General features: G+C 38.1%; 1 protein-coding gene across 1 annotated transcript; it reads right to left on the bottom strand.

The window, feature by feature from the left end:
* Positions 1-24,002: 24,002 nt before the first annotated feature.
* RASEF (RAS and EF-hand domain containing) lies at positions 24,003-61,279 on the bottom strand. The gene is made up of 17 exons (XM_056325564.1): positions 60,729-61,279; positions 49,008-49,154; positions 48,130-48,220; positions 45,318-45,413; positions 44,170-44,247; positions 43,587-43,702; positions 42,671-42,739; positions 41,701-41,785; positions 39,825-39,916; positions 36,886-37,120; positions 35,705-35,842; positions 35,463-35,610; positions 34,425-34,506; positions 32,966-33,080; positions 31,990-32,109; positions 30,899-30,975; positions 24,003-29,119 (listed from the first exon to the last, which is right to left on the bottom strand). The coding sequence occupies exons 1-17, from the start codon at positions 61,088-61,090 to the stop codon at positions 29,011-29,013; spliced, it is 2,160 nt and encodes a 719-aa protein (XP_056181539.1). The 5' UTR covers positions 61,091-61,279; the 3' UTR covers positions 24,003-29,010.
* Between the last annotated feature and the right edge of the window lie 10,810 nt (positions 61,280-72,089).

The raw sequence follows: 72,089 nt of genomic DNA, 5'->3' as shown, positions 1-72,089 counted from the left end.
AAACTAAGCATGGGGAATTCACAAGGACCGTTTTGGTGACATGGCCTGGGTAGTAACAGCTGACACAACATGCAAGTGTGAAGAACATATACAACTGGCCTACCCAAAACTGTCACACAGTATTTGCCAAAAATCTGGTAACAGTATGCGGCGATTAACAAAGATAAATCTTTTTTGAGACTACCATCAGCCTGATCAAACATTAACCAAGAGATTACCAAAAGAGAAAGTTTCCTTGAGAAAGAGGAGTCAGCTTGAAGAGACTTTTTTAAAAAAATTGAGATTGAGGGAGAAGGTCTTGGTAACAGAGCAGCAGTCAAAGTGGGTTTGACACAGACAGAATTTGCCTTACTGGTGGTGTGACTTCTGCCTAGACCTGATGAAGCATCCTTCCTGTCAGAGACACAGACTGCACCACTTACTGGGGTGATGGTGCAGGGTGCAGCAAGCAGGTCCTCCACCTCAAGTAGGCTTGTGCGACCTTGTAGGAGAGGCTTTCATCAGCATGTGGTCAGCAAGTTGTGCAGGGTTACATCGATGCAGAGCTGGAGCACCTGCACATCTCTCAGAAGGGGTGGGGAAATAAGGGAACCTGCCTGGCCAGGAGTAGGGATGAGTTTGTGATCCATGGGGCCTGTGATGGTGAGATTAGGACTTTGGAGAATTATTATTTTTGAGGATTAAAGAATCATGTTTAGAAATGTGCAGGTGTTTATGAACATTTTATAAGTGTCTAATGTGGCGTTTGTTGAATTGCTGATACTGACCTTGAATGTGGGGTGGACAGATTATCAGACAATGTCATGTTGTTAATAAATCAATAAAGAATTATCATCTGATTTAAGCAACATGAGTTAAGCAATTTTTTTACCCAATGACACTAACTGTGACAGTATTTATTGCCCTCAGCTAATACCTGTAACTGTTCCCTCCTGGAAGGTTGATAAGATTAAAAACAGTCGAGAGCTTCTTGGATTTCTTTTGAAAGGAGAGAGTTTCTCTCTCCCACTCATCTTTTGCTTTAGGCCAGTTACCTCTGAAATGCAAATGGACCCACAGCTAAACAAGTGCTTCTTCCTTGCCAAAAAACATGCTTCGTACCTCCCTCCTTCACAAATTGTTCTAATTAAGATTTTCAGGATCTCTACCCCACTACCCAACCAGTCAAGCTATTGTCTGTTTTGCTGGAACTCATTTTCTCCTCCCACTTAAGCCACTCTCCTACAAAGAAGCTCAGTGAAACCTGCCTGTTCAGGCACTACCCATGAGCTTGATAGAGCTACAAACCAGTGAAGTTATGACACTTAAAGAGTTTACAGTCACTGTCCCAACCAGCAACTTAACTTAATTACACAGCATAAGCCAGAACTCAGGCATGGTGCATCTTTCTTAAAATCACTACAGAATATAAATAGGCTAATTAGCCCCCAAGTTATTCAGTCCTAAAGTTCTACAGTAAAAGCAAAATGTTTCATGTTAATCAGTAATTTCTTCATAAATATAAAGCCCAAAACAGTCCTTCCTTACACTTAATTTAATAAGAATATTGCTTATCAGTGCATCTATCAGAACAGCACAGCCCTGTGGGTAATTGCCTTATCTGTTTACTAAAATTACACCCCTCAGTTCCTTTCAGTCCATTCTGCCCAGTTAAACAGGGTTCAGGCAGAAAACTGTCTTATCTGTATTTTGCCCCATCAATTCTGGGACAATGATTCGGCTATAATCATGTTTTCTGATTTCCGTGTATGTCATATCCCATCTAATTCATCACTTAACTTTAGATCAGCATTATTCAGTCTATTACCTTCTCACATCATTTTCCCAGAAAGCATTATAATTAAGAGATTCTTATTTACAGCTTAATCATAATTTTCTTCAGGTAGAACAAGTAAAAAATAATTATGATGCACATTGGACAGCATTCCAGGGCCCAGGAAATAAGATGTTACAGCACTACCTTTCCTTTTTTATTGGAAGTGCAACAAAGAACAGCCTTGATTATTCACACTAGGAATATATGAGGAATAGATATTCCTCATATTTTGCTGTTAAAAAATCATCCTCTTGAAACCATGCAAAGAATTCTTCAACAACATGCCTGCCACCTCTATAGTAAGCTTTTTGGTAGGTTCTGAGTACATAAATTCAGAAACATTTAAATGTTTTTAATATTAACATAAAGCTCAACATGGGGATAAGTAACACCAGAATTTGGAATAGAAATATTTATTTGCATAGAAAAGACAATGTGAAGCACACAACAAGGTAGTATCAAGCATTTAAAACAACATCTAGTTAGTGACCCAGAACAACAGAACAACTGGTCCTTAATATAAAGGCCTCAGGTAAAAGAAAGTTGCTCATTCAGCTCAGTAGGCAAAACATCCAGAAGAATCATCACTATTGATACTGTAAAAGAACTTCAACAACTGCCAGTCTTATAGCTGAAACAGAAGATAACCTTTTACTTCAGAAGGTTTGGGTTAGCTTCCCATTGCAACCTAAGGGAACACCTCACAGGAATTATGTTCATAGCATAATTAAAAGCTTATGTTACAGAAATCTCTATAAGGATTAACAACTGTTTCAGTTCTGATGATGTGGTAGAGCTACAAAACACTCATTTTCACTTTAAAAAGCTCTCAGTTGTATGTAACCAATAAACAAAAGTCCCTATGTTTTTAAAAAAATGCAAAAGCGCTGGTCCCTTATCTTCTTCAAGTCTACAGCTTCATTAAAGCAAACTAACAGCTACAAAGTAATGAAACATGTGAAAGAAAATAAAGCAGGAGGAAGAAATCATCTTTTCCCACACTGCTGAGGAAGAAAGAAAAAACCCCAGAGACAGAAAGACCAGTCAATTATCATTTCTCATCATCAATGTAAACAATATTTTATAGACCAACACCTTGCAAAGCAGGTGAAAGATAATGGATCTAACTTAATCTAGATTAGGTAAATACAGCCAGATAGGAATTGCAAAACTCTTTGAACTCAAGACCAAAGTTAAGCAATCAACTTGCACAGCCTTTGAGAATTCAGTGCCAATATACCCATGTGGAACAGCCTCAGAAAACTTAAAGCAACACAAGTTCTCTACATGCAGTATATAACAAAAGCACCTGCAAGACAATGTCAGAGATGTTTATGCAAACGTCCAGTACAACCATTAGTTTTCCCTATATTAATGTAATGGGTTAGTCAAATGTCATTTACCCAAACCTTGTCTATTCCCATAAGTACAAACTCTTGTTTTAGACAGCACTGCTGCAGTTGTGCACATGTTGGGAATCAGGAGAATACCAAGTATTCCAACCATGCACAGATTCATCTTTCTGGCATCAATTGGAGTTAAGACAAACAGCAAGCAGACTTCTTTTAGTCTTGGAAATAGCACAATTTCTGTAAGAACTGAAGTCATTGGAGAACAAAAAACACCTGTGCAGTGTCCTGGGTTCAGCTGGGAAGGAGTTAATTTTCTTCTCAGTAGCTGGTGCAGTGCTGCATTTTGGATTTGGTGTGAGAACAATGTTGATAGGACACTGATGTTTTTAGTTGTTGCTGCATAATATTTATACTAAGTCAGGGACTTTGCAGTTTCTCAGGCCCTGTCAGCCAGAGGGCTGGAGGAGCATGGGACATTGTGAGGGGACGCAGCCAGGACAGGTGACCTGAACCAGTCAAAGAGGTATTCTATACCATGGGGCGGCATGCTGGGTATATAAACAGGGGTTGGTTGGTTGGGGCTGCTGGTCATTGCTCAGGGACTGGCTGGACGTTTGTCAACAGGTGCTGAGCAACTCTATTGTGCATCACTAGTGTTTCCTCCCTTCCCTTTGGATTTCATTCCTCTTCCCCCTCTCTCCTTCTCATTACAAATTTTATTGTTGTTGTTGTTATTGTTCTTTCAGTTTTATTTTATTTCACTTATTAAATTGTTCTTATCTCCAGCCTTGATTCTTACATTCATTTCCAATTTTCCTCCCCATCCCTGTGAGTGAGTGGCTGCATGGCATTTAATTGCCAGCCGGGGTTAAACCACAACATTAATTTTTAACAGTATTCATAATATTGTAACTGACCAGAAGTAGTGATTCTCATGAAGATTTAAAACACTAATAAAAGCTTACAAGATGTGACCAGCTGTCTATCATGTGAAAAGAATTCTTGCCCTAAAGGACAATAAAGAGTCCCTACAGAAAAGGGGGAAAAGCCCATTGCTGCATTTTGTGGGTCTCCAAGAAATCCAGATGGAGGGCATGTATATCTGCATTTCAGCTCCATCCTTGTTGTGGGAGGGATGCTGCAAGCAATGTCATTCTCTGGAGCCACCCACAAAATCCCAAGGGAAAACATGATCTTCCTACATCCCATCATTTCAGCCTGCAATAGATGTATGGCTTCCTGAATTTTAAAACAAATTACTTTTCTTTCTGTCTAATATTCTAGGTAATTAAAAGTAATATTTACTATGCAAACTGTAAGCTTCATAATACTTTTATTAATATTTCTACAGTCTGAAGTTGTAAAGTTGAAGGGGGAATTAATTGTATGTATTTATATACATTGAATAGTATATATGATAGCTGAAGCTATCATCATCTATTTGTTTATTTAGCAGTAATTTTTACATATGACAGCCTCTCAATGAATCAGCAGTGCTGAATCTAGTACCCACTGAAAATGTTTCAGGTAAATTTATGGTCAGTTGCTAGAATCTGACGCACAGTCAAATGCAGTAAATTAAATGTTCTATAGGTTTATGGTTTACGCTCAGTGATGAGTGTGCATTAAAGTATATACTGAAGAATCACATGATGCTTATAGACTACCACCGAATGAAAGTATGAAAAAGACAGTGAGTGAGGCTGTATCACCTAAAGTGGAAAATCAGAGGATGGTAGAAAATAACAGTAACGGGTGGAGAGGTGAACAGTGGAACAGATGGGGAGGATAGCAAGGTGTTGAAAAATTAATTAATGATTGAAGCAACTTGAAGAGGAAAACTACTTTATAATCATTAAGTATCATCATTAATCAATTTATATTTATTTTCTTTTTTCAAACAGCCTGTTATACTGAAAGGTTCCCATACATGTCGTGGAAGGATATAATATCTTCAGCATTTCTTTGAGCTGAAGGTCTTATCAGCTTGTTGACTATTAGGGACATTAAGTTCAAATGCATAAGCTCTGTAATAGCTCTTATGTGCAAACAAGAAAGCCACAGCAAAGCAATTGTGAAAAAGAAGGCAGTCTAGTGAGAGATTAATAGATTTTGTGCACACTTGTGCATACGTGCACAAAAAACCCTATACAAAGGAGTCTCCAATTGTACCAGTGCAAGTCTAAGTCTTGAATCAAACAGAAGAAAGGTAATTACTGGTCTCTGATGCTGTGTTAAATATGAAAAGACATGGAGGCTATGTAGGGGCAGCAGTAAGATTTTGATCATGGAAGTATTTGTATGTGCATTTTCAATCTGACAAGGAAGACGGTTTAGCAAACAATCTGTGTTTTCCAAACTACGAACACAGAACATTTGCTGATCTAGTAAGACCTGACTGCTTATATATTCGGTTATTTCCCTGTAGTTGTCATCAGCTATCACCCCGTTACAAAGTCTCTGAATGATTAGTCTTCTCTGTAATGAGAGAAATGACAGTAATGAGAGAGGCAGTAATGAGCTGGTCTCAATTAAATGTGCACCTATGCACTGGAGACTACAGTCTAACATTATCTAGCACACCAAAGATACAGTTCATAGTTGTAAGCAAATCAATGCTTTGACATGCAATCAGTTTTTCAACAAGCAAAAATTACTATTTTCAAATACCACTTAATTCCTTCTTTCACATTTGCAGGAGGTAATCCATCAACATGGAATTTCTGCTTCAGTGACTGCTCCAACGTGTGTTCTGTTGCCACTGATAGCATCACTGCACTATTTGCTAAAATGTGAATCAGAAGATTTACCTCATGCCCAGCAGGTATTACAGGACCTTTCCTCTTTTGTTCATTTATTTATTTATTGGGTTTTGTCTTTTAAGACAAATCTGAACTGCTAAATACTGACACCATTGTTTGTGTAAGTTTAAGGTATAATACTCTAGGCCTTAGTTATCAGATATTTGTAAACCCAGCTCAAGAGACATGCTTACACTTGATCCAAAAGGCTAAATCCCCTCTCTTCAACGAACAGATTTGAGTAAAAAAGCCACAAAGAAGGATTATCTTGGCAAAAGTACATAAAGGTTATTCTTTTAGCTGCTGTAGTAAAACACAACTACTTAAAAACCCTATTAGTTAGCAACCTGCTTTTCAAAAAGAAACACCAAAAAAGCTGAAAGAATCAACTCAGACCCACAACTTTCATACAGTAGCAGAAAAGAATTGCACAAATCAATGAGAGCTTTATCTTTCAAAGCCCTTGAATGCCAGACACATTTGAACCTATGCCACAAGATAATCTTTTTTTTCTCATGAAAATGGGCAAAAAAAAGAAAAAACAAAAAACAAACAACCTGTTGGTAAGTCAGCAGTTATATAACTGTTTGGCTAGGCTCTTGTATATCTCTTTTTGGGGAAAAATAAAATGATAGTAAAATCTGACACTGGGATTAAATTACATTGCTGTATACTTCCCAGGAAAAAAATTATTTGCCATTATATGCATCATATCCTTCTCCAGTCTGAACAACATTCTGTATCAGTTACAAGCATATTTCAAGGGTGGCTGAGGTCCTTACCATATGTACAGTAAGTTGAAGAATTATTTACTCAGAACTGAAACAAGTGGAAAAGAAAGGTAAGGTGATTCAGCTTTCATTGACTCCTCATCCCTTTGTGTATCTTCCTTAGTATTATATCCAGGTTAATTTTAAATGTCTTAGTTATTTTGATTAGTTTTGGTCTTTTTTAAACTACAGGATAGAAAGCGAGGCCTAGTTTTAATCAGATATTCCATAAAATGGTACAACTCTGACTCATGTATTCTCAACAATTATTTTCAAGTTCTCATTCCACAATCATAATAAAGCCCATTTGCAAACATAAGCAATTTCTCTTTGATGGTGTTTTTACCCTTTGATTAATAGCAAATTCATGCATCTGAAGCCAAAACTGCAGTCTTCACATATGCACACACTATCCATTTATAAGTTTGAGTGATTTCTTATGTACTATAAATTTCAAATGTTAATTTAAGTTTTAACTCAACTTGTCTTTCTACTAAGAAGATAACAAAATCAAGTAGCATGACTGAATCAAAACATAAGGGAGACCAAGAAGGAGCATCTCAATATCAATAACAGAAAAAACTCTACTAAATCACATGAAAGGTCCCTCTAGGCTAAGTTCCTGTATCAAACAACATCTAGTAATCAGCTTCTTTCCAGCTTCTTTTTCTTTAGCCCCTGCTGATCAGGGAGAATTCTAAGGCTTTGAAAGGGAGAGATGACACCCATATCCAGGGGGAAGATTTTTTTAAAACATCTTGTAACAGATGAGTAGGTGTGGTTGAACCCAGCAAACAGCCAAACACCTGAAAGTTGCTCACTCACTCACCTCTGCCACAGGATGGGGAGAAAATAGCAGAAAGGTGAGAAGACCATAAAAGTTTATTGAGTTTGTTTAGTACAGCTGTTACAGTGCATACTGATACAGTTATAGCATTTCCTATAACATACAGCTTAAACTATGGGTTACAACAGGTTAGACATATACCCATTACAATCTCCCCCCCTTGCCCCTTTGGACCAGGCTATAGAGTTACTACTGCAACAACATCAACGCATCACCTGTACGTACAAGTTCGGCTCCTCCATGGGCTTCAGTTCCTCTGATGAGGTACCTGCTCCAGTATGGGCTTATTCACAGGCCACAGTCCCTTCAAGGGTGTTCCTGATCCAGTTCATATTTGACTTCACATGTCTGGTATGGCAGTACAGGAATGGCAGCAATGCCAAGGTCATATGCCATCCCAGGCATATGGGCACATACCGTTATCAAAATGTTAACAGGCACAGCAAAGTAAGATGATAAGCAGTACATCAAACACTACAGCTACCAACAAGCCATAGGTTCTAATATACAACAAATGAGCCCCATGCCAAGCACAGGAGCCTGCCAATTAACAGCTAAGCAGTTACAACAGCTACAAATTCAGTTTAGCGCATTACAATCAAATCTGACATTATGTCACACACCTTAAGTGCACCTGTGTGCAACAAAGAAGCCTGTGGTATGTTGACCCAGGCCAATAGTCAAATATCTACATAGACACAAGGTCCCCTATCCCTTGGGACACGGAGAAAACAGAAGGGAGGAAAGAAGCATCTTGTGGGTGAAGACACTCTAACAGGTGAAGCAAAAGCTTCATGTGCAAGCAAAACAAAGGAGGAACGTGTTCATTATTTTCCGTGGGCCAGCAGATGTCTAGCCAATTCCAGGAAGGCAGGGCTTTAGCATGCATAATGGTTACTTGAGAAGGCATAAACCATAACCACAAATGTCCCTACCCCCTTCTCCTTTCCTTCAGCTATTATTGCTGACCATGACGTTATATGGCATATAATATCCCTTTGGTCAATCTGTGTCAGCTCCCCTGGCTGTCTCCCCCTCAGCTTCTTGCCCATCTCCAGCCTAGTCACTGAGGGGGGAAAGCGGGGGGGCAGGAGAGTGAGAAAAAGAGAAAGCCTTTATGCTGGGCAAGCACTACTCAGCATTAGCCAAAACACTGGTGTGTTGTCAACACTGTTTCAGCTACAAATTCCAAACACAACACCATACAGCCTGCTATTAAGAAAAATAACTCAATCTTAAGCAGACAGAGTATAGTAGGGAAGAAAAGACTGATAAATTAAGGATAGTAATACTTTTCTGGTGAACTTTCTTAACTTTCAGTAGTCTGCAGCTTAGGGACTTCCCGAGGTAGTGGAATTAAGCACTGTTACTATTTTTTTAACCTAAAATAGAGAAAAATCACCAAATAAAAACCTACTAATCTCTTTTGAATATATGTAGAGTACTGGCATTCCGTATGACAGTGTTACTGTAGCTTCAGTTGACAAGTGAAAAACATGTTTCATCTCTACTGGAATGGTTCTGCCCACATAATGCACGGCCAGGAAAAAAAAAAATCAATTTATTTGCACTGCACAGACTGTTTGCGTGCATGCTACTAGGTCAGGTCATCAAAGCAGGTCATCACACCCCAGGTTATCAGACCTCATCAGACCTTTGGAAATCTTGGAGGAGTGGTTGGAATCCTCATACTCTGCACAAAAGAGTTCAAGGAGGACCAAATAAATAAATAAATAAAACCCACACAACTGGCCAAGCATCCAGATTTCCCCAAGTACCCAGCAATCAGAACCACAGCTCTTAGGTCTTTTCTGGCCACATGCTTGCATCTCCCCACTAAATACTCACATAACTAGTTATTTCTTTCCCCTTGATCTCTTATCATATTCTGGGAAGCTCATCTTTCCTGTGTTGATTTGTTCTACTATATTTCTCACTGTTTTATCTGTCCTCACATATCCTACCAGTTTAGCAAATCCTGTGTACTCTGCCTCTTGCATACTCAGCATGAAAGCACACACTTATATCATCAGTGCCTACATGACTTTAGGTACCCATCAAAAAATCAATACACAGATCAATCCCCCCCCCCCATCACATTGTAAGATCTGTGTCTACAGCAATCTGAATGGAAAAGTTACAGGAAACTATTAAATAGTTCTATAAAAGCCATTTTCTGTATTACATGTTGGATATTGATGCGGTAACAGATCACACAGAACTATGATTTTACATATTTTTCACCATTTATAGAAACAATTATTTTGATAGATATTCTTCTTTCCCTCAACAACTTGCACTTTAGTTCTACTGACATTTACTTTCATTTCTGTTACAAGAAAAATGAAGGTTGCATTACGTTTGTTGTAATTCTATCCTTTGCTTATAACTTCAGCAAATTTTGCTAGTTAAAAGTGAAATTTTCATGCTTTTCTCTGCTTAAGGCTATATTAAATTTATTTAAATGTATCAGCAGAAACAGCTCAACCATTTCCCAGAAAGAGGTCAGTGGAAAAAAGGAAAATTGGTGGAACTACCTATTTAAGTCAGATGGTTTTTTTAACACTACTAGCCACTTCACGATGTGATTTCTGCTGAGTATGTGCAAATAATCAAAAAGTTACATTTGCTATCTTGATAAACATAAACAGATTTGAAAAAGCAGTTGGAAAACAGAGAAATATTCTTTTGTCCAAGTTTTAAGTGAGATTTTTATTTAAATTCTTTGAAAGGTCTATCTTTCCTTGACATTCCCAAAACACCTCAATCTGGCACCTTGGCAGTCTGTTACTTACTGGCATAGAGTCTTATGAAAAACATACTTTTATTTACCAGGGATAGTACTATCCATTTTTCAATATCTCCTATTATAATCAAAACAGAACTAAGTCTTCTACCGCACAGAGCTATACCATCTAGGAAGAGCAGACAAAGTTATGCTTGACTTTTATATTCTATGAGATTTTTCCCAAAAATATTCTACTCTTATGTCAAAGTCAAGGGTCAATCACAGGAACTTCAGGTATCAGCATGTCCCTGGTGTGCAGCTTACACACACTAGTGATTCAAGTAACACTGCATCTCTAGTTAAGAACATAAGCAATAAAATGTAAGAATATCTTCTTGTGTAAAACAAATCCAAGACTGAATTATGAACAATGAGTATTACATGGGCTTTGTCCCTTTTGGGTTCCCTTGATCCGCTGAAAGAAGGGAAGAGGAATGATTACCCAAATCATTCAAACTAGAAAACCCAAGCCACTGCTCTACTAGTCTAAATGGCTCACAACATACACTCGCACTCTGACAAGATTTAACCAATTATTTTCTTCCAGAGAGATGGTGCTCACTATTGAGGAAGAGTTACTATTCTGAATATTTTATTTTAGGCAATTTATTTAAGATGTCATGCTTGTCCGTTTTACATATTTCTGGTACAGAGTAGATACCAGCTCTACAACACACATGCTTCTTCCTCCTCAAGGCTAGGGATTCAGCTGTCTCTCACTGAAGGTAATCATGCTGTAATTAGGAAACCCTCAGCTTAAGAAGCTGTTTAATGACCTTGGTTGCTGTGGACTTACCAGCACCTGACTTACTCCTACAGCAGGAAAAACAGCTTGGACAAAGATTATCTCAAGTGCACAGCCTAGGGTTTTCTCAAAATAAACATGGGTTTTCCAATACAGACAGTGATCATGTTCTGTCCTGCACTCAACAGTGTAGTTTTATAATGAATCTGTAAAGGAAGGTAAGGAAAAACGGAAAAAAATAATCACATGAAAATAATGGAATTTAGACTTTCAACATTCCAGTTAAAGCTGTCTTGTGGCAACTTTTGAAGGGCTAGAATAGCTTTACTTGGTTGCATACACTTAGAAAAAAAATCCGCAAGACTGCATGAGGAAAAATCATTTGTCTCCAGAGCTGGGTGACAGAACAAGAAGGTTCTTGCTCAGAGGTCAAAGGTCATTTATCTTCTCATGTAAACAGGCAACAGATTCCTATCCATTAGTTCAGGTAGATCCTGCATGCACTTCTTGTGAAGTTCCTGAATCATGAACAGAAGAGTCCTTGAAACTGTGGTCCCAAGGTAACCACCAAAAAAGGAATAGCAATCATCTGATTTCAACATTTCCAGCTACTTAAAGAAGGACAAAGAAAATCTTCAGTCTTATTTTCCAGCCATTTTTTCACAGAGAGATACATCTTACGTGCTGGACTCTGGAGAAATATTCTGGAGACAGTATAATAACATCTATTTGTCATGTTTCTCCTGATAGACTCTCTAACTGATAGGCATTTTCTTGCTAGGGAAAAACCCTCCTAGACACTACAAGTCTCTTATTTATTAAATTGTGAGGGGGTAACTGAACGAATATAACAAGCCTCCTCTAATAGATCCATGAGAAATCAGTTGTCCAAATACCTGTCACGTCCCTCCTTCCCTAGGTGCAATCAGTTGTTTTCAAGTCGGGATTGAATTCCAGGCTTGGGGTTTAAGCTATTAGGCTTCATATGTATGGAACTCATTTGAAAGGCAACCTTCTTTGCCACACTTTTAGACATATTGATACTAGAGTCTGAGCTGGAACTTCAGTGGCCTATGAGAAGGCACAGCTGGTAAGATGTTCAGTTTCAAAAATTGATTTTCATATTTGTTCCAGAACAACTTTTATCTGTCTCTGGGGCACCTTGAAAGTAACCGCTGAACTGGAGCTGCAAGAAAGTGGCTGCAGATGCACCTGACTACTGAGTTAGTTGAGAAGGGGACTAACTTTCTATATCTACACTCCTGGATTATCTTTTGTCTCATTTTCATGGTTTAACCCCAGTCGACAGTTGAGTGCCACACAGCTGTTGGCTCACTGCCCCCTCACCCAGGGTTATCGGGAGGAGAATTGGAATGTAAAACTCAAGGATTGAGATAAGAACAGTTTAACAATTGAGATAAAATAAAAACAAAATAACAATAAAAATAATAACAATAACAGTAATAATGAAAAGGAGGGAGAGGAGGAGAGGAATGAAATCCAAAGGGAAGGGAGAATAGAAAACTAGTGATGCACAGTACAACTGCTCACCACCTGCTGACTGATGCCCAACCAGTCCCTGAGCAATGACCAGCAGCCCCGACCAACCACCCCCTGTACACCCAGCATGCCGCCCCATGGTATGGAATACCTCTTTGGCTGGTTCAGGTCAGCTGTCCTGGCTGTGTCCACTCACAATTTCCGGGGCCCCTCCAGCCCTCTGGCTGGCAAGGCCTAAGAAACTGAAAGGTCTGTGACTACACTGTTCTCCCACCAAATCCAAAACACAGCACTGCACTAGCCACCAAGAAGAAAATTAACTCTATTTCGGCCAAAATCAGGACACTGCTCAAATTTAACTCATCTGATAGGACAGCCGATTCAACTCAGTGAGAGTAATTATTTTGGAGTACGGGTAATATAGCAATTAAGCCTGCTCTTGCAGGCTAATCTAGATCAGCATCATGTGTACCCTGTAATGATTGTTCCACTATAGTGTTGTGAAGATTCTGTTAAGGTCACATAGGTATCTGCCTACCTGAAACAGCTTTCATAATCAATCCTTAAAATACATTGCAAATTAGGATTTTTTTAGTTACGCAAGGAATTAAGTTCTTCTCATTTACAAAAAACTGTATTTGCCAATAATGCACATTTCTACCACAATACACAGCAACATGTACATCAATTATAAACAAGTTGTTCAGTCATATATGTTGAAACCTAATTAGCTTCTTAAGTCAACCTGATTATGTCTTTTTAAATGTCTGCTTTTCTTATTTGCCAGAAGTAAGCTTTTAAACACAAAATATACTAAGCAGCATTTCATCTGAATCCTATCAAACAAAGTTATTGAAGCATGAGGTCTATATAACTAGTGAAGCAGAAGACCATGCTATTACATGGATAAATGCTCCAGAGTTATTGAAGCAACACAAAAACAATCACAGAAACATGTCTTTTGAAACCTCATAAGCAACTCATTTTGGGAAAAAATTTGTGCGCGCGTATATATATATATTATATATATGAACACACACACAAATATAAACCAATTGACAGCAAAACTCCAGAACAGATTAAAAAAAGCCATTAATTTACCATTCACCTCCTCCCAAAAATAACAGAAAAAAAGCCAGAAATCAAAACTAGCTATCTATGAGAGATTAAAATATTTTTAAAAATCCTTATTTCCTTATGGTTTACTGTCTTTTTCATATGTTCAGACAAAGGAGAAAAAACAGTTCCCAACCTGTTTTGTCTTTGGAAACACCATCACCTCACAGTAGCTTCAGCACCCACCATCTTACGAACTCCTCTGGGGCTCCGAAGTGGCTCTGCTCAGGCTTTAACGTAACTCATACTCAGTTACCATCTGGGATTAGACCCTAGCTGCTGGCCTACCTTTTAGGCAGACAAACTTATGCCTGTGTTGTATGTAGGGCATTGGGGCATTTGCTCCCCAGAGTGACTGGACAAGGCTACGGGGTTCTTAGGCCTGGATGCACTGGTTCCCAACCCGTTGGCACCTGCAGCCACCATTAAGTCCATTGGGGAGGTGGGTGATGCCAGGACTGGGGCTCTTCCAGAGAGTGGATGTGACCAACTGATCCTGAAATCCTCTGTTAAAAAAAAAAAAAAAAAAAAAAAAAAGGAAGAAGAAAAGCTTATGTAAAACAATGTTAGTTTATATAAAGCAGTACAGCTGAGTCCCATGGAGGTCTGTGCACTGCTCTTTGCATAGTGTGTGGGACCGCGAGGCAGCACCAACACCCAGAGCGGGGCAAGGTCAGATGCTATGGAGAGGGTGCCTGAGAACAAAATTTTACTCTTCTTTATGCAGTTCACCTGGTGATGCAGAAGAACATGCTTAGCAGCCTGCAGCCTTGACACCTTCTCAAAAATAGGTGCTGTTAGAGGCTACCCATGTAAAAGGCACCTTCTCAAGGCCTCTGTTTAACAACTTCATGCTCTCTGTCCCCATCTCTCCCCACCCCACTGAGCCTATTCACCTTCATAAACGTGAGTTGCCTAACCATGCCCACCACAGCTTTACCAGCCTGCAACAGGGCAATGTTTGCTCTCTCTCCTCCCTCTCTCTCCTCCCGTGTTTGCACAGGGCCTCCACGAACAATACAGGAGGGGTTCGGCTCAAAAAATCCACCCTGGGGCACATCCTCACCAGTAGACATCAGCATGCACAACTTCATCACACCACTCACCCCAGGGGACGCCATTTCACACCATGACTTCTGCTGGAGGGGATGGCCCTGCAGCTCAACGCTCCCACCCTCCCACCTCGCTCAGCAGCCCCACTGCTGTGATGGGAAACCTTCGGGTCAACCCCGAGGCCAGGGTCTCACTTCACCCTCACTCAGCAGCTCCTGGGGCACTCCAACCTCCTTCGTCACTCCCCACCAGCACCAACCGGCACCTTGCGGGGTTGCCACCTCACAGGAGGCTGGCAGCAGCTGGTTGGGGCAGATCTCTTTTCTCTTGTGTTTGTGTGGCACCTGGAACTTTTTAATTCAAGCTCCCCATTGATGCCAGGGAGCAGCAAACTCTCCACAGCTGCCAGGCAGCTAGCCCAGGCTTCAGCGACAGGGGCACTGGGCTGTGAGGGCAATGGCAGACCAGCTCTCACCTCAGCCCACAGCCTCCACAGTGAAGGCAAAGGCTACTGCAGCACCACACTAATGTCTTTGATCCAGGGTCAAAGGCTCACCACTTAATGAGTAGTTTTTTTCCACGTTTGCAAGTGTTTTCCTTGGCACACAGTAAGGCTAGCATGGAGCTCATTTGTTTCCAACTGCAAACATTTGTTCGTTACCCTAGGCTGATCAGCAGGGTAAAGAAAAAACATTTGTGTTATTGATGTAATGGGGCAATGAATAAATACCTTGGGACTAGCCAGTCTTAACATTTACAGTTGTTTTAGATAACTTGAGTTAATGGCCAATTAATGCTTGCCACTACACAACCAAAAATTCTAATCAGAATAACCCCAAAGCGAAGGCCTTCTATTTTTTATATTTTAATTATTTACTTACTGAAAATTAACAAATTTAGACAGCCAAGATGCATGTGTAAAGGACTTGTAAAAGAAGTAATCTCTTCAGCCCAGGAGATACTCCAGGACACAAAACATTGCACACATTCCTCATTCTGTGCCATGTTGTCAGTCAAAGGAGCTAGAATGGGTCGTTTTCCTCCATTCAAAGGCCATAATGAAAGGCTTTTTATTACAGAAAACTACCATAAGCAATTTGTTTTCATAATAATAACTTAAAAGACAAATGAAAGCAATCAAAGAATGAAACAAGTCCAAGCATTTTTGCAAGACAGCAGCTGGCACCTATAGCCACAGACATATCTGCTGCATTGCTAACTGCAGCACGAGAACAGCCAAACCAAGGTACAGCAAAACAAATGTGCAAATAGGAGGGTGGGAGGTAACATTTTTGAATGTGAAGTTTAGCCTTGGGGTAATTTTCACAGGCACGTAATAAACCTCTCAGAAAGGTTTTTTTACAGAAAATAGCACTGAATTTAACTAACATAGTGCATATGTTCTGCTATACTAACCTACTTTTTGACTAATGGAGGGGATTTGTGTTTGCTTTTGCAACAGGAGCCTAACCTGAGAGACGAATATTTGAAGTGTTGTATTAGACATTGCTGCCCTCTACTGACTACACAGAACAAGAACTTGGAAGAGCGAATTTGCTGCAAAAGGTTTCTTTGCTCTCGAGATGTAAGTGATCAGTTGGGTATCATTGAAAAGTGATAGAATTTTATGAGAGTTAAATCTTAGTTAATCTTAGCCTTAAAATATCACTTGAATAAACAAATCACTTTAATGTAAATAAATAAATAAATAAACATTTCTGCAAAGGCAATACGTAGTGCAATAAATGATCACTGACCACAAACAGCGATATTTTGTGTTGCATTAAAATACTGCATGGCAAGTAATTCATAAAAGTTACAGCTGCAAACAAGAAATCTATATTACATGGCAACTAGTTCAATGAACAAATTGGTCTAATTTTCCTAGGAAACATTTTATGTATGTACAGTTTTTACACTACTGGTGATTTTCACAATAAACAGCGTCAAACATTTCAACATAACCCAGCATAAATCATAAATGTGAATCATTGCCTTCACTGCATAAATTGTTCATGTGTAGAATTGTCTGTCATTTCAGCAGGAGTAAATGAGTACTATAAGGCTTGTTAAAAATTCAAAGTTATTTTTTTACAAAATCTGTATTTTATAGTAGATAAGTTGTTTGATAGTCTGTAATAGTGAAGATCCAAATTGCCAATACTTTGTGTCTGTGGTTTTTTGTTTACCTTATAGATGTTAACTCTAATGGGACCTTGCCTTTATTACAAACAATTCTGAAAGTCATAGCCTTTGATACAGTTTCCTGATGCAAAATCTTAAATCTGTTTATTTCACCAGCATAAATACCAGTTACCTTGCCTAAATTACAACAGAATTAATTGTCATAGTAAATCACTTCAGTGAGAACCCTGGTTTTCATCTTTATATGCAGCCAGCAGGTGGAGAACGCCTGAATCCTATAGATGTAAACCTCCAGTTGCAGTCCACAGTCATTTCTAACAAAGCAAATTACCACAGTTAGCAACATAATCATATAACCAGTGTAGGTTTGTTGGTGGGAAAGGGGTTTGTAAAGGGTTAATGCATCCTTAATGTTTCCTGGTGTATCCATTCCTAAGAAACTTCATTGTTTTTCAAAAGTAAGTTGTGGAGTATGAGATGGTTGCTTTATGAAATCACTGCTGATTTCTCAAATTTAACTTCCTTAGACTGGCATTTCCTCTCAATAAAGCAAGCTGTTGCCACTCAAGTACAGTTACAAATTAGGACAAATAATAATTTGTTCAACTACTAATATTTACAGTGTCATTGTCTGTATTAAGGCATTACCTAGGCCTATACTTGGCACTATCAGGACATTAAAATTCAGTTTCTGATCAAATGAGATTATACACTAAGTAGATGATGCATTTATGTAAGCCAGACTATTTCCTTTTCCAAGTTCTTAGGCTATTTCTAAAAAGCATGCACCACAGATGCTCCTTGTATGCTCCAGCTTCTTCTGGACCTCACTCCCATTTCCTTCCTGCTAAAAATCACGATGAATGTGCAAAGTGAGGAGGAAAGGAAACAAACGTTGTGAATGGGGAACGTGACTGGAGCATGTATTCAGGCCTAACAGATCAAAGTCAGTCCTGAGTCCATAATGGTTTTTTTGATAGTACAAACCTGTCTTCTGTAGATAGCTTCAGTAAAAATATCTTCTGAATCAGCTTAACACTGGGGGAAAAAGAGCCCAACTTGTTCATTCAGTGTGCCAATGTTTTTTGGTTTCTCACACACTTGTGCTCTTACTAGCAGAACATATTCCAGTTTTTACTTAACCCAAGACTACAATGTTCCAGATGAATGCAGCAAAAATATTTCTTCTGTAATTAGCAACCTTTTATCTCTGTAATTAACCTGACAGAACAGAAGTCACTAAATATTAAACAGCTATCTAATTATCAACCCCTGGGACACAAATGTGCACTCTTTTTAGATTCCTGTGCTGCACTTTTCTACTCCACCCATAAATTCTTACATGACAAGAATCAGTGATAAGAACCTGCATTTTCCTATCTGAAATCAGACCAATGTCAACCACTCTCAGAGAAAGTGTCTACCACCTGGGCTCCTTAAGCTGACAAGGAAACTCCCACGTGATCATCTGAGAAAGTTTTCCCTGAGGCAGAGCAGAGACAGGCCCAGGAGTCCTTGCACTGACATCGAAGTGAAGCAGAAGGCATGGAAGTTTGCAAAGGAACAGCTATGCCTGAAACAATAATAGAAAAGACACAAATAATTGGCAGTAGGTGAATGACAGGGGCATGGGAAAGCATGGAGGGAGAATAGTGATAGTATGGGATGGATAGACAAGTAGAGACACAGAACAAAGTTAAATATAAAAAGACTGAAATAAGAACCAGAAGAATCCAGGACTTGGGAGCAGAACAGTAAGCTTTTCAGGGTACGCTGTGCAGGTCAACTTTTGGCCTTCAGATATTTGATTACATTTTTTGGATGTATGACTTTCTTTGAAGAAGAAAATATTTTAGATGTCTTGATATATAAAGTACCCAGTTGCCTAAATCTTAAATCTCAAATTTAAGATACAGGTAAGAAAAATATGTGATATAATAAAATATCATGACTTAACAAAATGTTTACAGAACTTGTCTTTAAATAAAAAGACCAAGGTTAAATCTGCTTATACCTTTCATTCAAAGTTACATAGGTATTTACGTGCTTCACTGGTTGGGTTTTAAAGCTCCCCATCTAGCTCCAAATGTATTCTTTGGAAGTATAATTTTACCACTTTTATTCCACAAAATCCTATCAGTAGCTAATCACCAAAGATATTTCACACTCCACATCACCTATTTGTTCCATTCACTGAAAGTGTCATATTCTATTTTGAACTCACTTAATAGCTTGATTTGTAATCACGCTTTCTGGGAAAACCACTACACACAGGCTGCATGACTCCTATCCTCCCCAGTACTTCATTACTTGTAAATACACTTTAAAAAAAGACAAGTCTTTCTTTAGCAGGCAGAAGAAAAACTGTCTCCCTGTTACACACACAAAATGATCCATGTACGTTGCCCATTTAAGACGGACAGATTTTATGCCCATTGCAGCACTTCACTGCTCCAATTACTCACATTCCTCTTCAGAAAGCACAGCTATTCTGTAAGAGCTGTAGTGCTCAAATGGTCCATGAAGTCTTTAGGAAAGACACTACTTATTCATTGGGACCACCTTGAAACCTAAATCACTCATGCAGATCTTGAAAGAGGATCATTCTGAGGCCCTTCTATGCTCAAATGTTGATGCACCTTTCCAAGTAACTACAGAATAGAATGCAAAAAATATTACAGTACCTTTGCCCAGGGAAGCGGTTGAGTTACCATTCCTGGAGGAATTTAAAAGACATGGCACTTAGGAACATGGTTTAGTGGTGGACATGGCATTGTTAGGTTTACAGTTGGACTCCATGATCTTAAGAGTCTTTTCCAACCTAGATGATTCTATCATTCTATGTACAAGGTAGTTGAAAGCACTTTGCAATAAAACACTAAAAATACTCTATGGGTTTCAAAAGCAAAAGTAGTTCCCAGTATGTGCTTAGCAAGATACAGCCTTGGATTCAGAGCAGACTTACACTGAGGAAAAGATGACAAGAACACTGACGTCACTGTTACCTTCTATGAAAACCACTATGTGAAAAATCCCTTTAATTTTTTAAGGGAATGAGAGTAGTCACTGTTTCACATGCATATATGCACATATAATACATATATATACACATGCATGTGTGTATATAAAAGAAAAATGAGTATATATACTCTAATGTGTATGTATAAATAGTCATATATATGTATATACACACCCCCCCAAGCTGATTTTCCAGAATCAGAATGTTGCTGTGCAAAAAGGGGTTACTAGTCATGGCTCAGCCTTACACTATCACTTGTGTTTGGTCACTTCATCTGACTTCATCAAATAAATGTGGGAAAAAGTATACTTTTGTGTATTTGCTGAAATCTCTCAGAGTAGAATTTGTGTCATCTATATAGCTTTTTTCAGATTCCGACCAGTTTGACCAAGGACAATGGTTAAGAACGGGAATAGTTACAGAGTTGGCAAGGGTTCATTTAGGATGCTTGTGGTCCACAGCTCTGGTTACACGTAAGTTTAATGTTACAGCTCTGATAGTACCAGAACAATGTCTATAGTTTTGAGTAAAATAAAGACTAGCAGAAATATATTAGAAAATACCAATTACTATACTATGTTACTGTAATTCACAGTTTGGAGTTTAGATTAGATTTAGCTAAAACATTTCACTGAATTGGTACTTCTATTTTTATTTGCATCACTTTATATATCTAATTTAAATACAGCACTGTCTGCTCTCACAGGCCTGGTTTTCAGTTTGACATCTTTCACACAGTTAATTTCCTCCGCTGTTTTATCTTAGAATGTGCATCTTTGGTATATAGAGGTTACATGAGTTTGTTTAGTGGAATCAATCCAAATCTCAGGCACTTTGACTTAATTCAGTTGATAAAGGGAACTTTTCTCATAAATGTACTGTAAAATGCCTGAAGATCTTCTCTGACAACTGCAATAAACAGTTACCTCTGTAAAGATATGTCTGTGACATGAAGAGAACAATTCCCCAAGAACTACAAAAGGAAACAGTCTACAGGAATGGATACACACTAAAGCAGAAAGCTACTTTCAGGGGGGAAAAAAAAAAAAGCCATGAGGCAGTAAGTACTCTGTTCTAAATATAGTAGCTTCGGCCTTTTTTCTGTTTTCCTGTACCTTAAATGTTCCCATTGCTCTTTTATTCTGGTGCAAACAATAACACTTCTGCACATGGAAATTCACAGTTGGAGCTGGGGAGCATAAAAAATAAGAAATTCATATGGAGGATTTTCTCCATTCTTTCAAGGATTCTATGCTTGATTCTGCCTTTGATTTTTATTTTTATTGTTTATTTTTAATTTTTATTTTTCAAAATTTTTTAATTTTTTTTTTAAATTTTTAAATAAGTTCAAAAAAAGACCTTTAGCAAAAGGAAACCAATAGCAAGTTCTTAGCAAAGTTACCGATTATTTCCAAAAAGTAACAGAAAAGTGTAAAGAGAAAACTATAAGGTATTTTTTTTTTAGTTGCCATGAGAAGATCAACTTTCATTGCTGCATATCTCACTTTCCTTGGATTACAACACTAGTTTATGAACTAGAATTCCCAGCTGACCAAAATGTCAGTAAGAAGATATAGGCCCTTAACGTAGGACTATAAATTGTTTCTGATTATATGCTGATAGAATCAGGTATTAAATATGGCTAAACATTTCAGTTTCAATAATAATTTTTAATTTGTACAAATTATAAAGAAGGCAAAACTACATTTTAATTCATACTACTTTTAAGGCCACAGGAAAAATAGGTTATAGAAATAAGGGAGGAAACTATCTAAAGAGAAAAATTAATATGAAAATTAATTTTTATATCTTTTTTACTAGCTTTTTGTTCTAAAAGAAGGGAATTCAGGCTTTGAAGAGACACACCCCACCCAACCCTTCCAGGGCTTACTACTCTGTGGCAGAAAGCAGTACACGTTCATGCCAAATGTAGCTCCAGACCCAATCACTAGTGAAGCCATGTGTAAGAAGAATAGGAAGGACTTGCTGTCACACTATGCCTGCTGTCCCAAGGCACTCTTTTTCTGTTGCTCTAACTCCAATTAAATCGGAGGTTGATATACATGAGAACATAACATCTTTGCGAGCTTCAGAGTAGCTACATAATACAACTCAAGCAAATCTAAGATTCCTTGGGAACTGCCAAGGAGAGGTCAAAGTTTTGCTCCAAGCCTAGAAACAAAAAGAGATACACAGTGTACTGATAGCCAGTGTTACTCTAAACTCATCTCATCAAGGAGCTCAAGGTGTCAAAACTTTTCAAGGACAGATGTCAGCAGTACTCAGGAAAGCAGCAGTGTTCAGAAGCCTAGGAACATACATCATAGCAGTTCTCCCAGTAAATCTAAGGACTAACTTAAAGATCCATGAAGTCTCTTTTAGGTTGTTCTCAGCTACCATACTTTTCACTAAAATGGAGTACACTTGGTATTTTGAGTATTGTACTTATTAAGAATGCATCTCTGAGAAGACGCCAGGCAACAAAGTGCTTGAAAGTTCCTATTGGATCAATATGGATGGCCAGACCCAACGAGGTGTTCTGAATGGAGATAAATGCAGTTGGAGGCCAGCGACAAGCAGTGCTGCCCAGGGTTCAGTACTGGAGGTGGGGGGGGGGTGGGGGGTGGGGCAGTTCTGTTTAATATCTTTATCAATTATCTGGATAAGGGGATCGAGTGCACCCTCAGTAAGTTTGCAGATGGCACCAAGGTGGGGGAAGTGTTGATCTGCTTGAGGGCAGGAATTAATGGCCCAAGGCCATTTCTATGAGGCTCAACACGGCTCAGTGCCGGGTCCTGCCCTTGGGTCACAGCAGCCCCACACAGCGCTACAGGCTGGGGCAGAGCGGCTGGAAAGGGCCTGGTGGGAAAGGGCCTGGGGGTGCTGGTCCACAGCCGGCTGAGCGTGAGCCAGCAGTGTGCCCAGGTGGCCAAGGCGGCCAGCAGCACCCTGGCTGGTACCAGACACAGTGTGGCCAGCAGGACCAGGGCAGCGATGGTCCCCCTGTCCTGGGCACTGGTGAGGCCGCACCTCGAACGCTGTGTTCAGGTTTGGGCCCCTCGCTGCAAGAGGGACATGGAGGTGCTGGAGCGTGGCCAGAGTGGGAAGCGAGGCTGGTGCAGGGTCTGGAGCACAAGTCTGATGAGGAGAGGCTGAGGGAAGTGAGGTTGTTTAGTCTGGAGAAATGGAAGCTCAGGAGGACCTTACTGGTCTCTACAACTATCTGAAATGAGGTTGCTCTGAGGATTGGTCTCTTTTGCCAAGTAACAGTTACAAGATGGCCTCAAGTTGCATCAGAGGAGGTTTAGATTGGATATTAGGAAAAATTTCTTCACAGAAAGTGTGGTGAAGCATTGGAACAGGCTGCCCAGGGAAGTGGTTGAGTCGCCATTCCTGGAGGTATTTACAAGACATGTAGATGCAGTGCTTAGGGACATGGTTTAGTGGTGGGCTTGGCAGTGTTAGAGTAATGGTTAGACTCAATAATCTTAAGTGTCTTTTTAAAATTAAATCATTCTGTGATTCTATGGCAACCTCAGGTTGACAATTTTATCTGAAGCAGCTTTTAATCTGAGTTTTGGGGCAGTGTTTTCTTTGACATATGTATCCCTAGGTATTTTCTGTTTGAGGTCTAGAGTGCTACACAGGGCATATTTGCAATAGGCTTATTACCTTTGGCTGCTTTTTTCTTTTCTTTCTAACCCTACCAATACCACATATTAGTGGTGAGAGACAGAGTGGTTAAAGTATCTCTGTAAACAGATACAGCAGCATAATTTTAAGACTTATTTGGGACACAGTGAGGCACATCTCTCAGCTCAGATAGTTGATAACTGTTCCTTGAGGCTAAGAAGTTGAAGGCAGACAGAGATACAGTGGTTGCTTCACTCCTGTATGCTGTTGGCCACAGAAACTGGTGAGCCCTAAAAGCAGTAAACTGACAGGTTACCTCAAGCTTACAGATGCTATGCTGGACTACTGCTCATAAGCTCTGACAAAAAGAAAATACACTGAAGAAAAATGGCTATTGAAGCATATTTTATTACACAGCAATGTGTAATACAGAAAACGCAGTCCCTCTTAAACATATGTATGTACAAAATTACAGCGAATGCTGTGATCTGTAGTTTTGAGGAAGAACAAGCTTCATGAAAACCACAGTTTTAGTTGTAAACAGTATAAATTAAAGTTTCAAAAGTTTTCACAATTTAAAGCCTTATTTATATAATATACAGACTTTTAATAAAAGCTGGCACATGCAATTGGCACTGAATTTCTTCCTCATACTAGTAAGAAAATACACTTCTGTTTCAAATACTTCACTTTATATTCAGTGGGAAATCTTCACAGCTTGGGTTTATTTGTTACTCACCCACCTAATGACTAATATCCTAGAAACTGTATCTATAGCCATAACTCAAATACCAGAGATGGTAGAAAAAGGAACTCTTTTACAAACTGTGTAATACATTTGAATCTACATTCCACATATCTGAGTCAATTTTTTTTTTACCGTAAGAAAAATTTTCCTCACAAAACAAGATAGGTGAAAAAAAAATGCATTACGATGAATATTGATGTTACCAGTCCTAAAGATACCAGTAAGAAAGGATTATGTCTGATAGTAATACAGCAGGAGAGAAATACTAAAATAACTGGTGCTGTAAAAACCTTCCCCAATCCGTAAGTAGCCTGGACAGGGTCAGAGTGATAGCATTACATGCTATATCAAATCTAGCAGGGGTAGTGGTAAAGGGCATTTGAACTGCACATGAGATATTGGTCTATTTCTTTAATTGCCTAATACAGTCAGAAACATCTTGGAAATAGGTTTCTTTGTAATACAAGAAAGTGCCTTGACTATATGAATTGATATCTCTTTGGTTTATGAATTAGTGATCTTTCACTGAAATCTTTTTTGCCTAAAAAGTTACCTAGCACTGTTGTACAGCAGTGGATTGGGGAAAAAAGAAAACCTCTTTAGGAGGATCCGTATATGAGCCGATTGCCTGCACTAGCACAGAACCTATTAGCTTAATTGGGGATTTGCATGGGTGCACATCTACATGATGCTCCTTGCAGGAGTGGCCCTTAGATATTTTCCTTGGAATATATTTTAACAGGCTATAGCATTTAAAACTGTAATTTATTTTTCCTAAAATAATAGAGGATTTTGTAGTTAATACAAAAATAATTACGCAGAAAAATACTTCAGCTATGTTAGGCCATAACAGTACTTCTAACTGTACTGCAGCTTGTCTTATGAAGCTACTAATGTATGCTAAACAGGCACAAAGTGGTTACAAGAACTTATGTGATCAAAACATTTTCAGAGTGTCTCACAGAATTTATTGCCTCAGAAACATGTACTATGCCACAATTTAAAAAGGATAAAAACAAATACAGTATTAAATAATATTTCCATGTCAATGAATAAAAATAATTTATTTGCAGATCATAAGGAAAAACACAAAAGGCCTTTTCTTTTAAAATAAATACATGTATTAAGGGAACACATCCACTAACTAAAAAAAAAAACTGTGCAATTAAATGAATAGTTCTTATGTACTAAACAAAACCATAAAAACATTCAAAGTAAAATAGTGCAACTATGTCAGAGCATAAAGCTGACGTTTGCCGTTTAACATTTTAGGTAGAAGGCAAGGTAACTTTTCAAAGCAAAACAACAGAAAACTTCACTATATTAATTATTTCCATTTACAAATACATGCTTTAATTCCTGAATTTAATTTTTTTTTTTCAAAGTTCTATTGTTTTAACATGAATTCTGCATGGTATCATGTGAATATTCAGACTTGATGGAGCTGATCATCACAGGATTTCTAAAACTAGCTCCAACTGAGCTATAGCTACATCCCCATTTGGTAGTGCTTTTTTTAGTCATTTAGACATTGACCATAACACTAGTCCAAGGTAAAACTTTGATAATTGTTTTCAACCCTGAAACTTTTTTAAAAAACAACACTGTTTCAATTTAAAGTTGCCTTACATGACACAAAAATTACAGAGCTTAAAAAAAGGGATTCAGTTTATATAATTGGGCCAAATAAATCAAGAGAGATTTTGGTCATTTAAGTAAATGAAAAAAAGCACCCAAAGCATAAATCACCAATCCTGAAGACAGAGAAAAATAGGTGTAAAGGCAGGTCCCTGAACTCACATCCTTCAACCAAGCTCTTTAGAGGCATGTACATTCACATGACACTCTCTGTATGCTAATAATCTTATCTATGAAAGTAATTACTGCACATGCACACACACTGCTAACTCTGGGATGTGGAACCCACATTTGCATGTCTTATCTCACAATGTCATTATACCAGTGAAGACCAAGCCACGGGGAATCTTGGCCTACAGATGCTGAAAGGGGAGTTACGAATACAGCAGCCAAACTCTTCTTGGCATCAGGAGATGATATAATGAGGGGAAACACTTACAAATTTGTAGTCATTTGGGAAACTGAGGTTGGACACTGAGAGAAATTTTTATCCAGAAGGGGAGTGCAAGCATGAGAACAAGTTGCCTAGAACGGTGGTCATATCTCTGTCTTTGAGGAGTTCCACAGCCTGGCTAGCCAAACCCACAGCCAATCTGATCTAGGGCTGAAAAAAGTCCATCTCTGCTTGGGTGTTTGGGAGGTGTGACAAAACCACTTCCAGAAATCCTTCTTGCAAACAACTTTGTGATTCTCTGTATATGACAAAAATGTTTTCCTCATGCAGGTGTATCAACAAGGTTTAGGCAAACATATTTCACCTCATTTACTGCAGGCCAAGACCACAGAGCTGGTAAAACACTTGTGGTTCAGAAGACACACATTCAACACTGAGCCTCAGTCTAAGCCCTACAATTTAACAGAAGTTAATAACACTGAAAGAGCAATATTTTGGAATGTAAGGAAAAGCTTATAACCATGACCTTCTCATCCTGAGAAAACGCAAATGCCTACATGTTGTAAACTTACTCTTCAGAAACCAAGCACTGGATCATCTCCTCCTCTCCTCCCTACTGCTGCAGGAAGAACTACCTTCAAGTACAACCCACGTTATCTCTACTTCCATTTCACTCTTTTGGAGAGAGAGAAGCTTTTTACACCTAAAGGACACAGAAGCAGCCCTCATCAATGCACTCAGTTAAGCACAGTTTTCTCCTCAGAGAAGCTAATCACAGCTGTAATTTTCTTGTTTAAATACAGGGTTAATAGTAAACAATACATATGTAACCTGGCATATTCCTGATACGCCTACATCTCCTTCATTCTCTGCCACCTGCTCCAGCTAATTCTCAGGACTACAGTGAGGCATTTTGTATTGTTGGGTGGGAAGATGCTACAGCCCTAAAGTATCCTGCATGGAATAGAGTGTGAAGATTCCCTTAGTACTTGAAAAAGGACACGAAATGTGTTTTCTCTTCTAGAACTGAAGTACAATACAGTGAAATAAAATGTCTTATTCCTTCTGGCATTAGATTTCTCTATCTTGTTAAGAACAAGCTTTCAGATAGTTACCTGAGGATTAAATGCTCTGATCTAGAGGTTTGAAATGGTGCCTAAAAACACTGCTCTTCCTACTTTAAAACTGTACGTTTTTTTTAAATGACGAACCATCCTGTTTCTGAGAACTCCACACTTTATACTGATAACACAGCACAGGCTATAGGGTTCAAACACAGTGCTGATAAAATGCAGTAACAGCTGCTAGTCATATGGGTTGCCAATCAGTACATAAAAATTTATCCGAGGTTGATTTACTAAGCTAGGTTTCAGCCTGGAGATGTTTTGCTAATATACACAGAAAAGACTGAAAAGGTTTGCTGGCATTCAAGGGTCCCTTAACCCATTCTGATCAAAATCAGGGAAAGCTGAGAATTGGATCACAACTGTTAACTGTAGAAATACCTGCAATTTTTACTACACTGTAGGACTGTTGGGAACTATTATAAGCAATACTGAGTCAGTTTTTAGAGATGCTGACAGCTAAAGCTACCACTCACTGGTACGTTTCTCAGAATTTTCCTAAAATCGGGCAAAGGAATTCTTATTTGTGGTTGCTGTTCATTTCAGGGACTTCTTTTAATGAACAGTTTGTACAGATGCTTGTGCATGTGCAGCAATTCTTTCACCTGCAGATCTAAAACCTAAAAAATGCATAAAGAATATCCATTGAAACAGACTCCCCTGTACCATTACAACCCCTCAGTTAGTGTCTGAATGGAAGACATTTAGAAAAAAAGGGAAAAATTACAACCCATATCTCTCTGTAACACTAATAACAACCTAGTCTAAACAAATGGGCAGATTCAGTAATCCTACAGGTATTACAGTCTCTCTCAAATTTTGAACAGTAATGGTCCGTGCACATGTTCGTTTCACTTTTGAGCCAGTAGGATCAGATGTAAAGTCTACTTCTCAGTTATGAATCAAACCCCAACTCCCAAAATTAAATAAATTCTAACTCACCAACTTCTGCAAAATTATACCAGAACCCCAGGTACCAGCCACACTGTCTTCTCCTGTCAAGAGACCATTCTGCTTCATGCCCTTGAACTTAGGGTTTACCTGGACCTAGGCAACCTTTTAATAGTTTGAGTTTTTCTTGGGAAAAGTTTCATCAACAAATAACTTAAGGCCTTCAAAAAAAAAAAAACCTAGAGAAGCAGAGAGATATTAAATTAATTGAAGCTGCTATTTTTTCTTTTCCTATGAGTGATATATGATATTACCATGTTCTATACATAAGAAACAAAGAAACAAGCAGGTGAAGACAGTAAAATATATCATAATATTTTATGCAGTGACTACTATAGCATTGATTCTGAGCTCACTTCATTCACTTACTTAGGAAAGGTGAAATCAGAGCCTATGGGCAAGTGCACAAATATCAATGAGCAGAAAGTAGAGTCTGGATTTTTAACATGATGTGCAATTTCTAAATACAGAGATGTATAAATCCACATAAAAAGAAACAATATTGAAATCCTTCATTATTTTCTTTTTAAAATACACAAGTTATTTAGGTCAGGAAAAAATATCTGTCACTTAAACATTGCAACAGTTTTTCCTGAGTGTCAATTTTTTGACAGGTGTCCCAGCCAGGCTAGTTATTGACCTCACATCATCTTGATTATCACTTCGTTTTCGCACTTCACTGTAAAAACCAAACAAACAAAAAATGCACCCAATTAATACATCTCTATTCATGTTCACTGTTCTGTTTCTCCCAGTACATCTCACAGAGAACACCATCATCTATTGCGTGGTTAAAGCTATGCTTTTTAGTGCACAGAACCAGTATGTCTTTTAAGTTTCCAATTTGAGAATCATATCAATATTTCTATACAAATCATAGTGATAGAAATGTAATGATTTCTGGTATGTAATATCTCCACAATGTACTGTTTTCCCTTTCCTTTTCTTTTTATTTAATTTGTTTGCTTCAGTATATTACCATAGAAATAGAATATATTCATAGCTGAAAGTATAAAACTAAGTAACTGCAATTTCAGGTATAAATTTACCATCAGAGAAAAAAATCACATTGTTGGATGTTTTATTATAAATGCAGACTTAAAAGTTGTGTAAGTATCAGTGATTATTGATCTGTATTCTTATTATAGGCCCTCTAGAATGTCAAACACCAGCTCTAAGATTTCTTGCTTTGAAAGGTTCTTTCAAAGTATACAGATTACTGACTTGAGTAAAGGAATTGCAGAAAACCATTCCATACCAAGGTTCTGGGTAATGCCTAGACCATCTGAGGTCCAATAAACCTTGTGAAGAAAAACATATCCCTTTTTTTTTTTTCAGATTCTGAAATGAGAGGCTCCAAATGCCAAAACAGTCTATCCTTGAAACAGTTAAACAAAGTTATCATGTTTAAACATTAGAGATAATTTTCCAACTGTGACTGTTATATAATTGTCATATCTATGTTCTCTAATTTCAGAATCCACTGCTGCATTAATGGCCAGGTTCTTGGACATAAGTCATTTAATAAATCAGTAATTAACTTAATATCGACATTGACAGACAAATAAATGCCTGTGATTTTCCTGAAAATACAGGTGCTCTTGAAAGTCCCACGCAAAGAAGCAATGAACCTCTCTAGAAAGCCAGTATTTTGTATTCAAGCCATGTCAATTAGTAGCATTTTAACAATGAATGAACAAATACTGAACGAATGTCAAAAAGTTTGATTATTGCATTAGGCTTCTGCAAAAATCACATGAATACAGTTTGTAATTCTGGCCTTGAGCTCCAATATTAAACTGAAAAATCAGAGGCTGAGGATTCATTACATACTGTAGCACTTCAAAATTATATGGTAACCACCAACAGTTTGGAAAGGTAGTGGAAGAGTAATGTTTGGCTCACATATTATCACAGAAATACCAGATTGCTAAATGAATATAATCAGAATTTCTCTTTTAAATAATTTAGAGAAAGGGATACCAAAGAAAATATGTGGGATTAGAATGGCCAGTTGTAAAACTGAATATATAATAACATATGTTAAATAATTAAGAATTAATTATACATAGAATTATACACATATTAAATTAATTTAAGAAAGAATTAAGAAAGTAAACCCATGTACCATTAAAAAACATAATTCATTCACCAAACGGGTTTTTAAATTGTGAGGCCCCCAACTGAGCTTTAATTTAAATATAACTTAGTGAGACAGCTTTGTAACATTTGCAAGCAAAAATGTTACTTGATTAAACTGAGAATAAATCCTGTCTTGCATTTATCTACAAAGATTTAACATGGTATTCTTTTTTATGCTTTGTTTGCTGAATTTTATATTGGTACATGTGTGTCTTTTAAATGTACATGTGTGTCCGTATGTATGCTCACATATAATTTTTTTTTTATTAAATATACTCAGATGTGTTTATTCGAAAATAGAAACATAGCTACTTACCGAGCAAGATGAAGAACTGCTTCTACAATATTAGATCCGTCTTTAGCACTTGTTTCACAGAATAGCGCATTATAAGTCTGTAAGTAAAAATAAAATGTTACACCCACTAATCTAAAACAGTTCCCATGTGAATATGTACATTCAATTACAAATGGTTTCCTCAATAATACAAAGAAAGATGGCACACATTTAAATGAACATGATTTCTTCTGGTACTCTTAATTCTTCAATATATTCACTTTAGTACTGTGAAAGAAAAGCAGTAATTGCCTTTTAATTGCACCTTTTTTTTATATTCCATATATTCTGAATTAACAAACTGAATAAAAACACATCATTGTCTTAATGTCCAACCTCTATCTTCTTGTCCACAAGACTGCAAAATAGGAAGAGTTTCTAGGACAAGTTACTGAATCCAGCTTGTAGTTACTCATAAACCTCAGCATCTGGTATTCTAGGTTAGCGAGAAATACCGTTCCATAAGTAACATGATACCTGCCCCAGTATAATCTATCCATTGTGCAGGCACTCAGCAACACAAGACTAAAATTTCTACATTTTTTTCTGCAAAATATGGGAAATGTGCATCCTTTATCCCCCATAAAAATACCTGAAAAAAACCAACTTGTCCATACATTTAGCAGACAGTTCCTTTTCCCTTTCTGCAGATATGGCGGAGATACAAGATAGTCTCTTGAAGATGAAAATACTCCACTCAAAATCTGGACAGACACAAGCCAAGTGAAAAGCCTCATATGCTCAGTAGTGTGCTTCATATTTGCACTGACAATTTCTCTTTGGCAATAGAAAAAAATCATAGTCTTCTAGTTCATCCACTTTTTCACCATTTAAAGACTGTGAAGACTATCCCAGCCAATAATGAACTTCAGCTTAATGGCCACTGAGATGTGATTTTAGCCCAGCAAACACCATCAAGATAGGATAGTCTTCTTGAAAAGTATCTGTGAAATCTAATTACTAGATTTGAACAAATGACCAGAAAATTACTTTTGTTTACTAATTTTTGAGATGGTCTTCAGATTAAAGTTCTTAAGTCCATTGTATACTAAAGTGGTAGACTTGGACCTTACCATAGCCAGCTTTTCTCCATAGTTTATAGGCACACATTTTTGCCCATGTTCTGTAACAGCTTGACGGAGATCTGCTTTGTTTCCCACCATCATAACTGGAATATTCTCATGAGTTGCATCCTGTAAAGAGAATTTTATTTCCTTATTGCTAGAACACTCAGGATATAAAAAAAATTAAATAGCATCATTATGTCATACTGATTTCCTTCCCACAAAAAAATCTTGTGCACTATCACAAAAAATGAGCAACTATCAGTCATGCTGACAGCTTTTCAAGGGCTAGTTCGTATTTAAGCAGCCAGCTTGAACATCTGCCTGCAAAGATGTGCTTCCATTCCCATAACCTTCCTTGTTTCCCAGCAAGAAATTTCATGTGTTAGCTTAATCTAATGGAAATGGTTACGGTATCCAAATGCTATATGACAAAATTAATATGGAAAAAATGACCACGTCCTATACCATGATTAAAAGAAATGGCTTTCAGATGATGAATTAAAGATTGTGCTTATCAATTTCCCTCCTATTAAACACCTCTGATATGAAATAAACCCTCTTTTCATTAAATGAAAATTTGTATTCAAATAAACAAACAAGAAGTAATAGTAGAAAGAAATAATGAAAAGTTCACTTGAACTACAGCTAATCTACAGAATCTAACATATTGGTTTAAAATGCAAAGACTCCAAGGAACAGTCAAGCCATCCACAAAAGGGTATCTGAAATGCGCTGTCATGTTCATTTCAAAATGAAGTGAATGGGAAGAGTGTGATTACACGATACCCTTTTATACAAAAAGATGTATCCATTTTAACACTGAGTATGTCAGGATACATTTTGGACTTCCATGTAGCTTCCACTGCTATGAAAGTCTGCAGTCTGGCTAATTCCAACATACAGATTTTCAAATTTTATAAATAATAAGGTCACAAATGCAAGCAAAACCTAAGTATATGTTGTATAAACTTAAGGGTCTTACCTCAATCATATCCACCCATTCTCGCACATTAAGAAAGCTTTTCTCACACGTTATGTCATATAGCAATAAGACACCATCTGCTCTTCTGAAGTATGATTTAGCAATACTTCGGAATCTTTCAGAAAATAACATTTGCATAAGGCCATATTATTAAAAAAGAATTCCATTTAACATCATTAAGAACACAGCACTACTTTATTGCACTACTGAGTACAATTATCTCCACATTACAAGATGAGTTTTCTCGTAGCTTTTCATAAGTAGTTCCTGAAAACTGCTGATGCAGGTCTACAAATGCTCCGTAAGGATCCACAGGATTCTATCCTAAACAGCAACTAGGTTTTTTGGTATCAAAACAATCTAAAGTGCATTTACCAAAAAAATAATCTGCTTCACGCTGAACTTCTGATTAGGTGGAAAGGCTTCTTCACTTACACATAACTTTATAGATTGAGTGGGTTACTCTGTCACATTTGAAAAAATATTAAGCCAACAAACTTATTCCAGGAATGAATCAGTTTCAGTCATCTTTTCCATTAACATAACACAACCTCCTTAACAACCAAGTACAGCAACTAGGTATTTACATTATACACTGAAATATTATTCACAAATTTATTGTGTAGGAGGAGAATGATTGGGCCTCTGACTACCTACTTCACATAATCACTCATTCAGGCAAAAGTAAACACACACAGCCCAATACAAATCTTGGTCAATGAACAGATTAAACTGACTTCCAAGGTGTTAGAATAACCTCTTAATAAGATCCAAAAGCTGTCAGCAAAAAAAGTAATGGCTCTCAAGTAAGGATGTCATAAGATTTTGAGGAAATTCTACACTAAAATTTGCAAACCCTTGCATATACATTCAACAATCTGTACAGTTTTGCCATAAGCATTTTTAAAGGCTTTGGGAAGAAGTTTTCACACACTAAATACAATGCAAATCAGGATCAGGACTTTCAAGGAAAGAAGAGGAGAGAAGGGTGAAGAGAAGGAGGTATTTAAGATAAAGCCTGCTCAGAAAAAAAAAAGGTCTGTATGGACAAAGAAAGCTGAAGACTAAAAATGGAATAAACAATGTAGATCTACAGCATCTTCTTGTATTGCAAGAGTGATATATGGATTTAAAGTTATTATTGCTGTGGTGAACCTCAATTATTTCTTTCTGCAGAAAGGATTACCCTAGGCACCACCAAAGCTAACAAATAAACATTCCATCTCTGTCTTGGGGTCTCAGCAGAGCAAAATCACATCTGTTTATAGACATTCATATACAGCCATACTGACTTACTATAAGGCCATACAATATTCAGTGGAATATTTTTCACTTAGATGAAAAAAGGCAAATATTTTTTAGAAACAAAAATATTGAAATTACTCAAATTATTGAACAATTTTGAATTGAATATTGAACAAACAAAATATTGAAATTGAAAGTGTAGAGAATCACTAACCTTTCCTGCCCAGCTGTGTCCCATAGTTGTAGCACAGTAGGTTCTCCATCAACAATTAGTCTTTTCATTTGAAAATCCACACCTGAAAAGAATAATGTGTATAGTCTAACAAAAAAACATCAATAACCTTAAAAAACCCAAGGAAAATGAAGTTATATGCCAAATACAACAGTTACTTTAAAATTCATCTCTTAATAGATGATGAGATTTCATTCGTTCACATAGCCTTGAACTGCAATAATTCCCTAATGTATTAATTTGTCTTCAGAAAAATATTTAAAGAAACATTTTACCCACACATCTTCCCAGAAGCATTGATACAAATTTGGCATTATCACCAGCAAACAAGATCTCTCTCTGCTTTATTTTGCTAAATAGTTTTACGGAGTAAGAGAAAATGTTTTATAAAACAGACTTTATTTCTAATGTTAATGAGGAAAAAGATAAATCAGAACAAAAATCCTGACTCAGAGGTAACAAAACAAATATATTAATACAGTTTAATTGGAAGACAAAATTTCAATCTTTGGAATCAGTAAGACAAGTCTGTTAGCTGACAGCTACAATAACATACACAAGTCAGTCAGAAATCCCTCCAGGTGCATTTAAAGCAAAGCTTCAATAACACCTTTGAAGAAATGGAGACAAAAAATAGTATGAAAGACATCAAAGTATAGTATGAAATACAAAGGAAACAGGAAAGCACTGAGAAGACAAGCAAGCAATGAAAAAATGGACAAAGGATCACACACACATTCTAAGTCCATTAGACTGAAATTCCATTTTCTCGTGCTTTGGGTTGTTCAGAAACAGGCTTCATGCTTTGCAAAGAGAAACTAAATTAGAGCAATACCCTGTTATCCACTCAAAACAGCAGTTAGGTACTTCCAAGCTTTAGTATTCAGTTAGATCTCACAGCCTAAGAAATTGCATATGCATATTCAGGAAATCATGGTAAGCAGTCACAGAGGGTAACCTTTTCACCCACTTCTGCAGAACAACAGAACTCACTTCAGTACTAGGAACAACAAACTATACCTAGGGTTGCACTGGTATTGCCTCGAAATTCATTCTTGCAAAGTCTCATAAGGAAACTGGATTTTCCCACTGCTGCATCTCCAGCAAGAACAATCTTGTAAGCCTTCTCTGAACTGGGGTATTTTGGAGTACATTCAGTTGCATCTGACTGAAAATAAAAAGAACCCCTCTATTTCAATTCATATAAAAATATTCTCCATATCAAACACTTTTTTTTTTTCCCCCCTTAAGAAACTGGTTACCTGAGGGCTGAGAGCAGATATGTATTTCCTTGTTGAAGCAATTGAGCTGCTTCGACTTACTGGTCGTGAGGGCTTCCAGTCTAATACTGTACTGCTGTTGTCAGGACTGTATGCTTCTTCATCCCTGATCTCTGGAACCTGAAAGTGTAAGTTAGTGTGTTACCTACACTGAGAAAAGTATGCTTTTTCAGAAAGGCCCAGGTAAGACCAATTAAAACATTTGTTTTAACAGTTTGGATTAAATGGAGATAAAGGACTAAACAGAACTCTGCAATTCTAATCAAAATACTGTGATTATTCTCTTCTTATTCACATTTGCTGTTTACTATACCCTATATTTGGTCATTAAACATGTTTGCTGTTTGGCATACATGCTTTCAGTACAGTTTCCAGATGAAAAAATTAATTTCCATAAGGAAAATTTCAGCTTATAAAATAATTACAATGAACAAATACTTTCTTTTAGAGCTTATTTTACCAAAATTAAGAATTTCATTACAAGACATTACTGTCTATGCTATTACTACTCAAGCTAAACTAAATACAGCACAGCTGTAATCAGCATTATTCATAGCATTTTCAACTGCAAATAAACTAAATGTCTCTACTAAACGAACAATAAAGGACCTGTTCCAAAAAAAAAAATTCTGTTGTGCTTGATACTAGTCTTGCTATGTAGTCATAAGTAAAGCTCTCCATTTTATTAACAATAAAATGAACACAATAATACCTCCCTAAATTTGTAAAAATCGCTGAGACTTACTATGTCAATGTGTGCACTAACAGCATTCTTTTTCTCATATATGCGATTTTTTCATTCCCTGCCACAGCATAGTAACAGAAAGCAAACAGTAAACTATTTATTTTGACGGTGTCTGCTTTTTAATCACTAGAATATGGGCTTCTGTGTGCATGCTGTTTAACCTTCGAAAACCACATGTACTTCAAAAATGAAATTATTCTCTCAAAAATCTATCAAGAAAGCCCATTTTATTTTAAAGAGGAGTAACTATCAATCTATTCTCAAAAAAGTTGTCACTAATCTTATTTAAATGCATATAACCCAAATACTTAGTTTTAACTGACTTATGGACAAAGATTCATTTTATTTCAGAAACAGGAAACTAACATTGTCTCCAACCAAAGGTCTTTCTCAGAGAGGGAGTAATTCTGGCACTTACATCTGCATCAGAAGCATCACCACCAAAGCTTTCTTGCATACACTGTGACCTTTGAAAAATCCTTTGATGCCTGTACTCCACTTCTGAATCATACTCATTTGAATCTCTCAGGGTTGACAAACCACTGTCAAAACAGCTCTCAGGTAAGCTGTCAACTTCACAGTTTATCCTTTGCATAGGATCACACAGGGCTAAAGAATCATAATCTTCATCCACACAAGAAGAATGAGATGATCTAGTAAGAAAATATTGCAGGAGGGAAAAAAGAAAAGTTATTCCACAATTGGTTTTCTCAACAAAATCTGAGCCATTCTGGAATAGTCAATACTTAGAAATGCCAACTACAAAGTTTAAGACACATATGGGTCTATTTTGCCTTTCTAAATAGTTACTTTTTCAATCATTTCTTTTAGAATGCTCAGATTAAATTATATAATCTATGTTATTGATGATGACTTCACGAGCCTTGGTAGGCATTTATTCATACACAGAAAAGTCATTGTTTAATGACCTTGACCTACTGTATCTAATTTAAACGAATGCATTTGCTCACAGAGGCACACAGGGCAGTAAGTAACAGTTGTAAATATAGAAAATAAGGTAACCAAGTTCAGGAGATCAGTAATGGTGGAACAAGTTACTGAAATGTGTTTTCTTGCAGTTTGGTAGGCTACACCAAACTTAAACCTTTACACAAAAGTCCTTTCTTTCCCCTCACCCTTCCTTCAAAGGCCTTTTCATTATGTTTTTTTTCATTCTGGTTGCTGTAAGATATAAAAATACTTAAATGGATGCAGCGATGACAGTATGGCTTACAGAAAAAAACAATTTAGTTTTTATTTATGTAAATGAAACTACAGAAAAGAAAGATAAAAAGATTATTTTAATATTCACTCTATTAAAGAAGTTTACTGTGGCTACAATCCTTAACTTACTCCTGCAGTAAGACAGACAGGCACAAATTTAAGTGAGGTAGAAAAGATCTCCAAGACGCAGCAGAGAGAACCAGTTTGGCTCTGTCCTGTTGGGAACTAATGTGAAGCACTAAACTGCTAGAACAGGCAAGGTCAGCATCAATACTTGTAAAGATAGTTTACTGCCAGAGGTGTTGGGAGTTCCCAGTGCAATGGCACACCATAGAAGAGTACACTGGGGAGAATCCCTAAATTATGAAGCTGTTATTGAGTCCAATATGATTCCTCTCTGCAAGTGGCCAAACAGGGGTGACAGAGGCCTCACCGTCCAATGCAACAACATTCAGATTCATCTAATTTACATCCTTTCAGGCTAATGAATAATCACACGAATGAGTGTGATCTTTACTGTGGAATATCACAGCATCCATGCTATTTGTACTCATGCACCTACTAGCCTATACCAAACCACTGAAATACAGAGGAAAGGTGCATGCTATAACAAAGTTAAGCTTGTCAGGCACTCCCTGAAATAAAGGTCTTTAGTATTCAATTTTCAGTCTCACTGAAGCATGTATTCAGTGCTGGGAATTTCATATGTGCTTAAAGCAAGTTAGACCAAGATGTATGATACAGCTGAAAAAAGTATACTTACTAATGTAAATCACTTAAAACATATTAGAATGCAAAACAGTGTTTCTTAATGCTGATCTGATGCCAGCAGACAGACAAAGTACTGAAAATTAACAGGTCTGGGGACATTCATATCTCCTTCCATCTTTCAATACTACAAAGTCACACCTCTTAAGAGCCAGTTTTATTCCTGCCACATAAACTTTCTTCTAAAGCAGCTTGCATTTCTCATTTTTGTAGGAATACGAAGATTGCACCATGTGGCAGGTACTAAAAAATATTTATAGAGAAGGACATCACTAAGCCTTCAGAGAGGTTTTAGTTATCCCTTCAGAAAATTATTCAACATAATATGCAACTTAGTAGCGGATGCCTCTCAAAATTTGCAGCGTCCAACAGAGGGGAGCTGGTTTTATCTGCATTAAGCAGAAGGAGTCACTTTGTGACAAGCAAAACTTTACAGCCAGCAAACACATCTCACATGGAGACAGCAGAACAAAAGCAACACTATTGAATGAATGGGGATGTTATTAGTATGAAGCAGAAACTAACTTAATCCCTACCAAAGATATTAATCTCTGACAAAATGTAAAATACAGACTACTAAGAACTCTAATAGAGAACACACTATAGTTTGAAATACCACTGAAAGAAAAAGAAGACAAAACAAGCTATCATCTGAGTAAGGACACACATTTTTTCGTTGTTTTTTTTTTTTTATGGATCCAGTGCCAGACTTCAGTGAGAGCCTCTGCAATGATCTGCGGAACCTCTGATCAAAGACCTACATCCAGTAAGTACAAAATCAAAGTAGCTCTGACTATTTGATATTTGCATTTAGATAAATAATCTGTGGCTCTTACCCCATTAATATTCAAGTGCATTCACTACTCTTGCATGTCAGTGTGAGATGAGGAACTTTATTTGTTGGAAGAATTAGGCCCACATACTTTTATAATAATCATTACCCAGGAAAATCAGACATACAAGCTGATGTTATGACCAAAAACGTTTTATTTCATAAGTACTGAGTAAGCTAGCTAACAGAAGTCCTCAGCAGACTTTTATAGTTTCTTGGAGACAAGAAGGGGAGGCTGAGAATCAAGCTACAGTCAAGAGAAAGAAAAAAAAAAAAAAAAGAGGAGTTCAAGACCAAAAAAGAGGCTGTCCACACTCTCTGTAAGTTCATGATTTGCACTGAAATTTCCTGGGCTTTCTGAAGTCATTGAAAAGATTCCTATTGACTTCAGTATACTTTGTATCATATGCTATAGTTACACATTCCTTCTGAATCAGACAGAACTATTCTCTGTTATTTGACAGTATTTTCTCTTCTAAGACAAGTGGAATGCTCTAGTCTTCTTAAACTCAATAAAAGCAAATGTGTCTTACCTGTCATACCGTGCGTTTAGAGGAGACTGTCCACCATTAAATTTAGGACTGCTTCTAGAAATGGTACTTCCAGGTGAGGTGTTTGCTAACCGCTGCAACAGATGCATAACAAATGCATAAAGTTTGATGAAGACAGTTTAAGCATCTGGATTTGTAATGAAAAAAGTGTGCATCAAAATTATTACTGTGTGTTTTCATATATATCCAACTACTTTTTAATTAACCTCATGCTTTATCTAGGACTGGATATTAAAAGGCCCATTGCATTTAGGCTCCACTGTTGCCTTAATACTGAACCTGCTAGCTACACACAACCACCAAAGACAACAGAAATTCCAAGAGGATGACTTCATTTACTATACCTTTAACACTTTGATATTATAAACTTTGAAGAGTAATATGTAGGAAAATGGCACGTTGACTACTAAATTGAAAAGGAAAATGTCACTGGCTGAGCTAGTTTCAGTAGAGATACCTGCTAGTTCTTGAATGAGATAGTGGAGAGGATGAGAAATCTCAACTGATAGCACATGAGAGTATTTTATATGTTCTGCTGTCCCTCTACATGTTTATTCACTGTGAACAATTTCCTCTGTTTTCCCTGTAATCTTCCTCCTTTATGTTTCAGAGCATGGCAGAAGGAAATTGTATCTCTTTTTGCATCTACAGTGAGTCTCTGGTAACCTGTATCAGCAAAAGGCACTTGTGTTCATTGGTAGGGTATGCTGGAAACAGGCAATGACCCCATTTTTCCTCCTTCCTGTCCAGTGTTGTCTCTGTGGGCCCATTATTCTGGCCCCATCCTTCTAAAACAATTAGTTGCTTGCCTGATAATGTAAAGACTTGCCCAATCATTAGTTCTGGAGTTTAACAGGTTTCCCAATATTGCAAAATGGCAGCATAGAGCAGATTTTTTTGTAACTTTCAAGCCTTCCTTTCTCTGGTTTGGAGGATGGAGCGTTACATGTTACAACAGATCCCTGTACAGTTGCAATAGCCCAAAAGTGCAGGAGGGCCTGGGAAGCAGGACCACAAGTAACAATCAGTTGAAAGGAACGTGCTCGAGCTTGTGGGCCACAAGCCCTGGTGATAAGGGACATGAAAAGTTACTGAAGAGTATAGAAACAGGGACCAAGTAGCAAGTTAAGACTATACAAGGAACAAGGTGGTCAGTTTGCCAGATTGCCCAAGGACGTGGTGTAAGAACTGCAGACATTGTTATCGTTAACTACTGCTGAATTGCTAAATAGCTAGTGTGAGATCTTCACGCGAGTTGCTACATAGTTATAGAATAAGCAAGTTTTGAACCTATCAGAGTAAGATGTAACAATTGCTTGTGTGTATATAATCACGCTATTAGGCTAATTGAAGTGACATTTGCTTGGATCAAGCTGTGTCCCGTCTCTCAATCGCGGCACAAAAGGTTCTGACTGAGCTCCCTATTATCAGCAGTCCCTGCTATTCATTTTCCCAGTGACATTAGGCTAAGACCTCGCTACTAAAAGAAAGCAGTTTTCTGAAAAAGTGTGTTTTCAGCAGTAGGGCACTTCCACATACACAATAGAAACGTATTCCCTTTAGTGCAAGAGAAACTGCTGATTTATTCACCTCATCAGATACGTTTGGCTACAGCATATTAATAAAATCACTACTTTCAAAAGCACCTCAGAAAGTAGCTGTGCTCTAAAAAACCTCCATTATTTTACATCACACAAGTAAAATCTAGCAAAATTTAACTACACAAGTGTATTCCCAAAGTGAGTCTACTGAATAAAACTCAATTTTCTGAGTATCCACACAAGTAAAAACAAATTTGTATTTGGTGAGTTAATTCTTAAACCTTCTAGTACAACATCACAAAAATATAAATACATACCAATGATCTGTTGTACTTGCTGAAACTGTTTTCAAGTGCAGTTCTTAAACCATCATTGCTGTCATGAAGCTTTCTGTTAGCTGATCTAACAAGGAAACACAGTTTAGTTTGCAGAAGTAAAGAAAACATTATTTAGCTTACCACAAATTAAAACTGAAAAATACAAATAAAATAAAAACTTCTGTGTTTCTTCCAATAAACACTAAAGAGTAATGTGGAACTAGAAATGTGCTGTTTGTACACTCAAACAAATGACTGTACATGAAAAAAACACTGTGAAGGTTAGCCTCCAGTGGCAGCCTAGGAAACACTGTCTCACGTCTGTAGCTCAGCTGGTGGTCAGCTGAGGTAGGAATGGCTGCAGTAAAACAGCTACAGGGTAGTAGACAGCTACAGCCATTTCCGAAAAACAAAGTGACTACCCTTTAAGTATCGCTGAGGTTAGTCTTAAAGACAGGTGTGATTGAGCAGCCTGAAAGAAAGAATATGTTCAGGATAAAGAAATTAACTAAAGATATAAAAAACCTCTTCATTGTGACTCTGCTTGAAAGCAAAAATCTGTGTACACCTTGTATAATACTACACACAATACTTTCTAGGTAATGGTAAGACAGGGCGCTACTGGAGAAGTGAAGTCAATAGAAAAAGGAGCCAAGCAATAATGTTTATAATACAATGAACAGACTCAAATCTTTTTCAGCTTATCATAAAGAAATGAAAGTCAGTGAGGCTAAGAAAAGAAAGAAAAAACAATGAAGATTTAGTGGCTCAGTAACACAGTGGAGTTAGCAGCACAATACCTTCTATGAGAGCTGAGCACAGTACCTCCTGTGAGAATTGAAGCCATTTCAGTATTTTTACTTGGTATTTTTTCCCAAATCTCATCCCAGCCTTTTGCATACAAAAACATTTACCCCAAATATGCTGGGGAAAAATTTGTTAATAAAATCCCGTATTACTAAGAACTTACTGAAGTATTTCAATTTGTCTTTCCAAATTATCTCTGTCTTCAGTATACTCTCGGATCATTTCTAGGTCTCTGGAAAACAATCCCAAGTAGTTATATTTTACAGGATATCCTTTTTTAATTTTTATAATTTTGCTTTTGGCAGAGGACAAAACTCAACAGTCAACAGTTATAAGAGGTGAAAAAATACAGTGGGGAAAACACCATTTCAAAATATTTCTGAATATTTCTGAAATATTTCAGTTTTTCTAAGTTTACATTTCTGCTGAATGTCAAAATGTTAATGTTAAATGTAAAATGAATGTTAAAAACGTAAAAAAAAGATGTTAAAAGCAGTTTATGCAAAGTAAAATCACTTGGTAACTTCACTGACCTCTGCCACTGTATCTCAACAAAGATTGTGAATGAAAAATAAAAGATCCTCAAAATAACCATATGGACTGCCTCCTTTCCCCTTGAAATACCATTTGTGTTACTGGAAGATAATCACATAATCAAAATGTCATTTACACTCCTTTAATATCTAGAAGCGGTTTTCATTTATATTAGAAAAAAAGGTTGAGACTGTTGTGGGAGGCTTCCAAAGCCATTCTCCCTAATATTCATACAGATATTCATCTGAGTGCAAGTCATGGAGCAAAAAATTGCCTGATGCTGTAACTTTTATTCCTAACTAAAGTCCCAGTAAAATCAATGGGCTTCCTTGCAAGATTATGAGAGTTTGCATCACATCCTGAACTTGCTCTTTCAGAAACCTGGTAAGAAAAGCAAAGAGTAGTCATAGCATACTTCACATGGTGTCAAATGTGTACATTTATGGCAAATTTAGAAAATAACAGTTACCAACTTACATAGTAACTACATCAGACAAAAGATCTTTTTCCCCTGGTGAAAATGTAATCCTGTGGAAGTACCTTACCTCTCAGTGTTCAAAGTCTGATCTGCATACTCGCTTTTCAAGCTATCTAATTCACTCTGTAGAAAAGCTATATTTGTCTGTGCTTCTAAAAGATCTTTCTTAAGTTTCTGATTTTCCTTAAAAAAAGGAAGATATTAGATGTTAGCTGTCATAGTCACCTGCATAAAATGTTGACATACTATAACGGTAAAATAAAAATCATAAAAATCAAATAAAAATGAAACACTAGAATATCTGAGCATATAGGGGGAAAGCAAATTTAAGAACTTAAATCAATGGAGAAGTCAGTAAATCAGCATGCAAGAACCACTCTATTTTTATTTTTCCATTTCAGTTACACAAAAAGGGGACTACGTAATCTCAAGCTGTTTCCCAATGTTACACTTAAAATGTGTATGCATTTATATAGGACAAGGTTTTTTCCAAGTTAAGATCCTCATAGACTTATCAACAACTTTAAAAGTTTATTCTGTAGTTAACCAGTACTAAATGTAAAAAAAAAAATTAAAAAAAAATATAAAGTCTGTATTGCAGAAGTTAAAACTGAAGCTAAATTAGTATGTTAATGATAAACATGTCTTACCAGCAACATATCATGTATTCTTTTTTTCAATTCAACCACATCTTCCCTGTGATTTACATTTTTGGATTGCTCCTCCAGCTAGAAAGATCAAAAATGCAAAATTAATATATGTTATTGATTTTTCTGATTCGAAGTACATAAAAAGTAATGGAAATCACATTAAATAACCCCTAATTTACAGCTATTAAAGTTTTTAAACCCCAGAGTTTTCCCAACTATGTGAGAAGGCAGCATTACTCCAAAAAACACTGGCTTTCTAAACTATTTTTTAAATCAATACTTAAAAAATGTTTAATGAGCATTTTGCACCCTGTAGGTGTTGAACATGCATAACTACTGACACAGAAGCCAGCTACTGAGAAGACATAAACAGGTGCATCCCCACAAATGTAAAAAAAAAATAATTATATACTACTTCATCTGTGTAGTATTTGTAGTACAAGCTCTCATATTTCTTGTGAGAAATTTCCATTTCTACCAATGCTCTTTTAAGTGCAATTCAATATAAACAAAGAAAAATATATCCTCATTGCTCACTATAATTCTGGTAAAACTTATCATGTCAAAATTAAAACTGAATTACAAAATAACCCAAACCAATATTCATATCTGAGACTTCAGTTTACCTTATACTTAGGTATCAAATGAAAAGATGAGGCTGAAGTTAGGTTGAGACTAGTAATATCAGTTTAAAATTACAGCTTAATCCCACATCTACCATAAACATTTGAGAGAAATGCACTAGCTGCTAAAAGGCACCATATTGCTGTAAATTATTATGTTTGGGTTGCCAATTTCATCTAAATCTATAAATTACAAATACTTAAGAGACAATATATTAGAAAATTTCTAATGTATCAAATACAAGACTAGGTAACTGCAGTGTTAACAGCTTGATGACCTACAAAATTATTCAGCAACAGAATTTGGCTAGCAGTTGGTCCACTTCCTAAATATTTCAGTAAATTATACAGAATGAATACAACAGCACAGAATGATAACACAACAAAAAATTATTTGCAATTGTCATTTACTAATTACATTAACTTTAAAAGCTACAATTATGATTATCCATCTTGGGGAAAGCATTTCATAACATCAGCATCTCTTAAAACACTTTAAAACTTCTCGCCATGGCTTCAACTCACTTTTTTAAGTTTTTTTATTGTCACCTGAAGATCCCCAACTTCCATATCATACTGGCGCTTCAGCTCATTTAGTGCTTCTTCAGCTTTCCGCTTCTCCTGCAATATTTTTAATCTCATTAGAAGTCAAGATAGATTTCAAATGTTTATTAAAAAATGCATTCATTGGTTTGGAAACCACACACTTTTCCCTTAGATTAACATGTGCAATTTTGTCTTTCCATTACATCAAACTGCTGCTTTCTGAAGATCCATAGATTCTGATTCTGTAATAGTAGTCCATTTATAAAATATTCATAGAAAAAAAATGGTGAGGTGGAAGCAAAGATATGGCTCAGTTCAGTGTTTGTTACTCATATCATAGTCTCCTGTGCTCAACACTCTCAATGTCCTAAAAAAGAACTGAAAAAGAAGTGTCCAAGTTTTATTTGTGTCTAAATTTAGGTGTGTATACATACATACCCACACACAAATCAGAGTATTATACCCTTTTTTTCAAACTAGCCTTCTATGACTCAGCGTACACTGTTCTAATAACAGCATTACTGTGCCCCCATCAGTTACTTACTTCTGGTTTGCTTTTTTTTTTTTTTTTTTCCCCAGTTTCAAGTGTTGGAATGTTACAGGCCCGTGTTCAGTAAAACTGATGACAGCATCTTTAGCTTCATACCTTACTTGTCTGAATATCAAACCAAGTACTCTGTTCTGAGTTTTATTTTAATCAAAACAGAGAGATTTTGAAAGGAAGTTACATCAAGCACAATGAGAACGGTGTGTTTAATTCACAAGTATGTGTTTAACTCACTCCAGTCACTCCCCAGAGACTTCAGTGCAGTTTCACAACACAAGAAACCAGAATGCATCAATAATACATGGTGCCAATAAGACAGGTTGAGTTTTCACACAAAAGACAGAGGTGGACTTTGATCAGAATTCAGTGCTTTCCTGTAGGTGATGCTGACATCCGTGTGTTAAAAAGATAAAGTAATCAGTTTAAGCTGGATAGTCTTACTGTTGGCACCTATCTAGGACTCCTAAGTATTCTTTGGTAACTATTTGTTTCCCTTGAAGAAACAAAATACAGGATAGGCTCAACCTGCAGATACTATCATGCAGAGACAGGTGTCAAGGTGGTATGAGTGAGATCACTCTGACAAACAATACCTTTGAGTACAGGCAGTAAGGTTAATGGCTTAGTACAATCCCACAAAGTAAATATCTTACATTTACTCTCAGGGCGTTTTAGGAGGTGGAGTATGTGGAGCTATGAGCTACAGGGAACATTTAGGACTGAACATGAAAAGAGCACTGTAAGAAACAAGTTACAGCCCACTTTTCATATCTAAAGCTAGGTGTGAACAGTGAAATGGCAATCCACCCTCGGTGACAATTGAGGAATTTATAGAATGAGAAACACAGACTAGGTGAGGCTCATACATAGCAGATGTGTTTTACATAATGCTAGCCCCTACCTGTGGATGTTCTCCCACTGGGCAAATACACACACCTGAGTCATCTTTTTAGAGTAGTGAAAAAGAGTCTTCAGGGCTTTTTTCAGAACAGAAGTTTTCCAGAACAAATGTATTTGTTTTCTAAACATAAACACTTAACCTCTTTGGAAATCAGAAGTTTATCTCTACTGAGAGTTCCATTATCATTACTGAAAGATATTATAATACGCCTTTTTTGCTGGGGTGATATCTTTAACATTTTTATGTCATTATGTTTTGTTTCTAGGAAAAAAATTTGAGGTTTTGGTTTTGTAGGAGTGTTTCTCTTGTCTAGAAAAAGATGCTGTTTGAACAAAATCTAACTGTTTACCTTCACAGATCAATTACTGTGAACTACTTAAAATCAGCAAGTTCACAGACTGCACTTTGTTGCTTCTGAAGCTGCAGATGCTTTGGTGAAAGAACCCACACCAAATATACAGACATTTAGTATACTGGGTGTCCTACAAAGCAATAATTATTCCCATAGTATATGTTTTAATTGGTGCATTCCTCATGTCCACATTAGAACACTTTCACAAACTGTTATTCTTATGCACACTATAAAGTTAGGTTTTTCTTATGTGCATTTATTTAGTAACAGTTCAACACGAAGCAAACACAGGATGATTTTACTGTACTGCTTTCTGCTGAGAATTACATAGCCACATGTGGTTCTAATAAACCTTTGATTGGGTAAAGGGAAGAAATTCTTATACCTTCCTGTCAAGACTACAAGCCAGCTGAATGTCTAAAATTTGAGCACATTGAAACAGAATTTACCATCAACTTTGGGAGGTCCAGGCCGTCACACACTGTCATCACAATTACACTCTCTTATGTCTATAACTCTTTAAATTATAGTTGCAGGATCAGCATGGGAGAAAGAAAGATCACCAATCCAGGCAGATATACAAATTAGGAAGAAATTATCTAAGCATTAATTTCTACAGAAATTCATCTACTAAACGAACGAGATTCCATTTGTTTATGGTGAAAGGTCATCTTCTCCACATCCATTTCCAATACTGGTCTCAGAAATAAATCCATCTAGGCCAGCATATTCTCTCCAAAAAAAAAAAAAACCAAACCTTTTTTTTCTTTTTTCTTTTTTTTTTTTTAGTTTATTAAATCTGAGCAGCCATTTCTCTTCGAGAAAGCATTAATACATTTTAAGTCTCATGGATAGGTTGTTTTCATCCAGGCCCTGCCTTCATCAGCTTTGATTCAGCCCATCAGGATCAAAAACACACCTGGCCATCAATCCTGCTTAAGACTGCTGAGAGTTTGGTAATTATGAAATTCTGTAAATATAAAATACTCACTTCCTTTTTAACTTTATGCTCTGCAGCCTGTATCCGTTGTTCCATCTCTTCCTCCAGCTCACTGAGCTGAACTGCTGCTGTATCCTGAGCTCTACAATTTAAAAGTAAATATTCTCTCAGGAGCTGCCCTCTGACTTGACAGAAACATCTAAAACACATCTGCCTACCTCAGCTGAAACAAATTAGACAGACAGACAAGGACACAGTTTAACATCGCCCAGACCAGATCCCAACTGGTATGGTTGGGAACCAAAATCAAACTAATTTGAAGATACAGGGAAATTACATTTTAAATAGCAGCTGACAGCCAATGATTAGTATGAAATACATCATGTCTCCATTTTTAAAATTAAGTTACAGAGATAAAAGGCCCCTCTGGTTATCCCATGAAGAGACTTCAAAAGAATAACTACAGCAACTAGAATTACCCACACATACAAGATCTCTGTCCTGAGCTTATCTGTTTGGTTTTCACAGTGATGATGTGAGATTGCAAATGACAAGTAGTTACAATAGGTAAATACATCCCTTGAAGCTGAAGAAGGAAACATATGGTTTCTAAAATGAAAGTATAATGCTAAAACTCAAAGCTACAGCAAAGGAAGAGGAGTCAAAATGTTTTAAGACACTAAACATAACAATACAGCCTGCAAAAACTTGGTCCAGGACTTACCCAAAATATGATCAGGGAATCATTTAAAAGCTGCTGTATGTGCTTATGCACATGTGTGTGCATGCTGACATGTGCATGCTGAACTCAGTTTATGGAAATACTCCACATGACATATTTTGGCATTAACTCCCAGTAGTTTAACCCAACAAAGTGTGACAGAGAAAAAGTAACTGCATAATTGAAACAGAAACATGACTCACTATACCTTTTTACCGCACTGGCCAAAGTTTCCATCTCTGTGCTTTGAAGTTTGATCTCTCGAATGAAGTTCTTAATGACATGTTCATATGGCTGGATCAATCTTGGTTCCACTATGTGTATGTTCTGATACAGAACACTGACCTGCTCTTGTCTGAAAAGAGAGATACCATTTTAATGCACTCACCTGGAACAATTCTAAATTATGTTTACCCCTCCTGCTTCTCTACTTTAGCTGCTGCTGAAGAAACTTTTTAACTCAAGTAAATTTTTGTACTTCTGTTCATGGTGTATTGAAAAGCATGCCGCTGGACCAACTTATAATGCATATCAAGTTTGTTGGTGGCTCTAATGTTAATCGTAACCTGTGAAAAAGTTTAGAACTTCATAAGAAATGAAAATGGATATGAATATCAAAATCCTATGTTATAAAGGTTGTTTAAAGGGGGCAGAGGGAGGTGATCATACCTCCTTCATGAAAAAAAGGTTTAATGTTCCCTCAGCTGTTGGACTTCTAGTAGTATTTACCTCTCTTGTATCAGTGCATGGCAGGGGCACAGCTGTAGGGGAAATGAGAGTACAGCTCTTCGGTTTAAGACAAATTATTCTGGTCCAGACAACTGTACTCTTCATAATGCCAGCCCTGCTTTATACCCCAAAAAGTTCATTGTTATAAGAAGTAAATCCTGTATATGATTCTCACATGAAAGATAACAGCTGTATCTTGTACAGCAGAAAGAAAAAAGTTTCTGTAGATCCTTTAGTTATTAAAAACCCTCCTGAAATCCTGAAATGTATACTGCTTCTTAAAAGCCGCCCCAATAGAGGCACAGTATATTCCAGTTTCCATTTGATCTGGAAATTTACATAGGCTGTATACAGTTTTAATTGTCAAAGCAAAGAATCTTGACAAGACACTAAAACAAAGAACAGCATATGCATCAAAGCATTATTACACAGGTTACTACATAAAAAGCACTGATTTCTGGTCATACCACTAGTAATGCCATGCAACCCTTTGCATTATGTGACAGCTAGGTTCCAATACCTGGATTACCATAACAATATACCAGAGAAAATTCCACAACAGAATTTAGCAGTCCCAAGGAAAACTGAAGCTGATTGCCACATAGACTATATACCAGAACACGAGGTATTCAAGAACTTAAAAATTAAACAGAAAAAAAAAGGAAAAGGGAAGAGAAGGTCTAGAAAGGTGGAGGAACAGGCCAGTAAGAGGGAAATACAGCGTATCAATGGCAGAAATACAAACAAAAAAAATGTTTTGCAAGTTCTAGTCTAAACCATATCTAACATATCACGAATACATGACCTCTTTTTGTTGTTAAAGGAAAGCTTAAACTCTGATTTAATGACCCTCCTTGTTTGTTAGCTGATGTTTTCCTATCTTCTGTGGAGGCAGTGCTACTTATTATCTTCACCATGGGCACGGTATCAACAATCAGTATATACTCTGTGCATTTTTTCCCACTTGAAGCAATTCCACAACTATGATTATGAATACTGCAGCACTCTGCTCCTTCTATGTGATTTCCCGACTGAAGGTATAACTTGTTTTATTTACAATAGTATCGTAATAGTTACTATAGCTCAGATTCCCATTTTAATCAACTGAACTATTTCAAGACACTGTAAGGTCTGTTTCCAGCTGAAATGCTGAAATCCATTTCAATATACAGAAACGTAACAGCAGCACAAAGAAATATAGATTTATCGATGCCAGGGGCATTTCTGGATACCCACGTGTTTCTGTCTTGCAAAGGGCTTCCTTTACAAGACTAATGGTTTAGCTATATTCAGTGTTTCCAGAAGTTAAGTTAAAGTTAATGTAGTGCTCTGAATATTTTCCAGTGTATGCACACAATTTCTTTTTCAAAACATGTTTTAAGTCAAGAGTAATGTCAAGGTTTGTGAATAGTCACAATAATGCACAGCCTTACCTGGTCATCAGATGCTACAAACTGTGTATAAATAGTATATCATTCAAGAACTCCCCAAATGTATGTTTACTCAACTAATAATTCACATTTTAAAAACTGTTAAGGACATTTTCCTTAGCAGTAATTTTGCACTAGAACAACACTGACATTATCAGCACCATCAGAAATTTAAAACTAGGAAAAAACAAAAAGTAAAAATAAGATTGTACACTTAAAAACTGCCTTCCTTTCACTCTGTACTGTTACAACACACAAATGTGAGATTTCTGCATGAAAGGGTTTACTGCACAACAGGTTTTTGGAACAGTTTTGATAGTACCATGTATCGCAAAGTCTGAGGTTTGGATTCAACAGATGGATACAGCAGATTTGTAGAACTTAAACACTGACTTCCAAGGACACACAGACAGACAAACAACAAATTCAGTATCTCAAGGTGTTACCATTTGCAGAATCCCTACCACACTTCCATTAATGTTGGGTAGGCTTGAAGCTAGAGCCTGGCTGTACTTCAGACATTACAAAATGTAGTCTCTTCATTTGAAATTCTATTTATTTTCGATAGCTGGTAACCTATGCTGCATTTCATAAATTCCTAGCACTTCAGCAGTTGTCCTTCAGAGCTGCAAACTGCTCACCAAAACAGCCAATAAACTATTCCAGATTATTTCAAATTTTAGATAGACGTAAATACTGTGCATACCCAGAATTAGCTGCTGAAGAATGTCACCTCTTCAAACAGTGTGAATGCACACAATGTCCTTTAAATAAGTCACATGTAAAATAGAAATGGCACTAGACACAGTGAGATGGACAGTTTACCAATCTTCCAAGGCAGATAAATTCAGCACAAACTAGCTCAACATATATGATTTTTAGAACTATGAAATACAAACATGAAATCTGTGTTCTGAAACTTTCTTTATTTTTCCTTTAAATTTCACCAACAAGATGCTTAGTAATAACCTTGTTCCCTAGAAAGCAAGCAAACAGTAGGAAAATTACTTGTTACTTGATACTAACATAAAATATTCGTTATATGAGCAAATGTTCTCCTGATTCTCTTCCAAAACATAAGTCACACTGGATCTTTAAGGACCTACATAACTTTTTCATAAAATTATAGGGCAGGGGTCCTCAAACTTTTTAACCAGAGGGCCCGCGTGCGGATGCAGTGGCAGGCAGCCATCTGCGGCTGCTTGGTTTCCCCCCTCAACCCCCGGGGGGGGGGGGGGGGGGGGGGGGGGGGGCGGGGGGGGGGGGGGGGGGGGGGGCGGGGGATCTGTAAATACCGGGGGCCGGATTGAGGACCCTGGGGGGCCGTATCTGGCCCGCGGGCTGTAGTTTGAGGACCCCTGTTATAGGGTTATATTGGTACTCACTCTTTCTCACCCTATCTTGTGCAGGATTAATCAGATGCCGCCTTTAAATCAAATCAAGCTATATCCATGACACTACAAACTTCAAACTATACTACAAATCCTGTGTTCAAAAATAGCACATTTGTAATGTTAACACCAGAGGCTTCCTACCATACGGATTATTAAAGAAGTAGCAAAACTGAAGATACAGTATCTTATGCTGATAGGATTAGAAAATCAATTAGTCTGGCCTTTCCTTACGGTATTTTTTGCCAGGAGCAGAAGACATTTGCAATGAAATATCGTAATGTATTTCTGCAACTTTCATTCTCTTTACAATAATGCTACAGCCACTCCCTCTTGCAGCTTCTTTTCTAAGCGTATGCAAATATACATAACAGAACTGAAAATAGAAATCAGTATCTCTGCTGAACCTCTGCCATACAGCCAAGTCTGCTTTAAGATGCAGTAGTCAGAAGCACAATGTAATTATTGTGAGTGTATTCTCCCTCTGTGATACAAAAAAGCCTGTTCATACTTATTATTCCTCCTTAGTCCAGTGACCAGCTACCATCCAGATGGATTCAAAATATCTCAGTGACCCAGTTTTATTAGTCAGTACTTAGGCTTAAGAAGCAAAACTATACCCACACAACCACAGTTGTGCAGGATTCTGGAAAGGGCCTGGAAGGTTTTTTTAGATTATAATCAGCCACTGAAATTCTCAGTGACACCTGAGTGCTCCTATGGCAACTTTACGGGAAATCTTAATTAAAAACATGACTCAACAACTACTGCAGCAACAAAAAAAACAGAGGAGAAATAAAAGGCATGCCACAAAATTGATGGGACTCGGCTTAATCACTTATGCCTTTGCAATATACTTTCATTAATTGGGAAGACTGCCATTGATTTAATCACTCCAAGTATCCGTGATGAATTAGCAGCAAGCACAGTGATAATATTTTATAGATACACAGTATTTTAGAAGGATGTAACTATATACACTCTATATGAACATGCCATAACTATTTCATGATTATGAGGGGAACTGTTCTGAATTGTCTCTTTCCATATTTTTAATCACTCCTCGGTTTTCACATGCTTTGGTAAGTATCAGTGACACTACTGCAGCAGGATAGATTAGTTTCAGTGAATATTGCCCAATTCGTTCGTTTGTCTCCCATTCTATTTCTTTCTGCAAATTCATTAGTTACTCAAAATTACTTATCAAGAAAGGTTTCACAAATGGATTTCACCAAGCTTACTCCTGAACTCTGAATAGTCTGTCCTTTTTCTGGACAAAAAGGTAACTAGAATGCTCCTGCTTCAGTTTCAGCAAAATTAATCAGAAATGCTCAGGTTTGCCTTTTAAAACTGGTCTTCCTTAAAATCGCTTTTAAATGGATTTAGCTGCACCCCTTTAAGCTCCACACTAACACAACTGTAGGCATTGACAAAAACTAATGCATAGAAAGAGCATTTTTTTATATAGGATATGAAAGAAACTGTCCCTTGGGACCATCTGGCACTATGGTTACCCTATCTACCATACATGCCTTTCTGCTGCTTCTACAAAGTACAGACAAAACACTAGAATCCAAACAAATATAGTATCCTGGCCAAGTACTGTTCTGGCTATACCCTACCTCATCTCCAAGGTTTTATAATGTAAGCTGTCTGTACAATTAGTAAGTGTAATTAGTCAATATTTGCACTTCACAAGTTAACTTAAGCAAAGTTACTGTATACACATAGTTTCGGAGAGTTCCTGAGAGAATTACAGAACAAAAACAAAACTGCCCTGATGATAACACAATTTGTAGTATGATAGATTTAAAGTACCATGGTCGAATACAAGAAGAGGGGGGAGGGGGGGTGGGGGGGGTGTTAAAAAAGAAAAGAAAAAAACCAACATTGGGATTAGAGATAACAGACACTTAGATTATATCAAGTGGCATATTTCATTTAACCCACAGAACTATGCTGCTTCATAACAATTCACAGCACTATTTTTGTTTGCTGAATGTACAGTGACCATTTGCCTAATGATCCACACTCTGAATGCAGCTCAGAGGGAGTTGATAGAATTTATCAAAGAATAACTCTACAGTTGCTCAGTATCTTACATGTTCCCTACGTACCTGCCAGAGAGAGAATGCTATGTTACATGGGCCCCTTAGTCTGACCCCAAGGGTAGTATTTTCAGTAGAGTTTTCCACCAAAGATGTACAAAGTGCAATAAGCCAGTGGAAAACTGGAAGAAATCAAAGGTGTCAGTGATGTTATAATACCACTTGTCCTCATTCACATGGTGAAGATTCAGTGTTTCTTCCATTGCTATTTTGTGTATGTTTACTTGGGTCTGCTTTAGGAAGGTGGAGACTAACCAGTTGACCAGCACTATTTCAGGGCCTCCTGTGCAGAGCACTCTGGGGAGCACAAAGCAGCAAAACAAAGTAAAAGCTCACTTAGGCGGGAGCTGCACATGGGATGTCAGGCTTAGCTAGACAAGGGTTGTCTTGAAAGGCAAGAAAACCAGACCAAAGCATTCACCAGCCAGAAAGGTTTTGTAGGTCCTTCTGCATACATCCATATCTTTCTCAACACTATCCCTTACCAATTAGTGACCTTTGTCTTCACTTCTTTCTTATCCATGTTCTTACCTACAGACTTAAGGTCCCCAAACACTTTCTCTTTGTTTTCTTGACCCAGAAGTCTTTCAAGCTCTGGAAAAATACCATACGTATTTTGTAGGTGCAGGTAAAAGCAAAGATAACCATCACTATGCTTAAAATTTGTTTTCATGCTGATAATATACTCCCAGTTCCTGAGTTTTACAACACTGTTCTAATAGTATCTTCCCAGTGTAGGTGAGCTTTACTCTCAAGACTTCTTGCTGCTCTGTTCTGGTACAGGCATGAAGGGACAAAGTATAAGGTGGTCCAAGATGGGAAGGTCTGAGCTGGGTGGTCAAAGCAAGAGAAGCATTATGCATCTGATCACTGTCCTTACATGGACAGAGTGTAAGACCAATAGCCTATGTATGCCACCAAGAGACAGAGAAAAAACTTTTATTGAAAAGCAGGCACATTGGATATTCCATCATACCAGCCACCGGAGAAGATCGACCAAATCTGTTTCAAAGTGGAAAGGACGTACTTTGGTCACAGCTGAGTGTCTAACACTTTCTCCTAGATTAAATGCATTGAGGAAAAATAGATTACACTAAATCTTAATACGGTGTAAAATTCAAGGTGTGCCTCAACCTGAAGCACGATGGGTTTCTTTAATACTACCTTTTCTTTTTCTGTATCTGTCCCTTCAGAAACAGGCTGCATTGAAAGAAGAACAGATCTGCAATGCCCAGATAAGAGAGCCTAGGCAAGGGCTGATTCCCCGGGAAAGGATTTTTAATGTTTCCAACGAATAAGTACAGTTCCCTTCCTAAAGAGAGAGGTGTGATTTGGAGCCAGTGGAGCAGAGGTGGAAAAGACTGTGGGACAGGGAGGAAAAAAGGAAGTCTGTGGAAAAGGAGAATGCTCCAAATGATACCTTATGACAAATGATCATGTGACATGAAAATACCAGGAAAATAAATGCTACAGTGCTTAAGTTATCTAGCACAGATGTTCTCATTAAAGCAAAAAAACCCGAAAGAGCAGTAAAATCTAAGGGAGCTCAGAAAGTCTCCTAGCTCACAGAAAGGCATCCATCATAACCTCCAGCAGAGCACATTTGTCTAACCCCTGTCATGTGATGTATCAAAAGACATAATTCTCACAGCAGAGATCCCCTCTCCAACACTGTGACAAAGGGGGACCTGGCATTTGTTTTTCCTCAGCATTTGCCTTCATCCCCTCTCCAGGGAACATGCTTCAGCTTCCAAGGAAATCTCTCCAGTGCTGGTATCATGGCTTGTCATCTCTTCGAAGTAAGCAAACCGCTAACACAGCGTGATGCTGTGCTCTGTATTGACTTTGGTAAAAATCCATCCTAGCTTATGACAGCAAGAATACAACAGGTTTGGACATTTTTTTTATGCAGCAAAACCCTTCTCCTTTGCTGTAGCACAGCGGTATACCCCAGGAGCATCACCTGTCTTCACACTTTAAGTAGCTCATGTTAAAAACAGCACTCTTCTCATTCTATCATGTCCCCCAGAGCCACATTTTCTATACAGCTCCAGATGACATGACTGAGCCTGAACTGTCACCATAATCACATTATGAGACCTTGAAATTGCATGATGCATAAAATCTCATAGTCTGGCAGCACCGAAATAGGAGTCCAATGAACAGTCAGCTTGGCCCCAAGTACAAGGCACACAAGTAAGTCAGACTCCAAAACTAAAAAGCAAAGCAATGAAGTATGGAGGACCCTCAGAAGCAGAAGAATTTAACTCAAAATAGGGATACAAACTTTCTCCTCCAGTTTCATCCCCCCATTTGTTCTCAATCTAATTTACTTCATTTTCCAATCAGATTATCCAATCTGCCAAACATCACACAAAAAATTGCCTGGCAGGGTTCAAAGAGACTCAGTTTACCCCAGAGTGATCCCACACTACACAAGAATGGATACAGCACACACAGTCCCAAGTCTTTGTTTTTTCTGCTTGAAGGACTTTGACATTAAAATTTCAAAATCCGTTTTCTGCAAAGTTTTTTGCTTGTAATTTACAGACACAGATAACTGTTGTAGCATTCATAAATACAGGTTTTCTCTTGTCAGTGGATGTTGGATCATTGCCTGTTCAAGCTAAGGAACAGAAAAGCATTGCCATTAGGAGGCTTTCCCACATGCATGTGGCGGGAACCTTCCAATCTTACCACTGAAATCCCAAGAGATCTGAGTTTGGCCACATACTAAAAAAGAATGCAACACCCAGTAACACAGCCAAGGGCTAAACCCTTCCAATGCAGGCAGTACAGGAGCTCTCAATGCCTAGAGTTTCTTAACTTTTTTTGTTTACTCCTGTACCATTGCAAATACTTCTTAGCAGAACAAACTAACTAGCATGCCTGAGTTCTCAGTAAAGCAGATCTCCCATGGCTTACACTGGTATACTCCAGTTGCCAATTCAATAGATATAAACCAAAGGTATTCAACTTTTTGTGTTTAATTACTCATTATACCTGATTGAATATAACAACACAGAAAGTTATCTGCCTTTCAAATGAAATGCATGCCCCCCAAAAGAAAACAAACCTTCTACACAATTCCACTAAAATCTGACTTCACACATTAGGTCATCAACCTGGAAAGAGTTCCCATTTGTTTTGTGTTACAGGCACAATTGCCCACTGAGCAAAGTAAAGACTAAGACACAGTGACCACCTTACCATGAGATCTAACTGAATTCAGTCCCAAAAATCTGTTCAAATGGAGAGGGAAGGAGCAAGGCTGAAAAAAAACTCTCTGATGTTACTCTTCCTGTTTACCTGTAACAAATACAGCCACAGCTCCAGTACAGACTCGGATGATTTAAAGTGTAAGCTAACAGAACTGTACAGCTGATACACCAAACTACAGAGAGGCAGGATCCATCCCATAGTAACACTATGTTTTTTAAAACTAATTAAATTCAAAATATGCTTACTGTAGCATATGCTTATTTTAGTATCTGGAACAAGGCAGTACCTGGCAGTAAACAATGTGGCATCTCATGTCTGCTACTACATTGAGGACTGGGTCAGGACATTGATCTCTTACTGTGTTCACACCCCGTTATTGAGACTCAGTCACAGAAACACAGAGGCTGAACCGTGTGTATTGGTATCAGTGAAAAATTTCCCCTTGACTTCCATGGGTGCTCCATCATGCCCAGGAATGATAGAGACCATAGGCGTTTACTGAGTCGTTTTCTCCTGACTTCAGCCCTGGTTTTAGCTCGCTACTTCCACCTGATAATGCCTTGTTTCTCGCTATATAAATCACAATAGCATCAAAGCACACGTGCCAGTGTTTTGCTAGACGGGGGTCAGAAGGTATAGCATTTTGAGGGACTGGACCCCAAAATGATTGAGATAAAAAGCACACAGGATCGAGATTAAAAATATGGACAACAAACTCCATTTATCTACGTTTGAGGAGTTTCTTCTTTGTAATCACTTTTCTCATGGTTTTCGATGCCAATGTTACAGCAAACATATAAAAAGTAATAAACCAACTGTTTTAGAGTATTGAAGATGCAGGTATGTTCCACACTAAATCTGTTTTTCAAAAGTACTGCCTTTCCTGGGAAAAAAAAAAAAAACCTTAACTGATAAGCAACTAAAAAAAATTAAAACAACTTAAATAAAAAGACACATAACTTTTTTGAAGTACCAGCTTGTACTTTACATGGCTTTGCTACATTCTGTTGCTTAAAAACTCTCCTATGCCCAGACTCCTCAAACAATTACAATAAATTCATTACTTACACAAGTGGTCCTAATAATTTCAGTGGGACAACTCACATGAAAGAAAACTTACACATACATTTCAACAAAAAGACATGCGGGCCACAAATGGAAAAACGTTGAGCTTTAACACAGATCTGCTACTAGCACTTCAGGACAGGAAAAAGAACAAGAAAACAAAGGGCACACTGTTCTTCAGCTGACGTTGGCACACACCTAATAAATACAGCCAACTACAAGGATGTTCAAAGCTATTTATAAAGCTGAACATGAATAGGAAGCATTTACATCAAGTTACTGCCCACCTGATACACATGTATTTAGCTATCAAAATCTAGGTCTGTTTGCAATTTTTATACATAAGAAATTAATCAAATGACATTGTGTCATAATGAATTTAACAAAACTAAAGGACACGTCTGCACTGTCAAGCCAATGAAAGCTATTTCCATTTCTTCCTACCACCCTCTTAGACAAACAACTGGACTATATCAAACTGCTGCTACAACATAGTAACCAAGATACTGAGATAGGCTTATTACCAAAAGGATGCTTTCACAAGCCACTACTCTTTATGAGTCAGGTTTTTTCCATCTCCTGTTGAGTTTCTGTTAGATTTAGGTTAAGTTACTAATTGCTTCTGCAAGTTTTCAAACAGCACTTTTGTTGTTCTCTTCCTCTAGAAAGCAAGTATGTAGCAAGGAAGGCATCATGAACTAGGTAAGAGAGACCTGCATGAAGTTTTTGATATGCCTGAAATGGAGCAATCCAGTAAGACTAACTAATGTTTCTTATCCTTCCAGCCCAAAGAGAAAAGAACAGTTTAATCCAGTTGTGCATGAGTAGCAGGTTGAGTAACTGAAAATTTCTCTGAAGAAACTTTTCATCTCACAATCTGAACTCATTTTTTCAAAGTGGCTAGAACCAGATTATTGGGGTAAATAAGAATTGAAGGTGCACTATATGGAGACTGGTGTGATAACCATTTGCCAAAGATTTAATACATGCTCTCGTAAAACAACATATTGCACGTTCAACTCAATTGTTACAAAAATCACACCAAAACTAGTGTGCTCTTTATTAGCTTCTGTATACCTCATAGCCAGGATCGGCTGCAACTTTACACGGTCTCACTGGATATACTCACGTATGAGGTTTTATCAACAGCCTCTCAGTTAGCTCCCAAGCCCTTAAACTCGGATTGTTTGTTTTCCATCTTAAATTACAACTTCTACACGAAGCAGAATCACTCTGTACTTTTTATGGCCAACATTTTCATATCGATTTAGAGTACCTTTAGTGCTATCAGTAATCTTTGAATAGATTATTCCAAACGACCAAAATGTGCCTCTGTGAACTGGAACCAGCTCGGTACTGACAGACCCGTGGTAATCCGGTTCCATCCCAAACCAAGCTGCCATCAGTTCTCTTCACCCAGCTGACTGGGAGGGCAAAGACCCCCACGGGCTCGGCCAGCTCCTCCGCCGGGAGCCGAGCCTCGGCACACGGCTAACCTGCGGGCAGAGGGGTGGCTTGGTCTGCCTCCGCCAGGAAAAGGAGGACAACGGTGCACGAGAGCTGCAGGCGGGCAGCAAAAGTGTCATTCACGGAACTGGCCACACTTGGCGTCCCGTGGGTCCCACCGGCCGGACTTTTCCCACGTGGGTGGGTCCCCGGCACGGCCGCGCTGAGGAAGCGAGCAAGCGGCTGCACGCTGGAAGAAGAGCTGGAACCCCCCAAAACCGGGAAGGAGCTGTGGGGACGGCCCCATCCACCCGCAAGTTAAGTTCAGCGAGCGAGGGGTCCGGCTGAACTCCGACATTGCGTGAGCGCCGGCAGCAAGCTGCAGCCAGGACGCCGCTCCGCCTCCGGGGGGCAGCGGGGGCGGCTGGGCGCCGGCAGGCTCAGCCCCGGTCCCCTGCGGCCGCGGCCCCGCTCCCACCGCCGCCGCGCCGGGGTCGGCGCGGGTGCAAGCGGCGGCGCCGGCGGGCCCGAGCCTCACCTGGGGATGTACCTCGCCTCGTCCCCGAGCCGCACCTCGAAGTCCCTCCACGGCTGCTCCAGCCCCGCGGCAGCCCATGCCGCCGCCGCCTCCTCCTCCTCGCCCCCCGACTCGCCGCCGCCGCCGGGCCGCCGCCGGGTGGCGCCGCGGAAGCCACGGGCGAACTCCGGGAAGGTGATGGCCCCGTCGCGGTCGCTGTCGAGGCGCTGGAAGATGGCCTCGGCCTCGGCCGGCCGCACCCGCAGCTCGGCGCAGAGCGCCGCGAAGTCCTCCCGCTCGATGCGGCCCGAGCCGCTGGCGTCGCAGGCCAAGAAGAGGGCGCGCAAGCGGGACAGCTCGTCCCCCGCCGCCTCGCGATCCATCGGCCAGGGCCGGGGCGCGGGTGCTCTGCCCGCTGCCGGGACGGGACGGAACGTGGCTCGGGCACAGCTGCGCCGCCGGCTCGGCGGGGTGGGATGGGCCCTACTCCGCCCCGGCGCCCCGCGGGGCCGGGCGCGGCCGGGAGGCGAGGGGCGGGCCGCAGGTGGCGGCTCTCGGCTGTGGCAGGCGCCGGGCCGTGCCGGGCGGCACAGGGGCCGGCCCGCCGCGCCCCCGGGAGGCAGCAGGAGGGCCCCGACCCGGCGCCGGCAGGTGCCGGCCCCCTGCCCCGGGCTGCGCCGCCGCCCCGCCGCCGGGCAGGGTGTCCCCCCGGCGCCCCGCAGCCCAGCGCAGGTTGCAGACACGTACCGCCCCCTGCAGCGCTCGGGGGGAGCCCCAGCGCTGTGCGGCCACCGTAAGGCGTTAAACCTCACCTCTGTTGTCCGGCACAACAAAAATACTCGTTACGTTCACGGACGACAAAGATCCCAGGATGACCCAAAGTTTCACTAGATTAATTCTTGCTGACTACGAGTACGCGCTCACTGCTGTCCCATCACTAGTAATTTAGAAATTACATTGTAAAAATACCGGTTTAAACAGAAAATGTGAAAGCTACATTGAAATCAATAACCAAAGGAGCCAGATTTTCAGTGCTCTCTATATAATATATATATATTGACAGGACTTGGACACCTAACCCAAACTTCACTGGAAGCAGTTAAGGTTTAACTTTTTTTTTTTTTTTTTCCACTTCCCTGCACTTATTCTTGTTTATGTCTAACTGCAAATGTAAATTATGTATGCCAAAGCTGTGCTAGAGTTAAACAGAATACAAATCCAACTATCAAAACAGTGTTTTCTTATTGACAGAAACATAGCCCAGGGCTAAGTACGTGATCCAGCAAAGCACAGGTAGTGCAGCTGACCTCTCCTCAGAATAAATCACATACTGAAAATGGGAACTCTAAAATACTCCTCTGCCTAAAAGGTGTGGAATGCCCTCAAAGGAAATTATCATTATTTTACAGTTTTTGATTGCTGTCTTTTCAGGCTTAGACAGGCTCAGTCTATAATCCTGCCAACAATCTAGTCAATAATTATTTTTTTTCTGAAATATTCCATGATATTCTAGAGACGTATAGCTGTTAAGAAATTTGGAATATAAATTCTAGCTTTAAAATATCAGATATCTGAAGGACTTCCATTTATTATTTTACACATTCTTGTCACTACATTTCTATTACACAATTGTAGAACTACTAAGAGTAGCAAAGTGGTATCATCTTCATGTTCTGAGTCTAGCAGAAACCAGTGTATTTGTAAAGCAGAGTTAATTTAACAAAAGTGTTTTTTCTGTTCCATGGTTTCTCATTTGCCCACCAATTTTTTGTACCCAAAGAGTATCGTGAAGCCCTTATGGCACTGATGAAGCAATCAAAAGGAACAAACTTGTCTTGCTTACATACACCAGCTCTCTGTTCAGATGAGTGAGGACATTTGGCTTTCAGTATGGACAAGCTCCTGAGCTGAACTTGGAAGACCCTCATCCAGGGCTGAATGTGTCTCACAAGACCAGCAGGGAGTTCCCACTCAAATCAATGTGGTCACCTTCTTATTTCCTCTTGTGGCTGCAGGTTTATGAATTTATGTTTGTCAATAATCCTTATCCTGCCCACTCTCTTTTTCACTCTGTTGTGTGTCTCTCTTGTGGCAGTGGCTACTTTTGACTGCTAAGCAGAGGGCATAGGCTTTGAACGTACAGCACACATCTTTTATTTTTCTCTGAGATCTAACATCAACTTTTCACAAACTTTTCTATTCAATCCTGTTTTAATATGGCTTGGGGTTTGACCATCCTGCTGCAAAGGTCTGAATCTTTATTTTCTTTGAAAAGTTTATATGTGATACAAGTAAATAATAAGGAAGATTGAAAACAAATGGAAATCTTCACATTAATATTCAGTTTTGAATCCAGCCATATAAAAGTCTTGCAATTATTTTCCAATGCAGTGCCTAGACAGGCCATATTTCTGCTTTTATATGCAGGTAGTCCCTTGTGTATCCTCTTTGGTATCTCCCTTATTTCCACTGTTACAGGAGTTTTGTCATGCACATCTCAGGCACTGGCTTGAGGTATAGTGTGTCATTTTGCACTGCCGTGCCATAGGTACATCCTGCAAAACAGATGATGCCTGCAGTGTTACACAATGCCACGCAACCAGTGTTTGCTTGGCAGGACATGGTTCAGTCAAATGGTCCCAACAAAACAGCAGAGAGATAAATAAAAGAGCATTTATTTTATGAAGCCTAAGAGTGAGTCATCAGGGCAGGATTGCCAGCAGGCAATGGCAAAACGGTGGTTTGTTCTGAAATTTCTATCTGAAATTAAGCCCATTCTTAGAAGGACCTGTCCCTTCAAATGCAGCTCTAAATTAATATGCAAAACCAAAGCACTGTTTCTGTGGTCTACTAGTGTGGAGAAGTTCTAAATTCCTAAGTAAGATACCAAAACTACAGATACTGATAGACTCCACGTGCAATTTTCAGTTTTTCTGTTTTACTTCCCTGTGGCATGAAACAGACAAGCTGGCCAGAGTACCTGCTCGGCTGCAGAAGCAGAACTGAGCGCAAAATCATGCTCCTGAACTTCAAGGAGGCCTAGGAGAACACAGGAACAAGAAGAGATAAATTGTATCACTACTAAAGTGTCCTATTATACTAAGTGGGAAAAGGTGGGTTTTGATGTTGTTACAGCGGCGGAGGTTAAATGGAGCTGATCGATGAGAAGAGACAGGTTATGTGTGGCACCACATGACATCAAGACTGTGCATTGCCCCAGGACGCACAGGAGCAGAGAAGCTGAGCTGGCTAGTGGGATAAGCTACAGAACTTTTAAATACTATTTGAATACATGTGGTCTCTGAGAGTAGTTTTGCAGACCTGTGCAAAAGCGCAGAGAAGTTGGAATGGTGTGCTCCAGGCAGATCCCATGCCTGAAATAGCAGCCTTCTTCCTATACCTCTCTATATACTGTTTTAGGACTCTTACATACATGCTAAAGGAAGACTTTTGCTTGGAATACCAAGTATTTTGAAGTTAAGAAATAGAACATAAACTGGAAGAATTGTTCAGTAGTTTGTTTCTCATTATTTTATGTGGCCTTAGGCATTATTTACAATTTAATGCACACTATTCAGACCTTACTCTGAAGACAGAGTATCTATTTCCTATAGTTAATATAGTTAATATATTGCATATATTAACTAATCTTCCCAATATTACATATGATTAAGAATGTGAATGGATTCCCCTATGGTTGCAATAACTCTCTTATTCACCTTTGTCTGTTTTACATTTGGACAGTTTAACAAATTTAGCACAAATTGTGCAGTTTACTTGGAAAGTAAGATAGAATTGACCAGTAATATAGAAACATCTTATTGAAAACAGTCAATATTACACACATGTATAGTACTGGCCACAGCAACATGAAAAGTAATTAATTAAACCTACCTCAATTTCTCCATTCACTGACACAAACTTTACCACCTCTGCAAGCCACCGTATATCTCAAAACATCACAATCCCAGTCTGGAGCTCCATCTCTTCCTTTTGTACCTGTACCTGTTCATGAACCTCGCCCTCCCCCTACCATCAGGAAGGGAAGCAGGCAGGTGAAGGACATGGTGAGAGGGTGGCATGCAGAGTGGAGTGGCTCTGGGAGGTCTCCAGCAGATGGGCCATGGTAGTGGTCCTTCCCCCCTCCATTTCCCTTCCCTGCCTTTCTCTACTGTGCCTTCATTTGCACTTTTTATGACTTTGATGGCATTTTCAGCTGTTCACTCAGTTATGTCCAGGCATGCACCTTGTGTGAAGCATATAGGATAGGTGCACATACTTAAATGCCAAGTCTGGCATATAGATCATTGCTACATACTTTCATTCCCTGCTGTATAATTTGTAGTGCTTCTGAATGTGACTCACTATTACTCTCTTCAGTTAAAAACTAAGGGTAATGTGTTTTAACAGGCATCTATGTAGACTGTACTTCTCCAATATATTACATCTTTATAACCTCTGAAGGGGAAAAGGCATAACCTATATCTTTAAAACTGAGTCCAAAGCAAAGAAATAAAGAAACTTGCATAATATTGCAAAAAACCCCATAATTTTATGCTTTCACTTTACCAAAAAATGAGACACAAAGTGACATAAAAGCTCTTTGTCAAAGCAGAGATACATTTAAAAGCCAAAAACGTCTCTCAGGATACACCAAATTTTTCATTCAACTGAAATGTTAGCAGTGAGGTTATGAAAGACTTTTACGGTTTCATTGATTTCTTTAATGGACTCCAGACCATGGCTGAAGTGGAAACCATTCAGATGAAGCATCTTCAGCCTGCAACAGAGAAAATGGAACATTAATAAAAGAATAGTGAAGTAACCAAGGTGCTTTTACAGAAATTGTTAAGTATTGGCAGCAAAGGAGTTACGGACATTTGACATCCTTTTTAAAAACTTGTCTGTGTGATCAACAAAATAGCCAGCGTGATGCTGAAATGACCAATAATGCCTGCTGGAACTAGTTTGAAGGCATTAGCAGTCATCCTCATGCTGCTCTAGCAACCATATTCCAACCCCAGAAATAAGAAAAAGACTGTTGTAAAGACATGCTGTTATGTTGCTAATTCTAAAATTCTGTAATGGTTTTGAATAACGTAAGCAGCTACCAATAAATACTTGTAAATTTAATTTTTTACAGGAAATGTTTTTCATCATATTTTCATCATTTTTTTATTCAGTCCTATTTTTAAGGTGTTTGTTAGGAATCCTAACAAATACTGTGATTTTTAATGACAAGAATACAAATGCAGAATTGGCTGAGTGATATGCAAAAGAAGTCACCAAAGCCTAAATTCCACCTTCAGGTATCGAAGTAACACTTACTCAAAACCAGAAGGGCAAATGAGGCTGACATGAAAAGTTCCACAACCACCCTAGAAAACAGAGGCTTTCCTTCCCTTGTCTTTTCAGTCCCATTAGGCTCAAAGAAATCCAAGCTGCTAGATCCATTTTGCATTATTTTCTTGTGGTAAGGCTGGATTGCTACAACAAGAAGTAACTGTGTTGTTCTGTGGAAGGAACACCAGATCACTGCTTAATTTCTTATTATTTCTTTCTCCATAGCTGTAAAAAAGTTATCTAAAGCAAAATTCTCTGAGTCCATTCATGAAAAGAACTGAAAAGAAAAAGTTATCTTCTATGCACAGAGAAATAGTATGTTGATGGACAAGTCATTTATTGCATTAAATTGTTACACATTGCTCATTATTAAGAGTTTTAATTTCATCATGAGCTAAATACTCTTTCATGCATGGTCACACATGGTGAAATCCATATTGATCAGGCTCCTAAGTTTCCCACAGAAGCCATGAAAAGAGCCACTGGTAGTGCCGTAATGGAAAAAATATTCTAAAGAGATAAGGAAAATATGCTTTGTAGTTTAAGGTAGCATCTTTATTAACTGAAAGATATACAAGCTAGTAGGTACATAAGCCTTCATTATGTTTGATACCTTTTCCAATTCTAATAGTCAAAAGCAAATTACAACTACTGATGAACCTTCTCTGTTCTTAAAGAAATGGCCATCTCAAAATGCAATTCCTATGTGCAAATCTAGTTAACAATAAGCAATGCATAAGACAGAGGATTGATGTGTTCTTTTCAAGATAGAGGTGAACAATGTTTGGTCAAACAGACATAGCGCCTTCCAGTTAGGATTAGCTTTGACTGGTGTCAAAGCTTTTTCAATGATACAGCGAGGTCCAGGTTTTCCCTGCAGACAGGAAGATCACTGTTTCACCCTCTTCCTACCTCCCTTTCTCGCTCAGTGTGTTGGAACATTTCCCCAGAAGCAGGAGAATCAAGTTTAATTCACTGCCCTGCCTAAAGTAAATTAATGTTACCTATCTTTTTCCTCATTCAAGTATCCTAACCACAAAATTAGTGGGGACAGTTGATGGAGTTGATGAGCATCCAGCTACTTAAAGCCACTGCTCCAAGTACCTGTGTTTTACAGTGCCTTATAACTAGTCAAAACGGTCTTTGGAGCAGATGCTGGACACCAGATTTCCCTACGCTAGTTGATCACTGATCCATCCTCCATTTCTCTCTGTCTGGTCTGAAAAATCTTATATTATGTTCACAGATTCTGGCTAAATGGTATCTAATCAGTCACTTGAACAACTGTAATGACAGTTTAAAGGACAGGGTTTCTTGTATTGAACAAGAAATATCTGAAACTGTTCAGACAGAGAGGAAGACTGAATCCATCTCCCAAGATTTTGTGTAATGCTCTTACTTTCAGGTTGCTCTATAACGAAGACAAATGTAATCAGTACTTCCTTCTGTTTTATCTTGGGCAAAAGTGGCTGTGACTGTTTCATCATGTGAAACCTTCTCCTGTTTATGTTAGGCAAACTCTGCATACTGACATCAGAGCAGGTCTTTAAAGAATGAGGGAAGAATGTCTCATTTCTGGATTCCAAGATTTTGGCTGTTGAGCTGCTCAGTGCCCACAGGGCTATTGGACATGCTCACAACTTCAGGCTTTTGAGCAATTTTCCTGGGGAAAACAGAACTTGTCAATGCCCCATTGGAAGCAGGTTTGAAAGGTGTCTCTTAGTCCCTTTGACTACAACTAATAATTTCAAAAGTGCCAGATCTCAGGCAAAGGCATTGAAACTCAACCACCTGCACTGTTACATTATTTAGAACAATCCCCCAGCATTGGATGCAGGAATACTAGTATCTCCCAAATTATTTCTGTGGCCTAAAGAACACTGTTTAGGAGATAGGGTAAGTCAGTTTTAATGTGGTCACCCCGTTTTGGAAGGTAAATCCAATTTAATAACAATGAAGTGGACACTGCCATGCCCACTGACCTCAGTGCCAGAGAACAGTTATGGTGTTTTTACTAGGGTAGAAAACTGGCTCATGTAGGCCTTTTTATTTATAAAAGGTCAGAATAACATTCAAGATTATAATCTTATTAGAATTTACTTCCTGAGTATATAGTACTTTCAAAATAGTTCAAATTTAAATGCTGAATAAATGGGAACACCACTAATTTGACCTTTCTCCACTTAAGCCTCTGTCATGTGAGAAGTAAAATAAGTGCATTCAAAAACATTAAATAATTATTTATTAAAATGTATGACCAAACAATATTGCAATAAAAAAATGGAGAGCTGGACAAGAAGAAATGTGTAGTGAAGCATCCCTCAAGAATCTTCTAAATAGGAAAGTGTTAAAGGAAATTCCTGGGTTTTTTAAACCAAAGGAGATTAAAGGTTACATGACTCAGAGCTGAAAAGTAAAACAAACAATAAAAAACCCATGAAGTTAAAAAGCCACACTAATTCTTCTAGAATGTGAAATAAAATACTGTTCTTGTTAATATTGAAAGGCAGACAGATTTTCTCAGAGTCTTAGAAAAAAGACTTGAAAAAACATCTGCCAGAGTTTCTACCAATTTAAGAGATCCTCTTTTCTCATCATACAATTACAGAAAAGACAGTTAATCTCAGCAACACAGTATAAGATCAGAAGGAAACAAAAAAAAGATTAATTCTATTGGATGTTCTCTTCTCTAAAAGGTCATTAAAACTAGGTTCCCTCCCACCTGTCTCCAAAACATAAAGAAAAAAATTATGTTCTTATAAGCCCAAATCCATTAACAGTCTTACTATACCCTCTAGATATGTGCATTATCTTGCAGATCTTCAACATTTACATAACTAGAGAAGACTACAAATATAACTCTTTACAGTGTGTTGTTATTGTTCTACAGTGAAACTTCTTCCACAAATTGTCATGTATCAGTTTTGCTCACAAATCTTTAACAAAGTGAGTGTACTGATGTTCATGTATTAGTAAACTTCAAGTAAATACAAAAAGGTTGATCCTCCTAAGGCACATGACTTCTGAAACCCAAAGAACTGCTACTCACTCAGCTGCATTGTTAGGCTTTAGCTGTGATAAGGTCTAAGTGCTTTAGCTGACTATACCATGGGGCTAAAACCTTTTAGATATATTCATATTATATTTCATACCACTTTATAGCTATTTGACAATTAACATAATGTGCTCTGCTGACTGCTGCGAGGGTTTTTTTAACACAAATGTGCCATCACATTTGCTTATCTGATCAGGGAGGAAAAGTATATCATATGACTGTCTTCAGCAGAAATTAAGACAGATCTAGTTTCAAATAGTCATCATTAAATGATAACTGTCAAAGTAAAACTAAGATGATCTGGTGGATAATTTTGAATAAATGGATTTGGAGAGAGGGGGGAAGAGTAACTGTTCACAAGCAATCCAGAACAACAGAAAAAGTTTTGCTCTTAATTAACCAACTATTTGTTATATGATTCACTGCAACAGTATCAAAGATGTTTAGAATAATTCTTACTTTCATGATAAACTTTTTTAAAATCATGGCATTTAAATAAAATATAGTCTTTTAAAACAAATTCGCTCATGGATTTCTGTACTATATAGTATTAGAGATACTGCTTAAAGTATCTACATCATAACGCTGTAAAATATTCTGACCTTGAGAGCTGCAATTTTGAAAAAGTGGTGTACAACCTGTAAAACTAAATAATTTAACAATAGACGTTATGAATTACTATAGCACGATTCCAACATCTGTAGTGCAGATAAATACCTGTAAGGGTAAGACAGACTGTTTGCATTTTAGAAGTTAGTTGTGAATGGCTTTTAAACTATATTTTGTATTTAATGAGAATAATAATGCTTTCATATTTGCAATAAGTTATGATGAACTGACAGGAAATGCTGCAGCTGCCAAAGACTGAAGGATATATTTTTCTGGAAAGACAGCACTTAACTTTTGCAGCTACTGCAGAGGTTTTTAATTGCATCCAAAGTGACATTTGTGCAGAAACTGAGCTTCACACATTTCAGACAGACCTAGCAAAAGCTGACCAGCAGGTGCACCCTGATACCCACAAACAAAATAAAAATTAACCTTATATTCTTTCATGTAGCTTTAAAAATATGTTTATGGGTTGTATAGGCAGAGACCTGCACATCACATCATTGTAAGGGCTAGGGCAGCTTTACTTTTGGAAAACCAGAAACAACTATTAAATGCAGAATCCTAGTAAAGTTGATGAAGTTTGTATTTAATTTTCCATGCTTTAGAAAAAATCAAAGGAAAGAAAGGGAAATTATATATAAGCTGGGAAAGGGAAAAACTCTGGGAATAGTAGCAAGCTTTGTAAAAAATATTAACTAAAGGGGAATTTTAATGTGTAACTTTCAAGGTTAGGAAGAGACACTTCAGCTATCTAAGCTGGACTTGTGGACAGTTTTCCTCATCTTCGTTGTATCACTGCTACTTCCTAGATACCGTAATTCAGCTGGCTCTGCTACTGTTATTAGACCATTTCTTGGTGCAGATTTGGCCTGTTCTAACTAGCACTTTCTGAACAATTCCCAGGCAGCTAGAATGGTTCAGAGACTGTTCCCAAAATGGGATGTGCATGCAGTCAGACTGCACAGATGTGTTGTGCCAGGTGGATTGATTTCAGTACCCAGGAACACTCCCAGGCACACTCATTTATTTACTAGTAGAGATGTAAGAGCTATTACTTTTCTCTCAGGGCAGTGGGGTGCCAATAAATTTTGAAGAAAAATTGTCAAGTAGCGCATTTCTTGAAAGTGATCTAAAAATATATAAACAGAGCAATGACTAAGATAAAGAAAAGGAAGTCCCTCTTCCTTTGCAATTCCCATTTCCTATAATGGCAAGCAGTGGTAACTACTTCTAACAACTCATCTGTGGTAATTGTATGCATTCAGTAACTGAACTTGAACCATTCCATTTAAATGCAAGATGATTCATAGGTCTGTTAAGAACCTTGCCACTACTTCAGCAGGGTCAGGATTCTATGCAGACAGCTTAAGCAGCAAGAAAAAAACCAAAACAAAACCCCACCAAAACAGTCCAAAACCAGTTACTATAAAGAAGCATATATGACAATGCATCAGACCAGCTATTCTTCCAGATTTTATTTCAAACTAATTAAACAGAAAACGAAGCAACTGTATATTGTAAATCTTAAAATTAAATTTATTCTGTTATATTTATACAAGAACAGGAACAGAACTCTAACAAGATTTTGGGTTTTGCAAAAGATTTGGGTTTTATACAATAATTTAAAAAGTGAAAGCAATGACTGTAATTCAAAACACAGCATCTAGGAACTTAGGAAACATAACTGGCAATGAGGAATTTATCAGTCCGTCTCCAGCATAACCCACAGCTTGGGATACGGATACCATTCTCATATGCAGGGGCGGGGTAGGATAGTGGTATAACTTTAATTGCTATTTTAACATGAATGTATACTATACAGCAAAGCCCACGGGTCATGCAGAAAGTTCTAAGAGCTTGTTTTCAATTCAGATTTTTATAATAGGTACTTATCATCAAAATACATTATTATGTCTAAGTACTCAATTTTGTTCACTTATCACAACTCAAGGAATAACATTAGAAAGTGACAATATGCCAGTTAATAAGACAAAAGAAAATTTATCTGTTTTTCAATAGAAATAGAGTTGGAAAGTAATAATTTAAAGAATTCCACAGAAAACATAAATGTAAAATTGTAAATAATAACTGATAAATTAAAACCAATTCTAATGACTACATTCATATGAATTCTTTCAATGGACAGAATCATAGAATCATTTAGGTTGGAAAAAACCTTTCAGATCATTGAGTCCAACCATTAACCCAGGACTGCTGAGTCCAACACTAAACCCTAACCCTGTCACTAAGTACCACATCCACACATTTTTTAAACACCTCCAGGAATGGTGATTCTACCGCCTCCCTGGGCAGCCTGTTCAATGCTTCACTGGCCTTTCAGTGAAATATCCGATATAAACCTCCCCTGGTGC

The sequence above is a fragment of the Falco biarmicus genome, chromosome Z (assembly GCF_023638135.1).
Source record: "Falco biarmicus isolate bFalBia1 chromosome Z, bFalBia1.pri, whole genome shotgun sequence".
NCBI classification, from domain to species: domain Eukaryota; kingdom Metazoa; phylum Chordata; class Aves; order Falconiformes; family Falconidae; genus Falco; species Falco biarmicus.
The sequence above is the reverse complement of the archived record's forward strand: the minus strand, read 5'-3'. Positions and strand labels throughout refer to the sequence as shown.

Bases quoted from the DNA above. Each gene is read 5' to 3' on its own strand.
- RASEF (XM_056325564.1), bottom strand. From the start codon at position 61,090: ATGGATCGCGAGGCGGCGGGGGACGAGCTGTCCCGCTTGCGCGCCCTC. The intron at 49,155-60,728 runs GTGAGGCTCGGG...CTCTCTTTTCAG, and splicing joins GAGGCGAGGTACATCCCCAG to ACAAGAGCAGGTCAGTGTTC. The intron at 39,917-41,700 runs GTATGTATTTAT...CATCTGTTGCAG, and splicing joins GCAAGTACAACAGATCATTG to CGGTTAGCAAACACCTCACC.